The following is a 72,089-nucleotide window of genomic DNA, read 5'->3' as shown; positions in this document are numbered from 1 at the left end:
CTTATAGTAAAGATATGATCTTGGACACTGTGCCCGGTCAGAAACCTTTTTGTGCATCGTCTAGTTGATGTTCCACTTTCTTTCTCAGTCTCATCTCCAGTGTTCATTCATAAATCTTAGCCAGTACACTTAGCATGAAAATACCTCGATAATTTGAACATTACTTTTTTACCTCCCTTCTTTACCAGAAGAGCCATTACTGCTGTTGCCCAATCTTCTGGGATGCGTTTCTGTTTCCAAATTGTTATCAGTAATTTGTGTAAGTAGTGTAATGCAGATTCCCCCATATATTTCAACAATCGTGTTTTGATATTATCTATTCCTGCCACTACCATTTTTCATTTTTGCAATGGCTTCCGTTAATTCTTCCATTGTTATTTCATTACTCAACTCTTTGGAATATTTACTCCATCTATTAACTATATCTTGTGGTTGGGTAAGTGTTTCTCCATTTTATTTTTTTTTATTTGCACGACAGTACTACCTGATTTACCTCTCATTTTTTCAGACCTTAATAGAACAATTTTTGGTTTGTCCTACTACTGTCTTGCTCCATCTTTTCTCCAAATCTCTCCCACTGTTCCAATTTAGCTTTTTTAACTTTTTCTTTCACAAGCTTCCTTGCTTATTAACTGTTATTTTCTAGATAAGCTCTCCATGGTACTTTCTTTTCTTTCACAGCTATTTTTATCTCTTCGCTCCACCAACTAGTCCTTTTTTTTTTGACTACTTTTATTCAATAAAAATATTAAAATACTCTTGTGATAGTGAAGAGACAGTTTATGTTTCCTTTCGATCCAGAGGCGATACACAATCTCCAGACAGTTGTTTCTGCCTTACGGCGTCCCCAGTGGAGCTGCCTGCACACCTCTGAATCAAAACGAAATCAAATTGTCTATTTAAGTGGAATTTCAAAAATAGTTATCTACTACAGTGGAACCCCGATAAGTCGACCCCCGATAACCCGGAACTCCGGCTAACCCGGACCGATTTTTATCAGACAAAGATTTCAACAATAAAAATGTATTGCTGTTACAAAATCTCGTGAACCTAATTCATTCATTTGGTGACGTCAATATACGAACGAAACGATTGATGAATCTGACATTCCTGAAAATATCAGGGTGCAGATGGGACCCTGTCGCGCAATTCGCAGCAAATAAAATAGTCGTATGTTTTTGGCTTCATTTTATTTCGGTTATACATACGCATTTTCAAGGTTCACGAGGTTTTGTACCAACTCTATGTAATATAATATTTGAGAGATAATGGAACCGGATTGAACTACATATAGCATAGTAAAAATGACTCATGGTACACCACATTCATTGTCGAAAACAACAGGAACCTGTGTTATCCTTTATTTTTTTGAAACTGTCTGTGTTAGCATTGTTTAGAAAAGACTATTAAAATTCTTTTTTTAACAATGGTCTTAGTCATCACTGGTATTAAATAACATAACATCAGAGACGGTATTGTGTGTAGTAAAGTCGTATTATTGTTCGCTTCCGTTTTGTAATCGTTCGTAAATTTATTCAGATTTTGTGTTTGCGTGTCTTTTGTCTATAAGGGCAACTAAACGTAAAAATGTTGTAGTGACAATGGAAAAGAAACTAGAAGCATTAAGTAGAATTGATAAAGGTGAATCTTGCAGCATTATATTATGGTGTCGGTACATCTACAGTATCGGATTGGAAGAAAAATAGAACTAAAATCGAAGAATTTTTTTTTCAAAATGATAACAAAAGACAGTTTAATCGGTGCAAAGCAAATAAAGCTAAGAATGAGACTTTTGACGACGCTTTGTATGTGTGGTTTTGTGTGGAATGCGAACGTGGTTTACCAGTGTCTGTGTGACAATTATAACGGAGTTTATCTGTAAGCATATCATGTTTTATTAATTTTTACCATTTTCTCCGGCTAACCCGGATTTTCGATAACCCGGATCGGCCGCGGTCCCAATTAATCCGAGTTAACGGGGTTCCACTGTATTAGGATGCTTCAGCGATATCTCTTAAAGAAAAGAGAAAAGTCCCAGATACAAAATTCACTATTAAAATAGTAAATAATTATTTAAATCTGAAACTTTTCTTTTTGGAACCCCTTTCTGGTACATCCTTAATCTCTTTTTGACTTTTACAATTTCGGACTTTGAATTATCTTTCTGATCTTTTTTCTAGATTAATGAAAGCAGAATGTAACTGTATACTGCAGAGTCCTTTTCCCTTTCTTTATTCATCATCTCTTGTCTTATAAATTGTAAAAGTCAGAGATTAAGGATGTTACCAGAAAGAAGTTCCAATAAGAAAAGTGTCAGATATAAATAATTATTTACTATTTTTATTTTAATAGTGAATTTTATATCTGGGACTTTTCTTTATTCTTGTGATACTTTCCACATTTTTATGATTTTTTTATGGTACACAATGTAGAATTTTTATTTATGTCTTTGTTTTAGGAACAACCACCAGATATTTAAAAGGTATAAAAAGAAGAAACTGCTGGAATTTCAAAACAAATGTGTTTGACTAGTAAAGATTTGGATAAATAACAGGAGTTACTTTGGGCTATAGCTACGTGCAGATTTATTTCCTTGTGGCTTCCTATGTTAATTCTTATTAATTATACACTTAAATATGTTTTTAGTCTCAGGAAGATTTTATATTTGATTATTTTTGAATAAACATTATTATTATTATTACCTTAATTTCCATTAAATAAATTAACTGTAATCAATAAAGTAATCGTTTAATTGTTAATAAATTATCAAGTATGATTCCCAAATATTTTATTTGTTTGACACCTTCTATGGGCTGATTGTGAGATTATAGTTAAGGTACCAAGGGTATTATAAGGATAATAACACTTGAGGTCAATGGTGTATATACCGAGGGCCTTTGGCCTGAGGGATATAAGTTGACTGAAAGCGATATTATCGTTAATACCCGTGGTGCCTTCAACATTTAATGTCCGACTAAATTATTTTTTATAGGCAAAAAATTGAAGGAATTTTGAATTAATTAGTTTTCAAATAAGTACATTTACCAGCAATAGTCGTAACGTAATTGTGGTAACCATAGTTTTACTTGGGTTGTTATTTGTCAACTTGACAGTATTTAACTAGTTATTTAAATTTAATACCCTAGGGCGTAATTTTTCAAAATAATGCCCTAGAGCCTAGGGCATTATATCATACTTAACTGACTTCGAAATCATGTCATTATTTATCAAACTGACTTCAAAATCATGTCATTATTTGTCAAATAATATACGAGTCGGACATTCATATTATTACAGTAGAACCTCGATTATCTGTCAGGGCACTGGACCAAGGGTATGACGGATAATCGAAAAGACGGTTAACAGAACATTAAAAAAAAATAAAAATTCATAGTACAACTCTCAAATTTCATTTGTATGGTTTGTTTGACAATATAAGAGGGATTTGTGTTCATACAATCGAATCAATTTAAAATATTCTGAAATTTGTGTTTGTTTTACTGCTGCTTCATATTTTGCGACGGCTGAATTTCTTAATCGGCATAAGGCATAAGATCATGCAATCTACTTTATTGGCTTCTTCTTGTTGAGAATACCACTCGATGAATTATTGCATATGCGATGCAGCTTCTCTAGATTATTTACGCAAATCTTTGTCAGTTACAATAGGTTCATCAATATAGCTACAGTCAAGCTTCCTTGTGTCCAAGCATCAATATAGCTACTGTGTCAGCTTCCGAATAGGTTTGGTCCGCCTTTGTTGCCATTTCAATGAGTTCTTTATCTGTCAGCAATGGATAGCCGTTTGTGTCCTCATCACAAATCAAATTACCTTTTTTTTTTATTTTTTTGCATTTAAATGATTGCTAATGTATAACTCAATACAACTTCTGTATGTACCCTGACGGTTAACAGAGGTGATGGTTAATGGAGAGACGGATAATCGAGGTTCCACTGTACATGATTTCAAAGTAAGTTATATTATAATGCCCTAGGGCGTTATTTTTCAATATTTATTTTGAAAAATAATGCCCTAGCTAGGGTATTAAATTCAAATAACTAGTTAAATACTGTCGAGTTGACACAATTACGTTACAACTGTTGCTGGTAAATGTACTTATTTAAAAACTAATTAATTCAAAATTCCTTAAATTTTTTTGCCTATAAAGAATAATTTAGTAAGACATTAAATGTTGAAGGCACCACGGGTATTAAAGATAATATCGCTTTCAGTGAATGTTTATCCCTTTAGACCCTTTTAACCCTTAAGATTGCTATCTAAAAAAAATACCAAGAAACTTTACAGAATCAACGATACTGATCTGGCTGTTATTAACACATTCACAGACACACTTTAGATGTAGACACATCTTATGGAGTAAGTGGCTTCATATGCAGTTGTGTCTGTGAATGTGTTAAGAGGTAAAGATTGACGAGCTCCTGTATAGGATAATGCTACTGTTTTATGTTAAAAAAAGGTAAATTAGAATCGGACCAGGTTTTTATCGTGAGTAGATCAGAAGGTATAGTAGCAATATTTGAGTTGCTCCAAGTAATACTGGTATCATCAGCAAAAAGAAAATTTTTTCCATTAATTTTTAAACTAGGGATGTCATTAATAAACGTAAGGAAAAGTAGAGGACCTGATACTGAACCTTGTGGTTTGTAGAGGACCCCACATACAATATTTTGGAGACTAAAGTCTGTATTATTTGCTCTAACCAGTTGTTTCCAACTATCCAAGTAAGATTGAAACCAATTCAAAGAAATTCTTCGAATTCCATATAAATTTAGTTATTTTTATCAAAATTTCATGATTTACACAATCAAAAGCTTTGGCATAGTCACAAAAAACAGTGGCAGTGTGAAGATTATTGCTCAGTGCTTGATAAACCTCATGTAGTACAGAAAACATGGCATCAGCAGTACATTTATTATTTAAAAAGCCGAACTTTTGTAATAAAATGTTGTTTTCAACAAGAAAGGACATAAGTCATGCTTTTATGAGTCTCTCAATAATTTTGGAGTACCGGTAGTAATGCAATAGGTATATACTTGCAGGAATTAGATTTTTCACCACCCTTATGAAGAGGAATAATGATAGCTGTCTTTAGGTACTCTGGAAATTTACCTTTCTCAAAAGAATCATTAATTGGCGAGATGAGGACACAAGGATCTACAGATCGAGCGAGTCTCGTAAATTGCACGGCTTCGAGCCACGCTTCACACAACCATATTTGCGTACTTGTGTTTTGGGTTGTGTGGTCGTGCTCTGGTCGATTGGAGTTATAATTTACCAAATTTAAATATAATCGTTTCTACTGATTCATAATATGTATACTATAATATAATATATTGAAGTTTTTAAATATTGCTAATATTATTAAAGTTTTTAACATTGTATTTTAATATACTTTGTTTTATTAATAATAATATTACCTAAGTATTGCACCTTGTTCAAAAAAAGTTCAAGATAAATACCGCGGTTTTTTCATATGAAAATGCAAAGAAAAAATATACAATTTGCAGAGTATGTAAATGCTTGTTTTTTGATAAAACAATACAAATTGTATGTAGGTAGGTAGAGTAGCAAAGCATTGAGTAGTTATAGCAAAAGTAGCTACGCCATCTGAGACATAATAAGGATGAAATTAGTTTTATATTTTCTTTTCTCATGGAGCATGCATGATGGAGAGTTTTTTAAAATACGTAACAAAGCATGTTGTTTTGTTATCTATGTTGCAAATATGTTGTTTTTTTTTTCAAATTACAAAATATGTTGTTTTCAATACAAGTACCTAATTGTTGTTATTATTTACTGAGCATTTAGAATTTTGACTAACTCTCGATTTCATAATAAAGTTAAAGTGTGTGTTACCTTAAAAAAAGCAATTGTTACAGTTAAAGAAAACTTTAAATTTAAAGTCCACTTTAACTTTATTAATATAAAATCGAGCGTAAGAAATTTTATAAACTTTGGAAAATAGCATTTCAAAAAAAGTACTGTAAGTATGCTGTATTTTTAATTTTTTCTCAAAAAATAAAACAAAACTCATTTTAAAACATATATTAAATTATAAACACAACACTAAATAAATAATTTTTCTCAACGGTTAAAAACCACACTTAAAAGTTTTAGAAATTCACACCCCAGAATCAAGTTACTCAAATTTTCAAACACCTCACCTGACACAATGTCTCAAGTACAATTGCACGAAGCTGTTGATGTTATATTTTTACTCACATTAACAAAGTATTCATTTAGATTTCCAGGGTCTGAAAGGAAAAATGTTTAAGCTGGGTGAATTTTATTTCGAAGATCGTTTATTATGGACTAAGTTTCTTTTGCAACACTTTTAGAGCTTCTCAGACAATTTTGATAGTACCTACGATTTTTTAGCTGATTTTATAAGTTTTAAATAGGTTTTCCTATACTTGCTGATATATTCAGTGACAGAGCCATTGGAAAGTAAATTTCTTGATGTAGAGTAGTGAATGCATATTCATGGCTGATATGCGGATACCGGATACCTTTAGTAGTCCAGGGCCCAGGATTTGCGATGTTTTGGCTTAATTGTAATTAAAGGAAATGCTTTGTTGAACTTAAAAGCATATTAAAGCACAAAAGCATATTAAAAAAATCACTGAAAAGTGATAATTTTAAAATTACAGGAAAGTGCCACTCGGAGGTTAAGCAAAATTAAATTAAAACTTGTAGCTACTTTAGTTTTTTCAATTTATAAATCTAGTTTAAATTAAACTAAAAAGAAATATATCTTTTTTGTAAACAAACACATTTAACGGCTAAACAGCTGGCTCCGGTTGGATGATACTGCGCAGGACGAGTGCAATATCCACCACCGTCTCGGAGGTAGGTGTAGAAAAGTGTTACACTTTTTTTCCTACAGCATTTCAAAGAAACGAGTTGTACGCAATGAACTGTCAATACGGATGGAATGGCACTGTCTCATTCAAATAGTGAAGCGAGATTGCCACCAACATACAAGAAAGAGGTTCTACAGACAGGGTTGCCAACGACCGAACCTCGTTTTCTACTAGATTTATATATAAAATCTACTAAATTCTACTAGATTCAGGATAAAATCTACCAAAAATTCTACTAAATTTTTTGTTCACAAATGACATATAACAGCCAAAAAAGAAGAAAAAAATGACAGATGACTGCCCAAAAAAGAAGAAGAAATGACAGATGACAGTCGAAAAAGAAGAAGGAATGACAGATGACAGCCGAAAAAGAAGAAGAAATGACAGATGACAGGCTATTTTGTTATATACAAAAACCAGTTTTATTTAAAATATAATAATTTTTATAAATATTGACATGAGCAACATAACTGAAACTTCTAAAAAATAATTTCAAAAAATGTTAAATACTTATTCTATACAAAAATATATCCTCTCTAGGAGAAAGTGGTGAAAACAAGAGAAACAAGTTACATTTTAACTAATACCATTGTTTAAGAACTACCCTTTTTTAAACAATGCTAATACATTTTGTACACTTAATTTTTATAAAGTCACTTTCTTGTGCTTAACACAGTTTACTATCCAAAATTTTACTTTAAAATTAAGTTAGTTTAACGTTTTGAATTGTAAACTTATGTTAATGTAAAACTATAGCGTATTCCCAGTAAAAATAGTGCATTAAAGTTAATTTCTAACACTCAATAAACCCCAACTGATAAAATGCTGCCAGCATTGGCAATTTCATCTGATTGCACATATCACAAAAATATCCTCTCTAAAAAGAAATAAGTAGGTAAAAATAAGTTGTATTTAACTGAAAGGAAAGTTCTACATATTAAACATGTAAAAGACAAGTATAAATTCTAGGTAAAAAAATATTAAATAGTATATATGTACAAAGTTCATGTTTAACTTAAAATATTTTCGATTTCCTCAAATTCTAAACCTACAATGGTATGTTTATGTCTTTTGTAATGTCTAAAGGTAGGTATATTGGAATTAAAATAACATTTGTATATATTTTTTTCTCCTTGTGAACTCTTATTTACAATCAATTTCTTAAGCAAGTTTGAATGAAATTTTAAGCAAGGAAGGATGATGATCCAATGATGCTTCGTCTTATAGGTTTATTTCACTGTTGTATTAAATCTTGTAGCCACGTTTGCTTGAATCTTCTGATTATTGGTCCATTGGCAGATATGTTTGATCAGTTCGTTGTCTTGGTTTCTTGTTCGACTTTCATGGTTGGTCGCTGTATTTCATCTATTACGAAGGGAATATTCAGATCAGTGTGAGATTACTGACATACCAAGGTGCACCAGTAATTAATCAAAGGACTTTTGATTGAAATTGTGGTATGGTTGTGATGTGTGTTAATTTAGCACAATCCCAGAGGTGGATACCATACATCCTAATTGATTTCAACATGGCTTTGTATAGTAGGAATTTGTTATTTAATGACAATTTGGATGCCCTACCAAGGAACCAGTACATTTGTCTGAACTTGAGATCCAACTGCCTGCATTTCATTTGGAGGTGTTTGTTCCATGTTATCCTTTGGTTGATATGCAATCTAAGGTATTTAAGATGCAATGTAAATTAATTTGAATGCACAAATATCATGCTTGAGACGAGACATTGTGGAAAAGTTTAGGATTTGTTAAAATTCTGGATTCAAAAATAGGAGTTCAATTCAACAGATATATAACATAAATGGTATTAACAATATAAACAGGTTAATACAATAAAACAAAGGTTTAAGTCTTTATTTTTTAAATTTTAATACTTTATGTATTAGAATCTATTAGAAGTTTTGAACCAAAAGTATTACACTTTTATTTGCATGCTATCAGCATTTGGTTATTTAAATGTGCTATAACAAACCACCATAAACCATAAAGCCAATTCCTTTACTATTATTTTTTTTGTCCTTTAAAACAATTTGTTTATTCATACATTTTTGCTAGTTGTGGAAGTTCTTTTAACGGAATGTGATATAACATACTTTAAATGATACTTAAAATCTTTTCAAATCAAACACCAATATCATGTATGTATTTATAAATTTATTAACAAACTGCAGTCCAAAAAAAAGAATATATTATCAACATTAACCATTTACAGTAAAACCTCCGTTAACCGAAATAATTAGGGGGTGGGGGTGGGTAGTCTGTTTTGGATAAAGAGTTTCAGTTAAAAATGACATTGTTTTTTGTACTATTAATTTATCACATTACATAGTATTGGAGAGATAAAGCTACAAAACATTATCATTGTCAAAGAGAAACACAAAAGAATATATAGATTTCTTTAAAAAAAACACTCAACATGTTCATTTTCCTTAATTTTATTGCTTTTTGTTTAATATACTTTTTATTGACAAAATTATTGAAACTGTCAGCCATTTCGGTTTACCGATGTTTTGGTTAACGGAGGTTTTACTGTATTTGCCTTAAATGGCAACATTTTAAAACAAACAAACACACACTGCCCAAAAAGTTGCACTAGATTTTCTCCTGGTTAAAAATGTATAAAATGTAGGAACTGCCATAGCTTGTTGGATTAAATAACCGCAGGCTCAGTTGCCAGTATTTCAATGTTTTCTCTAAACAACTGCAATATTTGTAAAGCTGATACTATTTTAACAAAAGGTATCTTGCATTGCATCTCATTTCACATATTAATATGAAAAATCTCTTTAAAATACCAAACCTTCTTTCAATAACAATTGAAGCAATAATTTATGATTGATTAAACAGCACTTTAACTGCTGTCTGAAGATTCTGCAATGGTGTCGTTTCACTAGGTAGTTGAGAACTGGAACTGGATATTCCCTAACAATCCATTGTCCATAAATTCTTCATTTTTTATACCCATAATATGCAAAAGTATTTAACAACTAAAATAGAGTATTTCTGAATTAATTAAATTCAACGTTTTACTCTTTTCCATGAACTTATTTTACTTTTTATCTATATTACAGGTAACAAATAGAATTTTAGCACATTTTAGAAGTTATTTTGTACAAATTAACAAAAATAAAAATATGTAATGTCATTTGTCAAAATAAAAGATTCCTTTACTTTTACTGTTTTACTTACAGGAGACGTTAATTTGTCCAATTCGTTCCTTTATTTGCGCATGTGCAGGCAATGTCATATTGAATTTCGTGCCAAAATTTAAATAATGTGCAGTGGACCTATTACGGCTAAAAAAGATTATTCTTTCTTTAACTAGTAGTATATTTTAACATTTATAGATTATTCTTTCTTTAACAAAGTATTCATAATATCTAAATGTGCTTTTAAACAAATGTTAGTGTAGATTTCAATTAAATTATTTATCTATAATTATTTATAACTATTTATATCTTTTAGAGAAAAAGATAAGGCAAGTCTAAACTATAAAAAATAGGTTAGGTTAAATGATATTTTCAAATATATTGGATAAGTAGATACGAATTAAAATGGACCGATGCCAACGGAAAAGACGGTATTATTTTATCAGATTGTACACTTTACTACAAATTTATTTTAGAGTGTAGTGTGCTTAAAGTGTAATGAAAAGAATTAACGGATTCGATGGTTGGAAATTCATGTCTAACAATAAACAAAACTTTTGTTTTCAATCTTTCCACAAGATTTATTTAAAATATTTGTAAGTTGTTAGTTCTGAAAGCTGGCGTTATTCCTTTCTTTTTATGTGTTTGGCTACATATTTGTTGATATCTTACCTGTGATAGAGAAGAAGATAGGTTCTGGGTTTTTCTATGATAATGGGAAGACTAATTTCAAGGCTTTTTTATGCAGTTTTTGATTTTCGATTCTGTTAATTGTTTGTTCCTTGTACCCATTGTTTACTGCTACATATATATTTGTTGCATGATGCGTACAATTCTATAATTATATCTCGAAGTTATTTATGATATGGATATTTCTGTCAGTCTATGTAACATACAGTGGGTGATCAAATTATTAGAGCCACGTAGTAAAATTCAATGTTTTAGAGAAAGGGTATATTATTGAAGTGTATAATATATTAATGCGTTTGTTTCCATTTGACTGTCTTGTTGCACTTAATGAATGCAATAAATAATAGTCCGACAATAGTGGTAATGCGTGACTGAGATGCCTTTGTTTATCAGTGCTGCCCAGCTAGCTTGCAACTCGTGTGCCTCTTATTTTGTATTCTTGGTGTTTACAGTTATAATAAACTCTGAGAGTTTCCATTGCTCTCCAGTGATATTCTGACAGTCTTATACAATTTTTTGGGAATTTAGTAAACATTGCACGTTCATTACACTAGTGGTACATCTCACCAAGGAAAATAGTAGAAATAAAAACTTTATTATTTAACACTAAATTACTCCAACAGAAGCATACCATCCATTTCTAAAGTTTCAAAGGCAACGTGGACCGTATAAAGAAAAAATTTACATACCATTATTAAACAAAAGTAAAATTTTCTGAGGTGGCTCTAATAGCCACCCTAATAGTTAGGATGGGATGATGAATTGTGTCAGTATTTTGTATTAGATAAAAAAAGTAGCAAGTTGCCCAAAGTATTGTTCTCTTCTTTTTGTTCTTTTCTTGATGCCTATTACAACGTTGGATAAATGGATGCCAAAGTCTAATATCTCAAAAGACCTGTTTTTGATTTACAATGATGATTCGGACAACTTGCTATTTTTTTTATCTAATACAAAATACTGACACATTTCATCATCCCATCCTAACACAACATAAATAGGACTTTTCAACGCTTCTCATTTGTTTCGAGCTTTTTGATAGTTCTTATAATCATCCATGTATAATATTAATATACGACATTAGGAACAGAAGTTCTAAACAAATGAGAAGGGCTGAAAAATCCTATTGGCAGTCTACATAATATGTTACATACACTGACAGAAATACCCATGCCATAAATAACTTCAAGATAGAATTGTACATCATTCAACAAATAGCAGTAAACAATGGGTACTAAGGAACAAACACATAATATAAAATCAAAGTTATGACCAACACGGCTTTGTATAGTAGTAATTTGTTATTTAATGACAATTTGGATGTCCTACCAAGGAGCCAGTACATTTGTCTGAACTTGAGATCCAACTGCCTGCATTTCATTTGGAGGTGTTTGTTCCATGTTATCCTTTGGTTGATATGCAATCCAAATGGTATTAACAATATAAAGAGGTTAATACAATAAAACAAAGGTTTAAGTATTTATTTTTTAAATTTTAATCCTTTATGTATTAGAATCTATAAAGTTTTGAACCAAAAGTATTAATTACACTTTCATTTGCATGCCGTCAGCATTTGTTTATTTAAATGTACTATAAAAAACCCACCATACAGCTAATTCCTTTATTATTATTTTTATCCTTTAAAACAATTTGTTTATCATACATTTTTGCTAGTTGTGGAAGTTCTTTTAACGGAATGTGATATAACATACTTTAAATGATACTTAAAATCATTTCAAATCAATAAATCAAACACCAATATCATGTATGTACATATTTATAAATTTATTAACAAACTGCAATCCAAGAAAAATAATATATTATCAACATTAGCCATTTACAGTAAAACCTCCATTAATCGAAATAATTGAGGGGGAGGCTGTTTCGGATAACAAGAATTTCGGTTAAAAATAACATTGTTTTTTGTATTCTCCTTTTATCAAATTACATAGTATTGGAGAGATAGAGCTACAAAACATCGTTGTCGAAGGGAAACACAAAAGAAAATAAAAGATTCCTAAAAAAAAAAACACTCTAAACATGTTCAATTTGCTTAATTTTATTGCTGTTTAATTTACTTTTTATTGACAAAATTATTTAAACTGTCAAGACATTTCGGTTAACGGAATTTTTACTGTATTTGCCTTAAATGGCAAAATTTTAAAACAAACAAACACACACATAAATATTTGCACTAGATTTTCTCCTGGTTAAAAATGTACTGCCACAGCTTGTTCCATTAAATAACCGCAGGCTCAGTTGCCAGTATTTCAATGTTTTCTCTAAACAACTGCAATATTTGTAAAGCTGATATTCTTTGAACAAAAGATTTCTTGCATTGCATCTCATTTCACATATCAATATGAAAAATCTCTTCAAAATACCAAATCTTTCAATAACAAGCAATATTTATAATGGAAGCACTTCAACTGCTGTAGTTGAGAACTGGATAGCAATACATTGTCCATAAATTCCCCATTTTATATACCCATAATATGCACAAGTATTTAACAACTCCTAAAATAGAGTATTTATTTCTAAATGTACTTCTATATTGCAGGATGATTATTATCGGTTATGTTCTATGTTGTTCTGTTCTTTAAATGACAAAATACTAATTAAAGTCAACGTTTTACTCTTTTCCATGATCTTATTTTACTTTTTATCTACATTACAGGTAACAGCAGATTTTATACAGAATTTCAGCACATTTTAAAAGTTATTTTTATAATTTTTTACAAATTTACAAAAATATTTAATGTCAATTGTCAAAATAAAAGATTCCTTTATATGACATTGCTTGCACATGCGCAAATAGAGGAACGAATTGGACAAATTAGAGAGTTATTAGAGAGATATCGAAACCCCATTTAACATCGTCCTTTAATAAAAGATCCTTTATTTTGACATATACGCAAGCGCAGTATCACATCCTTTATTTTTGTCCTGTAATAAAATACAGGCCGCCTGTATTTAAGGAAAAATAAAGGACAAAAATCTTTTAATAAAGGATCCTGTATTTTGACGTAACGTGTCAAAAATGTGACATATTTGTCAAATTATGTGAAGAAACAAGAAAAGAAAGTCGTCTAACTTCACTTCTATTTATGTTTTTATCACATCTGGATATTTTTGATCTAAGTTGAAGTTTTATTTATTAAAAAGAACTCCAACTCCTAAATAAAGGAATAACAGTTTATTCTCAGATATAGATTATTAATGTTTTGACCCAAATCAATATAAAAAAGAATATTTAAGACCATTGAGTTATTAGAAAAAGTTTGTAAACAGGAATTTAAATATAATTTTTGTAAATAATTTTAGTGTTTAATAATTACCTACAATAATCAGACATAGAATTTCTTTACAACTCATTTAAACTCCAGACATTTTTGTATATAAATAAATATTTTTATTACAGATATATAAGATGTACCTACCTAATTTCAATTAATTTGAATGCACAAGTATCATACTTGAGACATTGTGGAAAAGTTTAGGATTTGTTCAAATTCTGCATTCAAAGGTAGAGTTCAATTCAACAGATATATAACATAAATGGTATTAAAATATAAACGGGTTCATACAATAAAACAAAGATTTAAGTGGTTTAAATATTTATTTTTGAAATTTTTTATCCTTGATGTATTAGAATCTATATCGTTTTGAACCAAAAGTATTACACTTTCGTGCCATCAGCTTTTGTTTATTTAAATATACTGTCAAAATAATTCATCCACCATAAAGCTAATTCATCTATTATTTTTGTCCTTTAAAACACAGTTTTGGGCTATGTCGGCTCCATCTTTGTTGCCGAGCCACAAATCTTCGAGGGTACAAGGATAGTTTCTGCATGTAAGAAGATGTTCCATATTCTGTATTTTTCCATAGTCACAGTTCACATCAGCTTGGTCTATTTTCCTCCATTTTATAATGTTTGATTTTACTGGAGCGACCCCTGGTCTTATCCTATTTATAGTTTTCCGTGTTTTAAAGTCTAGGTCTAGAGATTGTCTGGTTCATTGAACCTAGGGAAGAGGAAAATACTCATCCTGCACTGTTCCAAGGAAGCTTTTCCTGGATTTTAGTCGCTTTTGTGGCGTTCAAGCTTTGTATAGGGCATTCCACTCATCCACAATCTGTTTAATTTTCTATATGTGCTCTGCAACGCATCTGTGTATCAACGGTTCTACAAAACCCGTTAAAACAAATTGTTCATACATTTTTGCTAGTTGTGGAAGTCCTTTTAACGGAAAGTGATATAACATATTTTAAAGGATACGTAAAATCAAACATTAATATGTATTTATAAATTTATTAAAAAACTGCTAATAATAAAATACTTAACATCAGACACCAATATTAAACTATATATATACTATACCTATTTATTTATAACTTTACTAGCAAACTGCAGTCCAATAAAAATAAAATTATCAACATTAACCATTTAAACTTGCCTTAAATTGCGAATAATTTTACCACAAACAAACACACACAAAATGTAGTTGCACTAGATTTGCTCCTGTTTGAAAATGTACTGCCACAGCATGTTCGATTTGGCGAATGGATTTAGTGTCGGCAGTCATAAATATAAACCCAAATAAACAACAAAGCTTGTTCGATTAAATCGCACCACCTTCATATTTGTTAGTGCAAATTTCAATGAAACTGTAAAACTAGTAAAACTGAACAAGCTCATATTATTCTTTAAATATAACTTGCATCTTATTTCACATATTAATATTGGAAATCTTCTCTTCAAAATACAAAATGTTCTTTCAATAACAGCTCTTGAAGCAATTTGTGATTAATTACACAGCACTTCAACTGCTCCCTAACAGATACATTGTCCATAAATTCTCCATTTCGTATACCCATAATATGCAAAAGTATTTAACAACTCCTTAACTCCCTTATAACATAGTATTTCTAATTTCACTTTCATGTTGTACTATGGTTTAAGTATTATGGGTTATGTTGTTCTTTAAATGACAAAATAATTAAATTCAACGTTTTACTCTTTTCAATGATCTTATTCTTAATTGTCTTGTTCTTACTCTTATTTTAATTTTTATCTCTATAATAAGGTCTTATTCACTCTTCTATGGTCTTATTTATACGAGATTACGATTACAAATAGAATTTTATTTATAGGTTATAAGGTTATTTTTATATTTACAAAAATATTTAATGTCATTTGTCAAAATAAAAGATCCCTTAAAACTGCTTTTCCATAACTCTCATTACACATGTCCTGTATTTGTCCTTTATTAAAAGATCCTGTAATAAAGGAACTTTTAACTCCGAGTTTCGATATCTCTCTATTGCCACCGGCATATAAAGGATCCTTTATTACAGGATACTTTAATAAAGGACAAATACAGGACGGGTCTAAAAGAGTCGTATTAAAAACGCAGTTAAAGAATCTTTTATTTTGACAAATGACATGAAATATTTTTGTAAATATAAAAATAACCTATAAAATTCCATTTGTCGATATAAATTAAAATAAGATAATTGAAGAGTAAAACGTTAAATTTAATTATTTTGTCATTTAAAGATGTTTAGAGAACAACATAATATATCCCATAATACTCATCGTTCAATAATAGGAAGTGCAATAAATTGGAAATACTATTTTAGGAGTTTTTAAATACTTTTGCATTATGGGTATATGTAATGGGGAATTTCTGGAGAATATATTATTAGGGAATAGTGGATATCCATTCCTCAACTACAACTACCGAATGACACCATTCCAGAATTTTCAGACAGAAGTTGTGTTTTTATAATCCATCACAAATCCCTTCAAGAATTGTTATTGAAAGAACATTTGGTATTGTGAAGAGATTTCCCATTTTACCATATGTAATGAGATGCAAGTTACCTTTTATTCAAAGAATAATATCAGCTTGTTCAGTTTTACATATTGCAGTAGTACATAATAGAGAAAACGTTGAAATACTGGCAAATGAGTGTGCTGTTGATATTGGTATAGAAGCTGTGGCAGTACATTTTCAACCAGGAGCTAATCTAATGCGACTAAATTGTGTGTGTGTTTGTTTAAAATTATTGTTCGACATTTAAAGCTAGCGCTTAAACTAATTTTATTTTTATTGGACTGCAGTTTGTTAATAAATTTATAAATAAATATAAATATTATATTGGTGACTGATTTTAAGTATTTTATGATCATTAGCAGGTTTTAAATAATAAATTTATAAATATATACATACATGCTATTGGCGTTTGATCTTTTATCCATTATGGCCCTCTCTTTCTTTCTTTTCACCTCTGGATAACTAGTTATCAGGAAGTTTATCTGACAGATTAGATACTAATAGATATCTGACAGAGAAAAACTTCCCGTTAACTAGTTATCCGGAGCTGAAAAGACAGATACTAAGGATACTGTTATATAAACTTCCCAATAATTAGTTATCTGAAAATGAAAAGACCTCTAATCTGTCAGATAAACTTCCCGATATACAAAAAGATAATAGAAGAATGCGAATTCTTCGCATTTTTAGCTTTATGCTGGTTTTTATTAATTTTTTTGGCAATGTTTAAATAAACAAATACTGATGGCATGAAATGGATCACGAACAAGGAGGAATGAAGAAGGAATTTAAGCTTTATGCCGGTTTTTATTAATTTTTTTGGCAATGTTTAAATAAACAAATACTGATGGCATGAAATGGATCACGAACAAGGAGGAATGAAGAAGGAATTGGAGATTGTGTTTACCATTAAACGCATAAAACTGCAGTATCTGGGACACATATGATAAATCAGCACCGTTACTCCCTGCTGCAGTACATATTGCAAGGTACAGTCAAAGGTAAGCGAAGACCTGGTAGAGGGAGAATATCAATGGAACTGTTTCGAATCGCAGCTAGCAAGGTTACGATTGCTATATGATTTCCAACATTCGAAACGGATAAGAACCAAAAGAAGAAGATGGCATGAAAATGAAAGTGTATTAATACTTTTGATTAAAAACTTTATAGATTCTAATCTATAAAAGATTAAATTTTCAAAAATAAATACTTGAACCTTTGTTTTATTTTGTTAACCCGATGTTATATATCTGTTGAATAGAACTCTATTTTGAATCTAGAATTTTAACAAATCCTAACTTGCATTAAAATGTATTGATCTTTTATCTTCAATCTCTTATATCTTCAATAAATATTTATTTCTATAGAAAAATGTAAAATATATTGAGTTTAATAAATGAGTTACTGATATTTTAAGTCTTATCATTGTAATTAGTAACAATTTAAAATTATTTACGTAATATTCCTTTTTACAACTTTTGTAATAACTCAAGCTTCAATAAAATGTTCTTTTCTATATTCGTTTGGGTCAAAACATCAATAATCTATATCTCAGAATATTACTTAGAGTTGTTTTTAATAAATAAAACCCAACATACAACTTTAATGATGAAAGTTTAATCAAATATCAATCCCACAATACATAAATTATCAATCCAAAGAAGCGACAAGATAAATTCAAAATACAAGTGAAGTTAGACCTTTCTTCACATTTTTGACACGTTATGTCAAAATAAAGGAACTTTTATTAAAATAAAGGTGTCCTCTAATTTTCCTTAAATACAGGCGGCCTGTATTTTATTAAAAGACAAAAATAAAAGACGCAATACTGCGCATGCTTATATGTCAAAATAAAGGATCTTTTATTACAGGTCGACTTAAAAGACGTTGGCAATAACTCTCTATTGGCCATGAGCCGATGGGTAGAGGGGATTTGACAGCTTTCGCCAGCGCTGTTAGTGGCAGTTTTGTGCATTTATCTGATAAATTTAAATGGCGCGCCATGGGTAGAGGAGAGGGGATTTGACGGTTTTCGCCACAGCTGTTAGTGCAACGTTGCCACATTTAGTAGATTTCTACTTTTTTGGTAGATTTTTGATATTTTTTCAAAAATTCTAGTAGGCAATATTTTTTAGTAGATTTTTGGTATATTTCAACATTTTCTTATGACTAAAATAAAATTTGCTTTTTAATAGTATTTACCCCATTTCTAAATAAATTTTTAGACATTTTGTTACAATTTCCCAATGTCATTACCGAAAATAAGATTCAGGGGTGGGATTCTGTGTACAATCGCTAACACCGCCGACCGCTTTCTATCAATGTCAATATATTTGAATTTTTAGTTTTAATTCAAATATTTTCTTGTTTTACAAGTGTCACTTCAGCATCAACTAGCAAAACTAGAAAATAATTCAATTAAAGCTAAAAATTCAAATATTTTCACGATTGACATCGATAGAAAGCGAAGTGTAGATATCTACAGTGCACGGAATCTAGCCCCAGGACGTAGATGATGAATATTAAACAGAAATGACACTGGATTCTGGTGTAACAAACTTGCAGATTTCAAGTAGCAGTGCAATCAGTACCTATTTCAGGTGTTATTAAAGAGTTCTGGTATTCGGTAGTCGGTGAGCCTGTTAGAAGCTAACGATGGAAAACTAAAATATCTATATAATATATTAACTTTGCAAAACAACAAATGTTGTGTTTACGTGTTTCTAATGTAAAATGCGAAATAATTGTTTGAAGAATGTGATCCAGATATGCAGATGTTAAAATCAGTGGATGACAAAATATTATATACAAATATTAAATATGAAACTGATAAAAATTAATTATAGTTGGTCATTTTGTTCCCCAGTTAAAATATAAAAAAGTTTGGTTTTTGTTTACAAACAGTCATATTAATTTCTAGTTAAACTCCCTCTGTGGCTCAGTGGTAAGAGCGCCTACCTTTGGATCGAAAGGTCCGAATAGTCGTGAGTTTGAATCTCACCAGGGTAGAGAATTTTTCGTTTATTATAAATTAATAAATGAAAATAGTTTCTATCCTTGTGGGATCGGTACCCACCGGAGGGACCGCAGACGTTCGGATACAATTAGCGTCTCTGCAAAGACAATGACATCGACTTTGCAAAGTAACAAGACACTTACTCAACACACACACTACACATAAAGTCGACTTTACACTACATGATTTATCACGTGATTTATCATATGATTTTGCCCATGACGAGCCGCATGACAATGCTTATGATAAAACACAATGCTTATGGCAAAATCATATGACAAATCACACAGTGTAAACATGTAAATTTTACTCCATGACCAAATCATATGACAAATCACATGATAAATCATGTAATGTAAAGTCGACTTAACACTAGTTACCTAATTGGTAAAATCCACTGTACCATCACCATGCCAATGCCCATTAGTTGTCGAGGCATTAGCTAAATAAAAAAATTTCTAGTTAGTCAGCTGTTTTTTTTATTATAAAAAGTCATAAATTATATACAAATATATTAATAAAGTTTTATAGTATATTTTAGTTTTTGATAAGTAGATTTTAGTAAGCTAAACTTTCAGTAGATTTTCTAAATAAAATGTGGCAACGCTGTGTTAGTGGCAGTTGGCAGTTTTGTTTTGTGCATTTGATAAACTTCACAAACTGAAATGGCGGGTAATATGGATTTTTCAAAAAAGAAAACAAGATATTGCAGCTGTTGTATTGATTCATGTAAAAATATTGAATATAACAGTACTGGATGCAGTTATTATATTCGGAAACATTGCGTACATGTCCTGTATCAACTAAATCCTTTCCTTTTTTGGTGTTGCTGATTGAAATTGGATATCATGGGAAATAAGACTGAATCCAGTATAATGTTTAATATCCATTTTGATAGAATTCAAACAAATTACAATTCATACAAATTACAAATTTTAATAAGCAAAGAAGTAAGCACACAAAAATAAACAGAAGTAACCTTTAAAATGTTAAATAATTCATATAAACTTATTCTTTTTCTCAATGGTCTCTTGCGTAAGCAGTCATCCAGTCTCACGAACTTATATATTAAATATTAAAATTATAATGAATAAAATAAAAAAACATAATTAATTTTACTATTAATTCTGTGTATTCGTTTAGTAATTAGGTTACAATAATATTTCAGTTCATAATTTGTGTCTTTCTAGATAAATATCTATTTTTCTCGTTTTGTATATTTCACATACATAAATTTTATCAGAAAAGTATAAGTTTCAAACCGCGAGATAGCGCTACCGTCGAAACTCATAGCCAATTAACGTCTCCTTTTACTTACAACCAAATCCTACTAAAATCTACTAAATTTTCTACCAGATTCTAAAATCTACTAGATTTAAAATTTTCCCACTAAATCACAAGAAATTCTACTAGATCTAGTAGAAAATCTACTAAATTGGCAACCCTGTCTACAGAGAGACAGACAAGGTGCTGGAGAATTTGACAGGCCGTGTAATTTGAGTTGCCTATATAAATGGACCCGATTAAATCAGTATTGACGGTTCGTTGAATGGACCTCATATTTTAACTTTCAGGGCTGATTGACAGTACATATTTCAAAATTTAAATACTTTTTTGTATTTACAGAGTAAATAGAGTACATAGTACTATACTTGGTGTTTAAAACAGTTTAAATACTTTTCAGAATTGTTATTTGTATTTATCAAAACAAATACCTACTTTCCTAAAGCATTTGGGAGTTAAATAATTTTAAAACTATTTAAATACTAAATTAGTGACTGTTTTATATAAAGTGAAGAAGTCCTTGATTATGTTTTTATGTTACTTTTATATTTAGAATTTTACATTTCCCCGATTTAAGTTGATATAGGCAACTCAAATTACACGGCCTGTCAAAGTTTCCAGCACCTTGTCTGTCTCTCTCTAGGACCTCTCTCTTGTATCGTGGCTGCATTTAATTGTCTTCTTGCCTATTCCATCCGTTGACAGTTCATTGGTTGTACGCGTTCTACGACAGAAGTTGAGTGTATCGTGAAAAAAAGTGTAAACACTAGAAAAACAAAGAAACAAGAAAGTGTAACACTTTTACACTTTTCTTACACTTTTCAAGAACTAGTGTTACACTTAAAACAAAGGAACAGACCTATACATTACTACATGGGCGAAGAGTGACTAACCTCGTCCCAACAAAACAAAAGACTCTCGCAGGTACCGAATGAGAGTAGGTATAAGGGAGCAGAAGAAGTGTACCGTACCAAACGGACACAAATACATTACTACATGGGCGAAGAGCATAGAGAAATAACAACAAGGAAGTCAAAAGATAGGCAATAACTGGAACACTCTTTCTGCGCAGGTAAGTAGCACATAGGGGCGCTGCTGTTTCTGAAACTAAAATTTACCCATGGTACAATAAAGTATTTTGATTGTACCGTGCAGAAAATTTACATTTTTGACAATTGACATTGACTTTGTGTTTTTGTTTTTAGGACGCCATTTTGTGCGTTAGAATTTGCAATTTCCCGGCCCGGCATAGATAGATAATTTGGCGGTTTGTACTGAATACTACTAAACATATTTTCTATTTTCATTACTGGATAGTGCTGGAATTGCTGAAATTGAATATCGGTAGGTGAAAATACAATTTTTTATATATATATAATTGCCTTTTTCTCTATCGTAACACATAATATCTTCCTTCAAGCCTCTTTCTCTATATGTGTTTCCAATTTCCCTATGAATTTCTTCTATCCAGCTTTTCTTAGGTAATCTGTCGTCTTCCGTACGTTGTAGTGGCTTAAAACATCTTAGTTGCTTTGTTTTTATATTGTTAATTATTGTATGCTTACATCCATTATCTCCAATATTCTTGTATTTCTGATTTTATGTATTCTTGATATACGAGCAGATCTTCTCCAGAAGTCCATTTCACTTTTCCTGAGCATCTTTTCGGATTTTTCTTTTAGTGATCAAAATTCGCTGCTATATGTTACAATGCTGTGATAGATGTTATGTTTATTTTCTTTGGAGATACTTTTGGTCCCATAGGATTGTGTATAATAATGTCATAGCTTTCCCTCCTTGTGTGCACTTTTCTTGGCTATTCTTGTCTGTTCCATCTTGTGTAATTTTAAGACCCAAGTATTTATATTCCTGACAGTGATTAGTAGTTATTTCATTTTCCAAGGATAGATCCTGCTGTATACCTCCAACACACATATATTCCGTTTTGTTGGTATTCATTTCCAAACCCCAGTGCAGGTACTCTTCTAAGATTTAGTGTGTCATATAATATTCAATATCATAATAAATATTTTTACTTTAATCCACAGAGACATAAGGTAAAAAAAGTACTTTGTTGGTAGGTAAGTATATGACAAATATTTTGTGTTTTATGGACCTCGATAACTAAAATCTCTGTTTCCTGCAGTGGGTTCGGTGGACTTTTTAAATTAATAAATATGTCCAAAAATGTACCCTTTAAATGATGGCCAATAAATTTTAATAATTATTGTAAATAATTAACATATAACCAAATTTTTAAATTACATTCATGTGGTGTCTACACACATCAAAATCAAAATTGCTTTCTTTTATGAGTTAATTTCTCAAAAACTATGATGTGATTAATTACTGCATTCTACTAAAAGTAATGTTAATTCAGTATTTTTCAGTAATTAAATATTATTTTTTTCTTAGTTGCAAAATGCTATTTGTGTATTCTTAGAAATACTTTTATAAATTTAATAAGAAAATCACTTTACATTTTGAGTTAGTTCAACTCCCTAACCTCGATATCCACTCTCTATATGCATTGTATTAAAATTGCCTTCTGTTTTATTTTCAGGAACTTGGAATTACAGAGAAGTGATATAGACTAATCATCATCATCATCATCAGCCCCTCTCGATCCACTGCTGGACATAGGCCTCCCATGTTTGTAGACAAGTAGACTAATAGAATAGAATAACAGGTATAGTGTAGGTTGTCGTGTTCATATTAACAATGATATATCGAACCTATCTCCAAAGTCAACATTGGACCAAGAAACAAATTCGACATAACATCACCAACACCAACACGGCGAGCATGAGACTTTATGTGGGTCCTTATATCCTACTCCTCTGCATTCTCCAGGCATACGGTACACTATCAGTAAAAAGGAATAAATTTCGGTATAAATGCTTTATTTTCTCACTTCTTTTTTTATAATTTAGGATCTACATCATTGTGAAGTTATTATGAAGTTAATTTATATAAAAAAAAACTGTCTCTGCTGACAGGCAAATATAAGATTCTAAAGAAGACTTAACTTGTGGTGTGAAGGCTTCTTCCGGTGCTGTCCTAGGTTATCCACACCTCATGATCTTCTTCGGGAGGCGTCAATTTTGTCGTGTTCATATTAACAATGATATATCGAACCTATCTCCAAAGTCAACATTGGACCAAGAAACAAATTCGACATAACATCACCAACACCAACACGGCGAGCATGAGACTTTATGTGGGTCCTTATATCCTACTCCTCTGCATTCTCCAGGCATACGGTACACTATCAGTAAAAAGGAATAAATTTCGGTATAAATGCTTTATTTTCTCACCTCTTTTTTTATAATTTAGGATCTACATCATTGTGAAGTTATTATGAAGTTAATTTATATAAAAAAACTGTCTCTGCTGACAGGCAAATATAAGATTCTAAAGAAGACTTAACTTGTGGTGTGAAGGCTTCTTCCGGTGCTGTCCTAGGTTATCCACACCTCATGATCTTCTTCGGGAGGCGTCAGGTTTTGATGTACTGGTCTGATGTACTGGTGGATCGGTTGTTGCCTCCGGAGTTGCCTAAATGTTCGTCGAACCCATGGGTCTTGAGGAGCTGCTATTTACCATTTACTTGTACTTTCTGGGGGGGGGGGGCATTATATATCCTCTGGGCCAAAACAGATGGTGTAAAAACTAGGGCCAATATAAAAATCAGCCAGAAAGGCACCAGCATGGTATTTATAAAGGTAAAAGAAATTAATTGAAGGTCAGGATTAGCTGATAACGAAAAAGACATTCTCATTGAAATTGACAAAGTTGAACGTTTTAAAATTACAAAAAATTAATGGCTTGATAAATAATTTTGCTTCGAAATAAAATATTTAGAAAGAACGAAAACTGGAAATAATTAAACTGTTTAAAATGAAAATGGCAATAATATTTTCTCAATAAATATTATTCGAGATGATGGAAATAACTTTTCTAATTTAAATCAGGCATCACTAATTTCATTATTGAATTGAAAATGGATATACAGGGTGCACGAAAAGAATATAAATGGACCGACTAATAAATATTTGCTACAAATGAAAATCAACAGCTACCTGAGAGGACCTCTAAATGCAGAGTGGGTCGTATTAAAATAAATTCTACAAAGTAGCGGGTTTGCACGCTACAAGGTACATGTAAGTAGGTAGGTTAATACCTTGGCTACCGTGTGAGATGCCAGCATTTGACACAAAATATCGACTGTAATATCGTGTGAGACGCTGGCTTCCATTGTTATTAAATGATTTAAAATGCTCTAAAGCGAGAGTTTTTAGTTTCTCATATTGGTTTCAAAATAAGGATAAAATGGTACAAAATTACATCTTATTAGTTTAAGTGATCGCTAACCAAGGTGTTAAACGTTAATAAAGGTATGGTAGTTATATTGTATGTAGGTACAGTTGAGTCCATGGTTCTCATTAATACCTGGAGAGATAAAACACATACTTGTCACTTAGCACCATTGTGTTCCACGCATGACACTAACGACAAACCAGCTACTGCCTGTTATTAAGTAAACACACATGTTATTTTTATGAACATTTTAGACTCAGTACATCGAAAAAATAGAGGTACAAAAAGACGCTTGGGGACGTTTTCAGATTTAAGTACAATTTGCAACATTTCTGGTTTGTTTATTGTTTGTTTTTCACAACTAATTTTATTTTGGCATTAATTTACATACAAAGTTCACCTCATTCACACAGATTGTCATAACCACTTTCTGCCAATGTACTCAACTGTAAAATTAGTTTATCATTTTATAGTGTAAATACAAATAAAAAACTAGTATTGTAACAAAAGTCAGTGTTTTGTAAGTAGGTAGGTTAAAAATATCAATAAAGGTTCTGTTTAGTTACAATTTATAGTGGTTATATTGTATGTAGGTAAGATTATTTTATCATTTTGCAATGTCAAATTCTAAATCCCAACCCGGTAAATATGTTCACGGATGTTTAGCGTCCTATTGTAATAACAAGTATTTTCATCCTGTCACAGACCAAGAGTATACAAATAAAAAGTTTTTTAGATTTCCAGATAAAGATTTAAAAAGACGTCATGACTGGTTTGAAATTATTGGTATTGAATTTACTGAAACTAGGTGTTATTTATGTGAAGATCATTTTGAGGAAACACAATTTACAAGCAGCTTAAAAACAAAACTTTTAAATAATGCAGTGCCCTCCAAAATAATTCACATATCCAATGTTCATGATCAACTTTTGCCTATACCTGCACATTCTTCTGATGAAATCTCTGTTTCAAATGTACACATTTTTAGTAACAAAGAAATAGTTCCTCCAAAATTATCCTCCATTAATAACCCAGTCAATAATAAACGGTCAATTTCCAGTCAGCATGATAATGAGTATAGTATTACACCTAAATGTAAGCGATCCCGTATTTTGAAAGATATTAATGAAACAAGAGTAAGAGATTTGTCTCCTAAAAAGAAAAAGTTATATTTTTTAAATCGTACTCATAGAAATTCTATTTGTAAATTGAAAAACTGTTTAAAAGTAACTAAACAGAAATTAAAATTGGCATATGAGTTTTCTAAAGGTGAAAGGTTTAGGGAATTAGAAGAAAATATGGACCCTACAATTGCCATCATTTTTTAAAAGTTCTTTTTCAAATCTTAAAGTTAAAAGGCCTACTTGGACAACACGTGATAAGGTATATGCTTTGGCTTTGTACAAAAGGGGTCCTAGATGTTACAGATTTTTGAGACGTAGTATACCATTGCCAGCTAAAAGTAACCTTCAGAAACTATTAAAAAACATTCCTTTTCTAGGAATGCGTGATGGAAATAGTCTGCTTATAGATGGAAATAGTTAATCAAATAATACGATGACAAAATAAACGTTTTTATTTTAAGATAAATTCCTGGTTACATTACAAAGTTCTTGTTGACATTGACACTTGTCACTTGTGTCACTCACAGGTGTTGCCAACACATAAAAGTCTACAATAGAGAATTGTAATACCAACACCCTTCTGCAATTCTATATTAATTATACAAAACTTGACAAAACTATTTAAAACTATAACTCAACAACATTTAGAAGTTCCCTAAAATATGTAAATTTAGTCTTTGGCAGTGACTTTGTAAAAATGTCAGCTTGTTGCTGATCAGATGGTACATACTTTAAATTAATTAGTTCATTTTCTAAACAATCTCTAATAAAATGATGTCTAACATCAATATGTTTGGTTCTTTTTGATTCCAATGTAGAAGCCATCTTAATACATGATTGGTTATCTTCATACACATGTATATTATAAATAGTTTTAAAAGTCTCTTCTAACATCTGACTGAAAAACAAACTTTCTGTAACACATGAAGATAATGCCATATACTCGGCTTCTGCACTAGATAGTGACACTACATTTTGCTTTTTAGTTTTCCAACAAATAACATTATTGTTAAGCTTTATAGCATAACCACTAATACTCTTTCTGTCATTCTGATTGTTTGCAAAATCTGCATCAACATAGGATATTATCTCTATTTCTTTATTTCTACTTTTAACAAACTTTAAAACATAATTTTCTGTAGATTTTAAGTACCTCAAAACATTTTTTAAATTTTTCCAATGTTCTTCAGTATAATTATTCTGAAATTGGCTAAAATATGACATACAAAAACTTAAGTCTGGCCTAGAGCCTAACATTACATACATAAGACAACCAATCAATTCCTTATAAGGTAGCTTAAGATTTCCTACCAAATCTTTATCTTTACAGATTGACAGATTAAGTTTAGGTTGCATTGGAATATCTGACATTTTACAATCACTCATATTAAATCTTTGCAAAATTTTCTTAATTAATTCTTTTTGTGAGATACAAATTTCATTTCCAATTTTACTTATATGTAAACCTAAAAATACTAATTTTTCATTATCAAACTCTTTTAATTTAAATTTTTTCTTTAATTCAGATTTTATAAAAATAATATTATCTTCAATTTTTGAAAATATTATCAAATCATCAACATATATAAGTAAAAATGTAAAATCCTTAAAATACAAACAAGGATCCTTCCTAGATCGTTGAAAACCAAGATCAGTTAGACAGTAATGAAAAAGTGTATTCCAACATTTAGGAGCTTCTTTTAAACCATACAATGATTTGCTTAACTTACAAATTAAATTTTTATCATATCCTTCAAGCCCTTCTGGTTGATACATATATACTGGTTCTTTCAACGTTCCATTAAGGAAAGCGGACTTAATATCTAGCTGTTTTACAAAAAGATCATATTCTACATACAATGACAATAATACCCTAATTGTAGCCATTCTTGCTACTGGCGCATACACATTTTCACTAATATTACTCTGTTGGAAGCCTCGAGCTACCAATCTAGCTTTTTTCACTACATTTCCGTTCACTTCTTTTTCACGAAAAACCCACTTTGAATCTATTACACTCACATTTTGTGGTTGTTTCACTAAAGTCCACGTATTGTTTTCTTCCAATGACTGAAGTTCATCGCTGATTGCTTGATTCCATTCCACGTCCTTTACTGCTTCAGAGAAAGTTTCAGGAACATTATCAAGAAATTGTCCTACTGACAAAGCTGCTAGTAGATTCATCTCTGTAGTGTATTCACAATCATAATCTTCAAGATATGTTGGTCTCTTTTTGGTTCGAATTTGAGCAATTTGTTCATTCTCAGTAAATCTAATTTTATCATTTTCAATTGAATTCTCATCAAAAATTACATTCCGTGCATGGATTATTTTTCTTTCTTTTGGATTCCATAGTCTGTAACCGTTATCTGAATAGCCTACCATAACCAGCTTTTCACTACGAGGATCAAACTTAGATTTCCTATTTTCTTTAGGAATTAGATTATAAGCATTACAACCAAATAATTTTATCTTTTCCGTATTTGGCTTTTCGCCATACCAAAATTCAGCAGGTGTTTTGTTATCAGGTAAAGTTCGAGTTTCAGTTCTATTAATTAAGTATGCTGCTACTCTCACAGCTTCACCCCACATGCTTTTATCTAAATTTGAATCAAAAATTAAACATCTTGCTTTTTCCATAATGGTTCTGTTAAAACGTTCAGAAACACCATTTTGTTCTGGATTCCTAGGTACTGTATACTGAATTTTGATTCCATTATTTGAACATAATCTTTTAAAAGCTTTTGAGGAGTATTCACCTCCGTTATCGCATCTTATACGTTCAATTTTTACATTAAATTTAGCAGTAACCATATCAATATATTCTTTAAATTTATCTATTACCTCTGATTTCCTCTCAATCAAATAACATATACAAAAATGTGAATAATGATCTATAAATGTTACAAAATAAGTTTTATTATCATGAGTTATTGGATCTATAGGACCACACAAATCTGTTGATACAACTTCTAAAATTCTTTTTGCTTTTCTTTCAGCATCAATGCTATGAAACGGTAATCGTGATTGTTTGCCTTTTAAACAAATTTCACATATACCAGATACAGGATACTTTGCAGAATGACCCATTTTCCTATGCATTAGCACATTATGTTCAACAGCTGTAATTTGTGCTTCTGGTGAAGGTCTATATCTTAATTTAACAATATATAAGTTATTTCTTAACTCACCTGTTATCACAGCATTATTTCCTTTCATTATGTTGACCTTTTTATCTTTGAATACAATTTGAAGACCTGCTTCTTCCATTTTCTTCACAGACATTAAATTATATGAAAGTTGATTACATACCCATACATTTTTCATCTCAATTTGGTTACCATTTACTGCTTGTAGATTCAAATCACCTTGTTTTGTTGCCTCCAATGATTGACCCTTCTTTGCTACATTTATGTTATACATTACTTCCTGGATATTACCTAAAAACCTTTCAACATCCTTTGTAACTAAATGATTTGTAGCACCACTGTCTATTATGAAACTTATTTCACCAGATTCTGAGTTACTAATTAAGGTGGTTTCATCTGCAGTCAAAAATGTTACCTTCTCATCGGTTTCTGCTGGGAATGCCCTATTTCCATTCTTATTTTTCCAACACTGATAGCGCTTGTGACCAATTTTTCCACACAAGTGACATTTGAATTGAAATTTTTGATTATTTCTTTCATTACCATTACTCGTTCCAGCTTTATTCTTCCATTTATTCCATGGCTGTTTCTTTGCTACAAATGCAACATCAGGATTTGTTTCAGGATCAGTTTTATTGTGCCTTGCCTCTTCCATTAGTAGCTTGTTTTTAACAAAGTTTAATGTAACTTTAGTTTCATCTTGACAAAACATAATATCAATTGCTGTAGTAACTGCTTGATATGATTCAGGCATTGCCGATAGTAACTGTGATACAACTTCACTATCTTGTATTTGACCTCCTGCACTTTTAAGTTCCCACACGGTTTGACTGAATTCTGTTAAAAATATATTTAAAGACCCTGTTGTGTATTTCAATGACCTTAGTTTCTGCTGCAGTTGAACCTGTGTCGAAATCCCCTTCTTTCGGTAAGTATTTTCCAGTGTACCAATAATCTGTTTTGCTGAGGTATTTGACTTGATCATTTCCAGTACATTGTCATGCAAACATTGCACAATTAGATTCCGGGCTTTGACATCGTTTTTCTTGTATAGTTCTCGAGCGGCATCATCTGCTGTGGCTGCGGGTTCATCTTGGGATAGTACAGCTAAGACACCAGCTTGTTCCAATAACAATTTCACTCTAAATAACCAGTTGGAGAAATTATTTCCATCAAAGGGTTGTTGTTTGTTTGGGTTTATATGACTGCGGACACTAAATCCATTCGCCAACATCAAAGGGTTTGATGTTAACAAAATTTGCTTCCGCCATTTTTGTCGTTGACTTCCTTACCACGTTTCGTGAACACTTTTGATTTCTAATTTACCACTATAGCGTCTTAAATTTCCACAAATTCTGTGCCCATAACCTCTAGGAATGCGTGATGGAAATAGTCTGCTTATAGATGGAAATAGTTAATCAAATAATACGATGACAAAATAAACGTTCTTATTTTAAGATAAATTCCTGGTTACATTACAAAGTTCTTGTTGACATTGACACTTGTCACTTGTGTCACTCACAGGTGTTGCCAACACATAAAAGTCTACAATAGAGAATTGTAATACCAACACCTTTTGCAGCTGGAATAGAAATTCAATTATTAAAGAAACTTTGTAAAAGAGTAGAATCCATGGGACCATTGGATAGATATTGTTCCTTAGTTTTTGATGAAATATCATTGTCTCAGAAGTTAAGTTACGATAAATTTAGTGATAAAGTCATTGGTTATGTAGATCTTGGTCCATTGGGTCGTAAAAATGAGTATGCTGATCATGCACTAGTTTTTATGCTCAATGGTCTGCACAAAAGTTGGAAACAACCAATAGCTTTTTTTTTACACAACATTCTGTAAAATCACATGATTTGAAGGTTTTAATTTCACAAGTGATTAGTCAGGTAGAAATAGAAACCGGTTTGAAAATACTGTGTACTGTGTGTGACCAAGGTGCTACAAACCGTGCTGCTATTAACTTACTTTGTAGGGAAAATAACGAACCAGGGCCTCACTTTTTCATCAATAATCATAAGATATTGACAATTTTCGACCCACCACATTTATTAAAGTCAACTCGTAATGCTCTTTTAAAGTACCATATTCAGTTTGATCAGACAAAAATGGCCAAAATTGATCATATAAGACAGTGTTTTAATATAGACAAAAGAAAACGTTTTCAAGCATTAAGACGGATAAGGGAGGTTTATTTACATCTCAAAACTCATAGTCGCTTAAAAATGAAAGTGTGTGTAGCCGCACGGACCCTCAGTCATACAGTTGCTTCCACTTTGGAAGAGATGGTTAGTAATCCAAATAATAATATACCCTCTCAAGCTATCGAAACTGCTGAATTTGTGCATGATGTAGATCAGCTTTTCGATAGCTTTAATGGCAGAACAACAAAGCCTGAATGTGGCAAGCCTTATTATCGTAGGTGTATGTCTAATAGATCTCCTCATGCCGTGCTGTGGAATCGCCTTCTTCCTAAAATTAATAGCTGGATGTTTATTGATGAAAAAGTCAAAAAGAAGGTAATGCCATTTAAGTCAGGGTGGTTAACAACCATTGCAGCCACAAAAGAGTTGTGGAATATTTGTAAAGATTTGGGATTTAAGTTTTTAAGAACCCGTGCTCTAAATCAAGATCCTTTGGAAAACTCATTTGCCTCTATACGCCATCTAGGAGCAGAAAATGTAAATCCAAGTTGCTACCAGTTTATTTCATCATTTAAAACATCTGTTCTTAATAACTGAATTACTCCTTCTTCTAATAAAAATTGTGAAACAGATGATGGCTCTATTCTTGATAATTTGCAAGACTTTTTGGAAAGTTCAATAACCAAAAATGATTTTATTGATTTAGATGTTTTAGATGTGAATGAAATAGAAAATCTAGCTCTACCATTACCTGATACAGATGTTACAGGTCATGAAGGTAACACATTAGCATATGTTGCTGGGTTTATAATAAAAAATCTTAAATCGATTAAAGAATGTGAGGTGTGTGCAGCTAATATCATATCTGACTGTTTGGAACCACACCATACATTTACAATGTTTAAAGAATATAGTGATAATAAATTAAGTTTAAATTATGTTACAAAAAATTTTCTAGTAGATTTAGCCAAAATGTACGATATTGTAATTGCGGTATTAGTCATTAATGGACATATAAACCATTTGGTCAAAAAAATTAAAATTCTGATAAAAAAGTATGTAACTCTGGAGTGGTTTACTTGTAACCAACATTTGGATTATGTGTTTAATTATTGTCTAGATGTGTCTGTATCCTTAATAATTAAGAAATATTATGATGATGTTTATAGAAGTTCTCAAGATTTGCAAAAAAATGATTTACGAAAAAAGAAAATTAATACTAATAAGAAAATTAATAATCCCTCCCTTAGACGGAATCTGAGCTGTAGGGCTAAATCTGATAACAATAATGATCAGTGAAATAGTTAATGGTAAATTTTATTATATTGTATTCACATTTATATAGTGATGAGCAAGCTAATCATCGGCAAAATAATGCAAAAGAGGGAAAACATATTCAGTTTGAGATAAAAAGAAATGAAACTAATGAAGGTGGGAGATGTAGCGATAAACACCTATAAACTTACATTCCATTTATTGTTTTCCACCTTTAGACATATCAGAGGAGCATGTCAACTAAAACTGTCACTGTCATTGTGGCAATTGCCAAACTCGTCTGATACATCTAAAGGTGGGAAACAATAAGTAGAATGTAAATTTATAAGTTTTTATTGCTAAATCTCACACCTCCTAGTTTCATTTCTTTTTATCCCACAACTTGAATGTGTTTTCCATCTTTTGTGCACACTCCAGCACACTCATCACTGTATAACTAACATAGTATAGTAGTCCCCAGTACAAGGACCTAAAATCTCACTGATATAATATATCTATAATACAGGGTGTCCCGAAAAGAATGGTCATAAATTATACCACACATTCTGGGGTCAAAAATAGTTCGATTAAACCTAACTTACCTTAGTACAAATGTGCTCTTAAAAAAAGTTACAGCCCTTTGAAATTACAAAATGAAAATCGATTTTTTCCAATATATCGAAAACTATTAGAGATTTTTTTATTGAAAATGGACATGTATCATTCTTATAGCAGGAATATCTTAAAACAAAATTATAGTAAAATTTGTCCACCCCATTAAAATTTTATGGGGGTTTTTTTTGTTCCCTTAAACCCCCCTAAACTTTTTTGTACGTTCCAATTAATTCATTATTGTTATGCTATTAGTTAAACACAACGTTTCTAAAACTTTTTTGCCTCCCAGTATTTTTTTGATAAGCCAGTTTTTATCGAGATACGGCTTCTTTTTTAATATATTTACATAAAAATTTTATGGGGGTTTTGTTCCTTTAAACCCCCCAAATGTTTGTGTACGTTCCAATTAAACTATTATTGTGGTACCGTTAGTTAAACAAACTGTTTTTAAAACTTTTTTGCCTCTTAGTCCTTTTTTGATAAGTCACCTTTTATCGAGATGTGGCTTCTTTTTCAAAATATACCTAAAAATGTAAATTATAAATAAATTTTCAGATTATTAACAGGTCTCTATAATCGTACTTACCATATACAAAATATGTAGTGGATTCCACAAATATTCAAAATATCTCGATAAACACTGGCTTACCGAAAAATTACTAAGACGCAAAAAAGTTTTAAAAACATTGTGTTTAAGTAATGGTGCCACAATAATAATTAAATTGGAACGTACACAAAAGTTTGGGGAGGTTTAAGGGAACAAAACCCCCATAAAATTTTGAGGGGCTGCACAAATTTCACTTTAATTTTTTTTTAAGATTTTGCTGCCACAAGAATGCCACATGTCTATTTTAAATAAAAAATCTTCAAGAGTTTTCGATATATGAAAAAAAATCGATTCTCATTTTGTAACTTCAAAGGGCTATAACTTTTTTTGTGTGCACTATTGTATTTAGGTTAGTGAGGTTCAATCAACCTATTTTTGGCCCCAAAATCTGTGGTATAATTTATGACCAATCTTTTCGGGACACCCTGTATAGTATATCTATAATATATCACTGATATATTATATTATAATATAAGTTTCAAGCTTTGTATGCATTCCTTGCTACATGTACGACAAACTTTTCCTCTGTGACCATAATTGTATTTAAATAAACCAAACTTGTATTGAGAGACAATAACGTAAAAGTGACATCTTTGAGAACTAAGCGTTCGAAAACATAGCAACTCTGAAAGATTTCACAGAGGAAAAGTTTGTCGGACATGTCGCAAGGAATGCAAACACAAAGTTTAAAACTTATATGTATCACTGAAATTTTAGGTCCTTGTACTGGGGACTATATAGTGTAAAGTTAAACAATTTTTAATGGCAAACATTTTGATTTCTCTTATAAACATTTATTTAAATTGCAGGTTTGTTCGATTTGTTTATCACCTAAAAGTATTTTACTTATTTATTGTAAGTTGATATTTTAAAGGTTTGTATTTTAGCTTTAGTAAAGTTCTCAGTGTATTATATAATATTTTCCTTTAGAGATTTTTAGGCTACTAATCAAATATGTATCTGCATTTTGTAAACTATAAGATAAATAAAGAATAAAGAAGAGCGGGGACATGCATGCATTTTGTGTTGATCTGTGTTTTACATCATTATTTCAAAACAATTTTACTGCATAGATTTCCCTATTTTGTTTTATCAGCACTCCATACATGCATGCGGTAAGTGGGGGGTCCCCGTGAGGATTAATAAAAATAAAATGTATGAAGTTGTTTTGTCAGTGTTTATATATTTTATCCTATTTTTCTAAAAAGTTCTGAGGGAACTACAACAGTTAGTTGATATTTTAAAGGCTTTTATTTTAGCTTTAGTAAAGTTCTGTTTGTATTGTATAATTTTTTTTCTTAAGATTTTTTTAGGCTACTAATAAGGATAAGATAATTAAAGAATAAAGAGCGGGGACATGCATGCATTTTGTGTTGATCTGTGTTTTACATCATTATTTCAAAACAATTTTACTGCATAGATTTTCTTATTTTGTTTTATCAGCACTCCATACATGCATGCGGTAAGTGGGGGGTCCCCGTGAGGATTAATAAAAATAAAATATATGTAGTTTTTTTCCCAGTGTTTATATTATTTTCTATTTTTCTGAAAGTTCTGAAAAAAAATATTTTTCTTTAGATATTTTTAGGCTACTAATCAAACTAGTAATATCTGCATTTTGTAAAATATAAGATGAATAAAGAGGTCGCTGTGAAGATTAATAAAAATAAAATGTGTAGTTTTTTTCCCAGTGTTTATTCCCATGTTTTACGAAGACCTATTTACAAAACCAACATAACTGTATTTTTAATATTTTTTGTGTAAAAATATAATTTCTATGAAAAAATTTTTACACTAAAACATTAAAGAAAACTTAAAAATACAGTTATTTTGTTTTTGTAAATAGATCTTCATAGCTAAGTGAAGTCTAAAATAATTTTAAATATCCCGCCACGCCCGCTTTTAGCCGTGTAGTTCGGTAAGTAGTTCATCGAGTCGCTAGCGTCTAGTGTGACAATCAAATGTATGCAACCAAGCACTCTCCTTGTTGTTATTTCTCTATGGCGAAGAGTGACTAACCTCGTCCCAACAAAACAAAAGACTCCCGCAGGTACCGAATGAGAGTAGGTATAAGGGAGCAGAAGAAGTGTACCGTACCAAACGGACACAATAGGCCAATCAAGTTAGGTTTTTTCTAGACATAACGGAAAAAACGAAGTTTGACAGTTGAAATGTGTAGTATGAGCAGTGTTCTCAGACCTCCTGAAATTTCAGGAGACCTACTGATGGCGACCCTCGCCTACTGATCTACTGATGGCGTCCTTAAACCTCCTGATGAAGTGATGAAATTCTGAAAATCATCTGGTTTTGTTCCAACTCGATACAAAACCGTTCTTGAACGATTACGAGGATGCGCAGTAACGAAAAATGTGTTACTGCGCAGCATTATTCGTCATTGCGCATGCGTGTAACGATTCAAGAACGGTTTTGTATGGAGTTTGAATTTTTCAGAATTTTATCCTATTTTATTTTTTTTATTTTTATGCTTTAGCCGCCATCTAGCGTTGCCACAGCCGTCCCTTACAGATTTTATAAAGTTGCATTTCCCCCAAAAGTCAACAGATGGAACTTAATCAGCTATTTTCTGTGTATTGTACCTATGTATAAGTATAAACGTAAAAAATACCCCCCTCCTTGCTGATTGGAGGCGTCCACCAACTGATTCTACTGATTTTTCGTGGCGACATCTAGTTGCCTATCTATAAACGTAAAGACTGAAACTACAGAATTCTACCAATTTTTGAGGCGAGCGAGTCTCCTGAAATCTCCTGATCGTTCGTGGCGACACCTCCTGATCCTCAAAAAAGTCATCTGGGAACACTGAGTATGAGATATTACAAAAAGACTACCATCTTGGGATTCATCAATTTTTTAGTGGAACATTTTTTAAATAAACAATCAAAACGTCAAACTTAGTTTTTTGCTCATAACTTAAAAACTTGTTTATTTAGAAATTTGACGTCCACAGATAACTTTTTCAGAAAAAAAAGATACGCTAAATGAAAATCGGTTAATAAACAAAAAAGTTATTGCAAAACGGAAGACAAAATCACTGTTTTTGAATATTGTTAATAACAATTTTATTGTTTATTAGAATATGTTTTAATATAACTAAAATTGAGGGCATTATGGTGTTTGAATGGTGTGCAAAAAATGGTCCAGATCTGTTTAATAGTTTTCGCAAAATTGAATTTGTTTATAAATTTTTTTGAAAAACGAGCTAATTTCTGAGGCTGGTCCAGTTAGTGATGTTGAATATAGTTACTTTCGAGTAATCGTTACAAATCGTTACTTTCGTATAAAGTAATCATTTACAGTATTCGTTACTTTGATTACTTTTGTATTTGAGTACCGGTAATCATATCGAAAATCGTATTTCTCGGCAGATAGATATTTTGTATAGGTATTCCGATATAACAAGAAGTAATCATTTACAGTATTCGTTACTTTGATTACTATGATTAGTTTTGTTACTTTTGTATTTGAGTACCAGTAATCATATCTAAAATCGTTTTTCTCAGTAGGTTGGTATTTTGTATAGGTATTCCGATATAACAAGTAATCATTTACAGTATTCGTTACTTTGATTACTATGATTTACTTTTGTTACTTTTGTATTTGAGTGCCCTTAATCAAATCATATCGAGTATCGTATTTCTCAGTAGGTAAGTATTTTGTATAGGTATTCCGTCACACCCTTAAAACGCTTCATACCGATAACGATATTCGATAACACTCGTAAAATACCGGTCCCGTCCGTTACTCGCTGGGATACGATTGGTATTTTTGTATAGAAAGTAATCAAGTGTACTGGTTGTAGATACAATAGTCGTTACTCGCTCTGATACGATTGGTACGAAGTAACGAAGTAATCAGAGTAATCAAAGTAGATACAATAGTCGTTACTCGCTCTAATACGATTGATACGAAGTAACCAGAGTAAGCAAAGTATGTACAATAGTCGTTACACGCTCTGATACGATTGGAACGAAGTAACGAAGTAATCAGAGTAATCAAAGTAATCAAAGAAACGATTTGCCTCGGTGTATAGTAATCGTTACTTTCGGTATTCGTAAGTAACGAGTACTTTGTAACGAATAGTTACTTTTTCAACATCACTAGGTCCAGTTAATATAGCTGAATGTATCTCAATAATCCGGAGCTCATTTCCTTCGTTAAGATGTATACTAACAGCCTATGAAAAAAAAAGTAAAAAAAAATTATATATACGTACACAAAATTATTTGTTAATAAATAGCAGTTTTTAAGCTTATAAACAATTACAATAATTGCGTAGAAATTAGATCAAATTAAATGGCAATAAAAAATACGGAAAGCTGGTTAAAATACACAACTTCTAAAAAAAATTTTGGGTCGTACGACCCTTGGGGTCTGAGATAGCTCCTTTTTTTGAAAAAATCACTGATACGTTAATTAACAACACTAATAGCCAGTTGCACCAACAAATAAACGATTGATTTTTTGATTTGGATTGCCCGTTTATTTCAAAATGCGTTGCACCGACCATTACTCGATTAAAACCAACAGTTTTTGATGTGTCAAAATTAACCATCCGATTTTCTGCGGTTATTTAAAAAATCGACTGTTTTTTACCTGACGTTTGACGTTTATTGTGGTTATGTTGTTAAAGTGTTCTTATTTTATAATTATTAATAAATTATTTATCATAGTATCATCATAGATTATAAATTAAAATTTATAAAAATGGATTTATCATCATCGTCGTCGTCGAGTTCATCTTCTGACGATTTGGAAGATATAATGCATATGCTACCAAATATAAGGTCTGTAAGAGATCGCAATGATTTGTATAACAAGTATAATGAAGATGAATTTAAAGAAAGGTAATGTATACCATTATTTATTTGAATGACTAGAAATGCATTTTAATTATTTTTAGATATCGACTAAGCAAGAAAACAGTGTTGATCCTCTTAGAACGGTTTCATGAACATTTAGGTTATAGGACAGAAAGGAATAATCCGGTGTCTCCATTAACACAAATTTTAATAACCTTACGGTATTATGCAACTGGTTGCTTTCAACAAGTTATTGGTGATCTTGTAGAGATACATAAAAGTACAGTCTGTAGAATTGTGCATCGAGTGGGTCATCATATAGCACTTCTTCGTGAAGAGTATATAACTATGCCAAAAAATCCCAGAGATGTAACTATGGCAAAGCAAGGATTTTATGCAGTGGCAAACTTTCCAGGAGTAATAGGAGCTATAGATTGTACACACATACGAATTAATTCTCCTGGTGGAGAAAACTCGGAACTCTATCGTAACAGAAAGGGGTGGTTCTCCATGAATGTACAAATTGTTTGTGATTCCAAGTTATGTATCATGGACGTAGTTGCTAGATGGCCAGGTAGTGTACATGATAGTACCATATATAACTCAAGTTTATTGAGAGCCCAATTTGAAGCTGGTGAATATCCAAATTGCTATTTACTTGGTGATAGTGGTTACACCTGCACAAATTTTTTATTGACTCCACTTAGTCAAACTAATTCTGAAGCTGAAGAACGCTACCAAAATGCCCACATAAAAACCAGAAATGTTATAGAAAGGTTGAATGGTGTTCTAAAAAGAAGATTTCCAGTTTTAGCTACAGGAATGCAAATCGATCTTAATAATGTAGGCAGAGTCATTGTTGCAACATCTGTTACATAATATTGCTATTGCAGAAGGAGATGAATGGGAGGAAGAAGCTCTTGAAGAAATCATTGAAAATGAAATTCCTGTAGGAGGCAATGCAGAAAATGTTGTTAGAAGACATTTAATCCAACATATTTTTAATTAAAAACAATCTTATTATTTGTTAACAGTGATATTAATAAAAAGTTTGTAAAATAAATTTCTTAAAGAATTATGTGAATTTTATAATGAAAATATGCATGACATTGTGCTTAAACCCCACTAAATAAGAAATAAAATGAGGTATTAAATGGTTAAATTTATTTATTAAACAAAAATAATATAGTTGATTCGCTAATCTGAGACACAACTGTCTACACTACAAACACAATAAAAATGCACTATACAGAAATAAACAAACCAAGACACGTTGAATGTTCGAGGAGCACTCCCAAATCATGATTTGGGAGTGTTCCTTGTGCTTGTTTATTTCTAGTGCACCTTTATTGTGATTGTAGTGTAAACAGTTGTGTCTCAGATTAGCAAATCGACTATAGGAAAAATATAAAATTAAACATCAAATTCTTTTCCAAAACGAAGTCTGTAGTCTTCCAATTTGGTTGCCAGTTCAACTTGTTTAATCTTTTTTTCTAATTTCACTACTTCTAAAGCTTCTTTCTTTATTGCTTCATCTAGCTCAAATAAAGTTTTGTCGTTTTTTAATTTCAGTTCTTTTATTTCTTTTTCAGTTTTATATATATGTCTTCTTTATTTGTCTGTTGCTCCTTTATATAGTCCTCCTTTAGCTTCATTTTATTTTTTTTTGTTGTTGTAAGAGACGAAATGTCTTCATACAGATCACAAAGTTTTCGTTTGCTTGCTAAAATTATAAATTGTATTCTAATTACATATTAATTAAAATTAATTAATTAACAGTAAGTTTCACCAACGACAAATAGTAGTTTATTCTATGAATAAAGTTATTCAACCAATAAACTGACATTGTAACTGTAAGCAACTGTAAATGTTGAAATCGAAGGGAAAAAATCGAGCAAGTAGACCTCTTTAAGTATTTGGGAATAATGTTAAACAACAAAGGTATACAAGAAGATGAAATTGGAAACAGAATAAGTAGATAGGCAAAGCGGTTTCTGGCGCAACCCCTAAATCGCAACCCTTAAATATTAATAAATGCCAAACGGCTTAACGTAGGATGACGTGTGACGTATCGTTGGAAAGGGGATGAAAAAGGGGGTTGAACGCAGTATGTGGCGTGCGCATCAGAATATGCCAAAAGGGCATTACGTCATATCTTCGTTTCTATTGGTCCGATTGTGACGTAAGAGGGCTCGTTGGAACGGGGAGGGGATAACGAATAAGTTGAGACAAAAAACAAAGATGGCGGCAGTGTCAAAAGGGCATTACAGCATATCTTCGTTGCTATTGGTCCGATTTTGACGTATGGGGTGTCAAATGAAAGCGGCGGCGACACAGAAGCCAACTGTCAATTCTTCTTCTGTCAACGTTCAATATTAACTGTCAATTCTTCTTTTCCGTATAGTGCCTAACAGAACGTGACATTTGACGTATGACGTGACAAACGAAATAAATAAGAAGAAGAATTGACAGCATCATGACAAACTAAAAGAAGAGGAAGAATTGACAGCAACATGACAAACTGAAAAGAAGAAGTTGACATGACAAACGAAAAGAAGAAGAATTGACAGCAACATGACAACTAACAGAAGAAGTGACAATGGCTTAACAAAATGAAGAAGAATTGACAAACCGGAAAGAAGAAGAAGAATTGACGGCTGCGGAAAAGAAAAAGAGTTGACATGACAAACGAAAAGAAGAAGAAGAATTGACAGCAACATGACAACTAAAAGAAGAAGTGACAATGTCTTAACAAAATGAAGAAGAATTGACAAACCGGAAAGAAGAAGAATTGACGGCTGCGGAAAAGAAGAAGAAGAAGAAGGTGACGTGACAAACGAAAAGAAGAAGTGACGATGGCTCGACCCAAAGTAGAATTAACAAACCGAAAAGAAGAAGAATTGATAGCAACAAGACAAACGAAAAGAAGAAGAAGAAGTAACAATGGCACAGCACAATGAAGAATTGACAAACCGGAAAACAGAAGAAGAAGTGACACACCGAAAAGAAGAAGAATTGACAGATGGCTTGACACAAAGAAGAAGAAGAAATTAAATACGAGTTTATTATTCATAAAATTCACATCTAATACTAAGTATTAAATAGAATTTCATTAGTCACACAAAACGAATGTGTCAGCGGAAGCAAGGCACATTCCCAATCTCATATTACACCTGTAACATGATATTGCAATAGTAAGAATGTAGGGCAATGACCGCAAAAAAGCAACGATTATATTTTTTGCAACATCGCCAGAAACACCTTGCAAATTTTACACGACTCGTTAAAACGGAAATTAAAACTGCAACTTATATAAATAATATTCACATGTCTAATATTGCATTTTAACCTGATATTGCAAAATAAATAAGAATGTATAATATGGCAATGACCGCAAAAAAAAAAGCATCAATTATATTTTTTAGTATACGATTTCATTATTATGACACAGCACATTCTACCCGACGCGTTAATAACGGAAATCAAAACCGCAAACTCTAGCAATAATATGCACATGCCGTTTCAAAGAATCCTGCAAGTACATACATGTAAATTTTAATGCGTCATCAGATTAACCTACTATATAAATAGAAATCGGGGGATAGCCAGTTCATTGAGTTTCCGACAGGCATAAAGTACACCAATTGTGTCCGAACCACAGTTTCTGAACGTGTCGCTAGTTAGTTCGCAGTGCAGTGATAAATACTGAATCAAGGTAAGCTATCTTTGTTGTTCATATTAAATATTTTTTCTGTATGTATTTGTTGTGTACTTGTGTTTCATGTCTTAAATATTTTTTAAATAAGTTCTTGTGTTAGTATTATGTACTTGTGGTTCTTTTATCTATGTTTAAAATAATTACGTGCAAAAAAAATTCACGTCTACTGTGCTTTAATAATTGTGGACTATTTCTATTACTCTCTCCCCAATTTTCTTTTGCCGGCCTTCTATATACTTGTGTTTCTTTTATCTATGTATTTTTAAAATACTTACGTGCAAAGAATTTCCCTTCTCCTCTTCTTTAATAATTTGTGGATTACTGTTTTCTATTTCTCTGTGTTCCCAATTTTTTGTCGGTCTTCACAATTCACAATTTCTTATTTTTACACGATCACATTATTTTGTTAATGTAAATTATCGATTTTTTGTTTTTAATGTCTCTGTTTTTGTTACGTACTTCTGTGGATTTTGTTTTCTCTAAACTATTATTTATAGGAAAATAGTAAGATTTGTGCACGTTTTCTAGCAATTGTTTCTTATTGTTTTAGATGGATTTAACAAAAATAAATGCCGTTTCTTTGGTTGCAGACCGTAAACCAATAATTAAATTAAACGAACTACCAATAAACGAGCCACAAAAAGTAATAGACGCCAAGCTGGTGAAAAATAAATTTGGCCAAGTAGTTTTGCTGGAACTGGAGGAGAACGTTGTGTTCCTGCCAAATAGAGTCACAAACGTATATACTCCATTCATCTCTGACTTTGCAACTAAGAAGTATTCCATTATATTTCGAGGACTGATCGATACCGGATACCACCGCCCATCAGCAAAATTTGAGATAATAGACAACTAGCTATTAGAATAAAGGAAAAAGGGTAAGTGATCTTGTTCTTTCTTGTATCTTTTGTGTTTGAGTAGCCATGCAACATAAACAAGTGATCAAACAGTCTGATGATTTGCTTCACATTATTAAAACGCTTCGTAAAATAATGTTTGACAAATTCACTGATAGGGACCGTAAAGTGTGGACAAGACGTGTAAATAGTCAAATTTGGAGATGCAATAAAGTTATTAAAAACAATAAGCTACCCATTGGAACAGTTAGAAAATTGCAAACTAACATAGGTCATTTTAAGCATTTTAGACAAATTATTTTAAATTTCAATAATAAACATGTTGGGATGGGGTTTAGTTCAAAATTACGCAATAGAGTTAAATGGGAAAATGTTATGTCGTGTTTTGCCAGTCGAATTAAAACCGGTGTAATAGTAAATTTAACTCATAAGGACATTGGCCAATTTTTAGAGGATGCTTATACTGTTTTTAGCAACAAAATTAAAATTATTTTGAAAACACATAGAATACTTAAAGTCAATACTGCATTTTGCGGGGAGTTCATTAAAAAATCAAGTGATAGTGAAAGTGTAGATTTAAAATATTTTAATACGAAAAATGCTATTATAGATACATCGACCGATTTACATCTTTGGTTTCGTGAAAATGTTAAAGATAAAATTTATACAAAGCTGTCCGAATTTGCAGAAAAAGATTCAGGAGCCGCGCTGTCTAAAGTAATTTCATTAGAGGTTAATATTAATAGAGTGGACATAGGAAACGGTTCGTCCTTCATTGACTTGCCAAAAGAGATTAGTAATAAAAAGGCTTGTATCAATGTTCGTAATTTTGATCAAGCATGCTTTTATTGGTCAATAGTTAGTGCTTTGTATCCTGCTAACAAAGATGCTCAAAGAGTATCCAAATATCCACATTATTCTACTATTTTTCAAACGGACAAATTAGAAAGCCCAATGCCATTAAATCAAATTTCAAAATTCGAAAAACTAAACGCCATATCAGTCAATGTTTTCGTATTAGAATTAAATATAGTTAAGGACAAACAATTTTACGAAGTAGTACCTGCCAGACTGACACCAACAAAGTTGGAAAAGCATGTTAATTTGCTTCTTGTGCAAGATAAATATTTTCCAAAATTAAATGATTACGATGCTCCTCCAGAAGATGACGATCAGACGGAAATACGTTTTCATTATTGTTGGATTAAAGATTTGGGAAAATTAGTACAGTCACAAGTGAATAAGAGCAAAAGTAAAAAATATATTTGCGATCGTTGTTTAAACCACTTTAGCAGTGAAATCAAACTAGCAGAGCATGAAGAAATGTGTTCGGATATGAATAAATGCAAAATGACTGTTCCTAAATATGATCATGTGGGTTTTCGCAATTTTACGTACAAACAAACAACTCCGTTTATAGTTTATGCCGATTTTGAATGCCAATTACATAATTTTACGGATTCCAATGTCAAATTGAGTAAAACAGCAAAATATCAGAAACATGTACCTTTTAGTGCAGGTTATTATTTTAAATGTGCTTACGATGACAGTTTATCTTATTTTAAGAGCTATAGAGGTGAAAATTGCATGGAGTGGTTTGCAAAAGAAATGGCTGAAATTTCCAAATTTGTAAATTCCAAGTTGAAAACAATTATACCTATAGCCGAAAAGACTAATACAAATGGAGCGACTGTTTGTCATATTTGTGAGAAACGCTTTTTGGCTACAGATACAATTGTAGTAGATCACAACCATTTTACCGGAGAGGTACGTGGATTTGCACACCAAGCATGTAATTTGAACTTTAAAAAATTATTTGTTGTTCCCGTGGTTTTTCACAATTTTAGTGGTTACGATTCGCATTTTATGATTATTGATTTATGCAAACATGGGCACTTGAGTCTACTTCCAATTAATAAAGAAAAATATATTTCATTTACATTACACTCTGACGAACATCAAATTAAATTACGATTTATTGATTCACTAAGATTTATGGGAGCTTCACTCGACGAATTAGCATCAATTTTAGACACATCGGAAAAGAAGATTTTAAAACGAGAATTTAGTAATTTAGATGATGATACATTCAATTTGTTAACTTGTAAAGGAGTATTTTGTTACGATTATATCGATAGCGTGGAAAAATTAGATGAAACTTCTTTACCCAACATTAGGCATTTTTATAATAAGCTAAATAATGAATATATTAGTGAAGAGAAGTATGCTCATGCGCAGAATGTTTGGAATAAATTTAATTGTAAAAATTTGGGTGAATACAGCGATTTGTATTTGAAAACAGATATTCTGCTGCTGGCTGATGTGTTTGAGCAGTTTCGACAAAAATGTCGAGACACGTATAAACTAGATCCTGCTTGGTATTATACCATGCCAGGATACACGTGGGATTGTATGCTGAGATACACAAAATGTAAATTAGAATTGCTAAAAGATGTGGATATGATTTTGTTCATGGAAAAAGCCATAAGAGGCGGAATATCTGTTTGCAGCAACAGGTATTCGGAGGCCAACAACAAATACATGTCGACGTATGACCCCACACAACCCTCTAAATACATCATGTATTTAGACGTGAATAATCTGTATGGCTGGGCCATGAGTGAGGCTTTACCAATAGGAGGATTCAAATGGATTGAAGATGGTACCAAATTTGGTGTTGCATCAAAATCCACTAATCTTCCCGAAGGTCATATTGATATTATGTCAATACCAAATGATGCGAAAGAGGGCTATTTTTTCCAAGTTGACTTGGAGTATCCACGCGAATTGCATGATAAACACAAAGATTTTCCATTTGCTGCCGAACACCGCATTCCGCCCGGTTCAAAATTGCCAAAGTTAATACCAACCTTATATCACAAAACAAAATATATTATTCATTATAGAAATCTTAAACAGGCATTAGAGAACGGTTTAATTTTAACAAAGATACACAGAGTGTTGAAATTTAAACAATCTGCGTGGCTGCGACCATATATTGAGTTAAATACCAACTTACGAACAGCAGCCACAAGTAGCTTCGAAAAAAATCTCTTTAAATTAATGAATAATGCTGTGTTCGGTAAGACAATGGAGAACATAAGACGTCATCGTATCGTAAAATTATGTAAAAAATGGCATGGAAGGTACGGAGCTAAAAATTTGATTGCAAGTAGTCGATTTCATAGTCGAACGATCTTTCATGAGAATTTGGTGGCTATCGAACTGAAAAAATCAGAAGTATGCTTTAATAAACCCCTGTATATAGGCGCAGCAATCCTTGATATATCCAAATTATGTATGTACGATTTTCATTATAACTTTATGCTTCCAACGATGGGAGAAGAAAACTGTTCATTGCTGTACATGGACACAGACAGCTTTATTTATGAACTGCAATGTTCAGATGCATATAGAGAGGTTTTAAAAGCATATCCAAGCAAATTCGATACCTCCGACTACGCCGAAAATAACCCATATGACATAGAACGATTAAATAAAAAAATCCCTGGATTAATGAAGGATGAGGCAAATGGGAAAATAATTACACATTTTATTGGGCTAAGATCAAAAATGTACACATTTAAAATGCAAATAACAGACGTGGAGAGGGAAAAAGAAAGACAACGCCTGGAACGAAAACAACTAAACAAAGAGAGAATTGAAAGCGACGTAAGCAATTTGGGAATAACCAAAAAGGCAAAAGGAGTGAAATATAATGTCGTTCGAAATAAAATTACGTACGAAGACTATGAAAAATGTCTTAAAGAATTCAAAATTCAAAACGCAAGCCAAAGATGTATTCGGTCATATCAACATTCAGTATTTAGCATCGAACAATCCAAAACGGCTCTAAGTCCTTATGACGACAAGCGGTACTTAATACCAAAATCATTTAATACGCTTCCGTGGGGGCATTATAATACATAAAACGGCAGTGTCATCACTAAACATTTATTTGTTGTTGTTGTTGCAGAAATACAGCAAAAGAAAAGATGGTAACAACATTACGCACACAATCTATAAAAACTATTTGTGAAAATATCTTGAACATAACTGAATTTGTTGAGATGTCACCACTGCCGTGGAGCCTTACTGTAGAAATTTGTAATAATTATAGTATTTATCGCTTTCGAAAATTATATGAAACTGATTATTTGCATAAAATACAAATATGTGATCAAATAGATTTTGAACAAACAAAACGTGAAAACGAAGCAGAAAGAAATCATCTTTGTGAGTCAAATTATTATAAAGAGAAAGAACTTAATATGTATTGTGTTTGTTTTTCTGCATTTGTAGCAGATGCTATTGCTTTAAACTTTTGTTTTAGCTGTTTCAAACTTTTCCGAAACGTACTTAAATCAAAAAATAAATGTTATGGTTATGAACAGGTTCTTAATTGGAATGAATATCATGAATATGAAATAAAATATTTGTATGATTTAACAGATAATTGGTGTCAAAATTCGTTTGATCACGTCTTGTTTGATACAACTTGGTCCTTTCAATGTAGATGCTCAATGCATAAATAATTTTCTTCTTTTTGCGCAGTATATGGTTACTTAAAAAAAAAAGAAAAGATCACTTATCGCAAAGTTTTTGTAAATTGTATATAAAAAATATTATCCATTGTATAATGTAATTTTTATTAATAAAATTGTTTAATCTTAATTTTTGTTTGTTTTATTTATATTAGGTAAAAATAAAAGACAACATATTTATTAATATTATTTATTCACAACTATCCAAATCATTTACAACTTTATTGCTATAATACCATACATATTCATTCAAAGCTTGACTTAACAAAGTATCTGGAGAAATTTCACAAAACGCAGTTAAAGCGTGAAGTCGACTATATAAACTGTTACTCTTATGACAATTTTGCTGAATAAAGTATACAACATTTCTATAATACGAAAAAAACTGTAAATTGTCCAATAACGACACTCGTTGAGACACTAAATCAATGTTTGCTCTCAGGATCTGGCTTACATCATCTTCACATAAATAATATTCGATTCCGTGTTTCTCGATAGTCAGGAACTTTACATTTTCCATTACCAATTGTCTTAGTTTGCAGAAATCACCACACTCAAATTCGATTGGATCATACTCATCGGCATAGGTCGGCAAAGGTGGTATGAAAAATTCTTCCATAATTTGTATAAACATCTCAATTAGGGTAGTCCACTCGAATGTGTTTAAACTGATTCTTGTAAATTTACCATGTTGGTACAGAATAATGGATGGAGAAAACTGTCGAGCTGGAGATAGGCCAATTTTTATGTGAAAACATCCTATTGGATAGGTAGTTTCCAATAAATAATATGGTTCATCTTTGGCAGCTTCTTCATATTTTTCCAGTACTCGATCTAATTCAGCGTCGTAGATAATTGTCTCTTCACTTTCGTATCCGCTATCTTGAGAAGTCATAGTACTGCTGTTGCAACTGAATACACAAGTCGGTTGGAGAAACTCAAACTGAATGTGACGGATGGTTGCTGAGAGAATTTATACTTTTTCAATCCCCCACTCTTTGCGTGTAATTGTCAGCATTTTCTAAAAAATGTATGTCTACGCGGCGTATCGAAATATAGATCCTTAAACTACATCTGAACTAGTAATCCAGCTGTTGTGTTTGCTATCCAATCCTAACCATTTAACATACATTTTATTGCCTTTTCGTCTAAGTACTTTTTCAACCAAGTAAATGTCGGGATTTTTTGTTTTCTGTAATTCTTCTTCGTAAAACCCGCCGCTAATCGGTGTACCTTGCATGTCTTCGAGCAAATACGTTATAGGATTCGTTATCTTAACTTGTACAATTCTAAATAATTCTGTAGTCCAATTGGGCGTGTAGGCCTTTTCAAAGAAATGTTTTGCCTTTGATATACGTACAATGTCGCCAACTTTAAATCTCCGTGGACCGGCAATCTTTAAATGACTATAATTTTTGTTTAAAATGGCTTTTTCATTGGATTTGTTGACATGAGATGGCTTGTATCCTGTTTTACTGTGCTTTGTATTGTTGTATTCCTCAGTGACTGTAGGTAGTGCATCTAGCCATTTGTATGATCCATGTAAACTAAAATACTTGTACAACTTTGCTTTCAACGTTCTAATAACTCTTTCACAAATGGCAGCCTTCTTAACCGTGTATGTGCTGTAATGATTAATTTCGTGTTTTTTCATTAAATTTTGAAATTTTCTGTTGTAAAATTCGGTTCCCTGATCAGATTGTAGGTTTTTCGGAACTCTTTGAGTACGGGCGAGAATATCCGAAAATGCGCGAGTAATTTCCTCACCTGTTTTGTTCTTTAGAGGACGTGTCCAAACAAATTTTGAAAAACAATCAATTACAACTAGTATTAGTTTGTAATTTTTATTTTGGTGCGCATAAGGACGCATTTCAGCCAAATCCATCTGCCACAAGTCATCGATTCCTTTGATTATTGTTCGTCGACGAGGATAGTTTTTTCGTGATGGTTTATGCAACTCATACACCACCTGTTCCTTTTCTTTAGACATTTTTATAAACGACTTTCAATTGCTGTTAGGCGGGTATCTATATTCATCGAATGAAGGTTGTCTACTACATCCTGTAATGCCGCGTTCATTTCTTTTATCTTCTTTTCCATCTTCATATCGTATATCGCATGATGTGCAATGGTTTCTGCAGCCGATTTTATATTCTTATCCGTATCCTTTTTTAGTGTATTCAAATCATCTTTGAATATTTTTTGCAACTTTTGCTCGAGAAGTGGAACTGTGGTTTTATGAAGCTCTTTTCTTACTTCGTTTAGTTCCATGGTTAAATTCTTTATATCATTAGTTTTTTGCTGCAACAACTTATTTACATTATTCTCCGTGTCCTTTTTTAGTGTATTCAAATCATTTTTCATTATTTTCTGCAACTTCTGCTCGAGAAGTGGAACTGTAGTTTTATGAAGCTCTTCTCTTACTTCATTTAGTCCGATGGCTAAACCTTCTATCTCCCCAGTTTTTTGCTGCAACAACTCACCATGTGTTTGAATTAATGGTGACTGTATGTTACGCAACTCATTTATTTGTGCATCGACGTATTTTTTCGTTGCAGCATCACCATTTTCTGATGGATCCTTGACATTGCAAATTTTCACATTTTCGGCATTAATATTTCCGTCAGAAGTATGTGGAAATGTAACTCGCGTCACCTTTTGAGCGCTACCACCACCACCACGAGAATGATGACCGAATTTGTCGACACTCATAATGGAAATGATATTGTCATTCCCAGTTACTCTATTATATTAGCTTCTTTTAGTTCATTGATGATGGCTACAATTTCGTTGTCGAGAGATGTGTTGCCGGCGTCTTTCGAAGCCACCAAGAGTTGAAGACGATCCACCAATTCATTTGGGTCGTCCCAGTAAATATATTCCCTAGGCAAATCATTGTATGTCAAATGCGTAGGTAATCCAGAACCGACATCTCCTCTACTAGTTTCTGTATGACGACGTTGAGGTATTAATGATGGAAGATTAGGTTTAATAATTTCCTTCCACTTGTAGCCGTGGGTTCCCTTTAGTGTACCATCCCGTCTTTTATGAGCGCCGGTTATATCCAACAATGAAATATAGTCTTTAACGTCTTCTTCTTTAAAATGATCAGGGTCTTTGTAAAATATTAACTCATATAGTCCACGTGTCCCTTTAACATATTTTCCTTTCGTTACAATCCTACCATCCCGAGTGAAATTAATATCAGTGGAACCAAGTGCCCATTTTGCCGTTTTGCTATCATAGGTTGGACCGTATACCTTATCTATTTGATCTGAAGATATCCCGTGATTTATCACGTAAGGTTGAATTAGAGAATGATATTGGTCTAGGTAATCTTGAAATACTTGTTCGGATACTTCATCTTGCGATTGGTTTGTTTCTATGTTATCTTCGTATTCTTCATCTTCTTTATCGTTGTTTTCAAACACATCTCCATCACTTATAAATGATAATGGTGGTGTAGGATTTTCCTCTCTATCTGGCTCTTTTTTTAGTCCTACTTGTTCCTTTTTCACCTCTTCTTCTTCTTTTTTAACTTGTCTAAACTTGTTATCGATAGCATGATGCAACGTTTTTGATGATTGCGCAATATTCTTGAGTGGTTTCGAGATTGGTTTAAAAAGTTTATTTAGTGACTCATCTTGTTCTGTCTTGCCTAATTTCAATGCCAAATATTTTTTGCGAATTGATCTAGCCAATTCGGCAACTTTCTTCTTGCGCATGGCAATGGCGACCGCATCATAAGACATTTTGTTGACAACTAAACAATACATCAACTTACAATTTTATATATTTATCAAATCCTTTGCGGTATCGGCCATTGTTAAGGGGAAAATCTTTCATAATGACCAAAGTACCATAGCGGTCTGTCGTCCAACATTCTGAACACATTTTTTTAAATTCATCAAACGACATGTCTGGCGATACGTGTTCATCAAATATATGCTTCAAATTTATCTCGTCCTGCTTGAATAATACAATCATGTTACAATTGTCTCTTATTAGCTGCTTCGGTATTTTTGAATATGTTTGACATAAATAAGCGGCATCGATATTTTTATGTCTGCACATGGAATAATACTCGCGAATCTTCTGTTGGCCATCACATGCAACATCGTCAAATAAAAAAATTGAGTTTGGTTGTGCTTCATCTGGACTGATAATTTCTTCATTGTCTTTGAATGGAAAGTACCCAACACCTTTGACTTGGGCTATTACATCTTGCAGTAGTTGGTATTTCGGTTGAAAAAGGGATTTCGAATAAACATAGACATTTTTGAATTTGGCGCCATTCGGATTAAATAATAGTGATAGCATGACATTCGTTTTTCCGCACCCACTTGGACCGCAAATAATGGCTCTAAATGAGTTTGGTAGCAATTTACCATGTTTACTGACTGTCACTTTCTGGACAATGTCCAGATTATCAATTGGCAACGTCTGCTCTTGTTGAACGATCTTCATCGTGTGGCAAGTGTAGTACATAAGTACGGCAATATATTATAGATGTCATCACTTGCATGGCATCAGTCCAATGTTGGTCGTCGAAGGAGGAGGTCTCGTGAACTCTTTAATTAATAAACTGCCATTTGAGCTACATATTCCTGGCGGTTATCAGTACTGTGGACGTAAGTAACTTTGCGACAATTTTGTTGTGTTTTATAAGTAAAAAAAAATACGTTCTTTATAGCTGGAACAAAACTACAAAAACGTCTTGCACGTGGAGATCCAGGTATTAATCCATTAGACGCAGCTTGTAAACAACACGATATCGCTTACTCGCAGCATTCATCTCTCGAAGAACGTCACAAGGCCGATAAAGAATTGGAAAATAGAGCCTGGGAGCGATTCAAGTCGAAAGACGCTAGCTTTGGTGAAAAAACTGCTGCCTTACTTGTAACCGGTGGAATGAAGACGAAAAGAAAATTGGGAATGGGATGTCAGCAGTATAAGCATCCTCTAAAAATTGGCCAATGTCCTTATGAGTTAAATTTACTATTACACCGGTTTTAATTCGACTGGCAAAACACGACATAACATTTTCCCATTTAACTCTATTGCGTAATTTTGAACTAAACCCCATCCCAACATGTTTATTATTGAAATTTAAAATAATTTGTCTAAAATGCTTAAAATGACCTATGTTAGTTTGCAATTTTCTAACTGTTCCAATGGGTAGCTTATTGTTTTTAATAACTTTATTGCATCTCCAAATTTGACTATTTACACGTCTTGTCCACACTTTACGGTCCCTATCAGTGAATTTGTCAAACATTATTTTACGAAGCGTTTTAATAATGTGAAGCAAATCATCAGACTGTTTGATCACTTGTTTATGTTGCATGGCTACTCAAACACAAAAGATACAAGAAAGAACAAGATCACTTACCCTTTTTCCTTTATTCTAATAGCTAGTTGTCTATTATCTCAAATTTTGCTGATGGGCGGTGGTATCCGGTATCGATCAGTCCTCGAAATATAATGGAATACTTCTTAGTTGCAAAGTCAGAGATGAATGGAGTATATACGTTTGTGACTCTATTTGGCAGGAACACAACGTTCTCCTCCAGTTCCAGCAAAACTACTTGGTCAAATTTATTTTTCACCAGCTTGGCGTCTATTACTTTTTGTGGCTCGTTTATTGGTAGTTCGTTTAATTTAATTATTGGTTTACGGTCTGCAACCAAAGAAACGGCATTTATTTTTGTTAAATCCATCTAAAACAATAAGAAACAATTGCTAGAAAACGTGCACAAATCTTACTATTTTCCTATAAATAATAGTTTAGAGAAAACAAAATCCACAGAAGTACGTAACAAAAACAGAGACATTAAAAACAAAAAATCGATAATTTACATTAACAAAATAATGTGATCGTGTAAAAATAAGAAATTGTGAATTGTGAAGACCGACAAAAAATTGGGAACACAGAGAAATAGAAAACAGTAATCCACAAATTATTAAAGAAGAGGAGAAGGGAAATTCTTTGCACGTAAGTATTTTAAAAATACATAGATAAAAGAAACACAAGTATATAGAAGGCCGGCAAAAGAAAATTGGGGAGAGAGTAATAGAAATAGTCCACAATTATTAAAGCACAGTAGACGTGAATTTTTTTTTGCACGTAATTATTTTAAACATAGATAAAAGAACCACAAGTACATAATACTAACACAAGAACTTATTTAAAAAATATTTAAGACATGAAACACAAGTACACAACAAATACATACAGAAAAAATATTTAATATGAACAACAAAGATAGCTTACCTTGATTCAGTATTTATCACTGCACTGCGAACTAACTAGCGACACGTTCAGAAACTGTGGTTCGGACACAATTGGTGTACTTTATGCCTGTCGGAAACTCAATGAACTGGCTATCCCCCGATTTCTATTTATATAGTAGGTTAATCTGATGACGCATTAAAATTTACATGTATGTACTTGCAGGATTCTTTGAAACGGCATGTGCATATTATTGCTAGAGTTTGCGGTTTTGATTTCCGTTATTAACGCGTCGGGTAGAATGTGCTGTGTCATAATAATGAAATCGTATACTAAAAAATATAATTGATGCTTTTTTTTTTGCGGTCATTGCCATATTATACATTCTTATTTATTTTGCAATATCAGGTTAAAATGCAATATTAGACATGTGAATATTATTTATATAAGTTGCAGTTTTAATTTCCGTTTTAACGAGTCGTGTAAAATTTGCAAGGTGTTTCTGGCGATGTTGCAAAAAATATAATCGTTGCTTTTTTGCGGTCATTGCCCTACATTCTTACTATTGCAATATCATGTTACAGGTGTAATATGAGATTGGGAATGTGCCTTGCTTCCGCTGACACATTCGTTTTGTGTGACTAATGAAATTCTATTTAATACTTAGTATTAGATGTGAATTTTATGAATAATAAACTCGTATTTAATTTCTTCTTCTTCTTTGTGTCAAGCCATCTGTCAATTCTTCTTCTTTTCGGTGTGTCACTTCTTCTTCTGTTTTCCGGTTTGTCAATTCTTCATTGTGCTGTGCCATTGTTACTTCTTCTTCTTCTTTTCGTTTGTCTTGTTGCTATCAATTCTTCTTCTTTTCGGTTTGTTAATTCTACTTTGGGTCGAGCCATCGTCACTTCTTCTTTTCGTTTGTCACGTCACCTTCTTCTTCTTCTTCTTTTCCGCAGCCGTCAATTCTTCTTCTTTCCGGTTTGTCAATTCTTCTTCATTTTGTTAAGACATTGTCACTTCTTCTTTTAGTTGTCATGTTGCTGTCAATTCTTCTTCTTCTTTTCGTTTGTCATGTCAACTCTTTTTCTTTTCCGCAGCCGTCAATTCTTCTTCTTCTTTCCGGTTTGTCAATTCTTCTTCATTTTGTTAAGCCATTGTCACTTCTTCTGTTAGTTGTCATGTTGCTGTCAATTCTTCTTCTTTTCGTTTGTCATGTCAACTTCTTCTTTTCAGTTTGTCATGTTGCTGTCAATTCTTCCTCTTCTTTTAGTTTGTCATGATGCTGTCAATTCTTCTTCTTATTTATTTCGTTTGTCACGTCATACGTCAAATGTCACGTTCTGTTAGGCACTATACGGAAAAGAAGAAGAATTGACAGTTAATATTGAACGTTGACAGAAGAAGAATTGACAGTTGGCTTCTGTGTCGCCGCCGCTTTCATTTGACACCCCATACGTCAAAATCGGACCAATAGCAACGAAGATATGCTGTAATGCCCTTTTGACACTGCCGCCATCTTTGTTTTTTGTCTCAACTTATTCGTTATCCCCTCCCCGTTCCAACGAGCCCTCTTACGTCACAATCGGACCAATAGAAACGAAGATATGACGTAATGCCCTTTTGGCATATTCTGATGCGCACGCCACATACTGCATTCAACCCCCTTTTTCATCCCCTTTCCAACGATACGTCACACGTCATCCTACGTTAAGCCGTTTGGCATTTACGACCGGGGGTTGCTATTTAAGGGTTGCGATTTAGGGGTTGCGCCAGAAACCGCTTTGCCTATCTACTAGAATAAAATTGGCAATAAATTATATCCTTCAAAAATCAAAGTTGATTGGGATTTCTGTTGTAATCTAATGACCACAATTATGTAAATATAATATTATACTCTACATTTTAAAAAAGTATAAATATTGCATTACAAAATAAGTACTTTTAGTATCATCATCATCAACTGATATTTGTGTTGTAATCTAATAGTCAAAATTATGCTAATATAGGTATCAATGTACTCATTATATACATTTTAAAAAAGTATAAATATTGCATTACAAAATAATGCTAATATAGGTATCAATGTACTCATTATATACATTTTAAAAGAGTATAAATATTGGATTACAAAATAAGTAATTTTAGTTGAAGAATCCCAAATACAGATTCTAGAGTTACAGTATCTGCTATCAAAACATTAAAAAATACATGTCATATGGCCTTGGTAAGACCATAACATTATACTGGTGATAAATATTATTCTAAAATTTTAGTATTGAAATAATAAAATTTTTCATTTTGATGATGTTCAAATGGTTTTTAATCATAGATAACATTGATATTTTCGTGCATTATCATTAACCAACATAGACCATACACCGGCTCACTTATATACAGAAAGGACTCTTCAAATGTTAATAAATGTTTGAATATCACTTACTAGCAAGCAAGAAATACTGGAAAAATAAATTTCCAGTTCTAGGAAACCTGATACACATAATAAACTTCAATCAGTTAAAATAACCAGAACACATTCATGGTCATCTTCATACTGACTGAAATTTATGAAGCAACTCTCTGCATGAGAGTTTAATGAAAGGGTAACAAATCAATTGGATGTTCTGTCTGACAAAATACATGGGACGTTTTCATATTCTGACCTTCCAAATTTTTAAACTGTTCCACAATTAAAACTTCACCTGTCCAGTGTTCCCGTACATCAAAGTTTGTCCTATTAGACACTGTTAAGCTATTAACGAATTTTCAGCTTGCTATTAATCAACTTTTTTTGGTACGTGTGATCCACATCTTTTGACTCTTTCAATAAATTGGTATATTAATCTCGCTGTAAATATCTATGAGAAAGTAAATTGTTCAGTTTAACCGTTGACTGATAAATTTACTGGAAGATACGAAACTAAATGAGCGTTTATGTACGACACCAGTGGTTTTAGAAATAGATGGCGTTAGCAGTTTTCTAGGTGCGAGATTGAATTTACCTGAGACAACGATGAGACGTATTCAGGTAGCTTTGGTTATCGGAATTTGGGGTCGGTCGGGTCGATCGGATTATAATAAAAATTATTTAATTCTTTTGATGCATTTAAATTTGAGTTCTCATTCAACGATAACAATGGCAATCTTTAAAATAATTATTGGAGTGTACCTATGTATTACTTTCTAAACTCGTTTTTAAATTAGCAAGAATAATTTTGTAGTTGTAATTTGTCTTCTAATTTGAATTCTTGAAACAAATCATTAAATATTATAAAGTTTATTTAATAATTTTATATAATATATATAATAATATAATTTATTTAATAAAAAAATTATTTAACGAGAAAAATACTCACTGGGTGATTTTAGATATTGTACATTTCTTATTTGCCTCATAATCTCGATAAAAAATAGGTAGTTATTTTCGTTAATTACAGTCTCTTCTGATAATTGTATATTTTGTTTGGAGATATTGCAAACGTATTTACTTAAATGAAATTGACTTAGTAACCCGCTCGGGCACTTTAAACTCTTCGGGAGAAAAAGGGTAAGGACTCATGAATTGTTGCAATCGCGATTTCCAACAATTTCTTCCAAGTTTTTTCGTGCCGTCAATATTTTCCGAGTTAGGGGAAAAATAGTGACTAAGTATTGAATTATTTATTATTAACTTTACTTCTTAAAGGTGCCGTGTATTTCTGCGTAGGCGTCCACTGTGCATTGTATTGTCAGGTGAGATATTAGATAGTCACGATTACATTATTCTATTACGAGTAATTTCATTAATATCATTTGGCGAATATTACCCAGCCATGACATCTTTTTCTAGACCTCTCTTACCCTCTATATTTCCTTCGAGTTCCAGTTGCCGACAACTATATCGTTCTCCTCGCAATATGTCCCTAAGTATGTCCATGATATTTTAAGCATTCGGTGCAGGCACCTTATTTCAAAGACTTCAAGTTTGTTAGTGGAGCTGGTCTTTATTATCCATGCTTTCATTACATACAAGAGAACAAGCCAAACGTAACACTTTAGCGTATTGTACAGTAGAAAAAATGAAAGAATGAACCCATGAACGAACATATAAAACACGCTGTATTTTCCTGTCACCGTGTCAAAAAATTGGCCAGCACAGGTACATGTAATAATTATTAATACATGTACTTGCGCTGGGCAATTTTCTTTGCGACATGTTGACAGGAAAATACAGCGTGTTTTATATGTTCGTTCATGGGTATTCTTTGATTTTTCCGACTGTATCTCAGGTTGAAACCCAAATTTCAGTGAACAGTCATAAGAGTCTGGACGTCGACATCCCATTGTTTATGAGAGATATTTTTCATTAAGTTAAGCCCGTTTGAGGTGACAGTCGGAGTGAGTGTATATTGTCTTACCAAGATAGACGATTATCCAGTTTTATTCCCAAGAAGTTAATCAATTCTGAATAATTTATTGTAAACTCTTTAGGAACTACTTATTAACTTTTGCTCTCAGAACGAATTTCGAATAAACAATACGTTCTTCAGACACAAAGATCAAGAAAAATATACATTCAAAAATACAAGAGCACACATATCCGATATTGATTATATATGTATATTGACAAACAGAAACATCCATCATTCTCAAGTACTAGACATAAGATGTTTAAGTGCAGCTAATATCGGAAGTGATCACAACCTAGTACTTGGAAAAATCAGAATACATCTACAAAAAACAGGAAAAAAGACCCTATTGAATGTGAGACAAGAATAAAAGTAGAACAGCTACAAGACTTGTCAACACGAGATCTATACCAGACAAGACTGCAAAAAGTACTGAACGAAAACTACATAACACCAGATGAAGACATAGAAGAAAGTTGAAGGAAGATTAGAGATAATATCAAAATGGCAGCAACGGACGCACTTGGAGAACTTAAGATAAGTAAACATATACGAAAGAAAAGGAGAACACCCCATGGATCTGTGAAGAAATAAAAATAAAATGCCAAGAAAAAAAGAAAATCCAGCTAGAATACAAATTCAAAAGAACGAGACAAACATATGTGAAGAATCTAAAAGAGTTCGAAATGAGTTAAACTCAATAGTAAGAAGGAAGAAAACAGAACATTGGTAAGCATTTTCAAAAGAGATGGATCACGACTTATACGGGATGCAAAAGGAAATGTGGAAAATGATAAGAGGTCAAACAGCAGAGATGAAGGAATTGATAGAAGTAAAACATATTGATACAAATACATGGACAACTTAACTAGAAAACCTGTATCAAACAGCTAATCATGAAGAACTGGAAAACCAGGATTAGAATCGGATGAGCAAACAGAAATTAAAGAGGAAGATATAACGAACGCCTTAAAACAGATGAAAAATCGAAAAGCACCAGGGAAAGATGGAATAGCTAATGAACTTTTAAAATACGGAGGAGAGAGACGTCACAAAGAACTGAATATCCTGATAAGTAAAATAATAAATACAGGAAGAATTCCAGAAGAATGGAATACCACTCAGATGATAGCGTTATTAAGAAAAGTGATAGGGCAGACCCCAGTAATTTTAGAGGGATAAATTTACGGAGCACTATACTGAAACTCCCAACAAAAATACTGATGAAGACAATAATGGCGTGCATAAATACATCGGTTGAACAACAAGGATTTAGAAGGGGAAGATCATAACGATGCAGTTTTTGTGATAAGACAAATAGCGGAGAAATCATTAGAGTATAACAAGCGAGGGTTTTTCTGTTTTATATACCTAGAGAAAGCGTTTGATAGAATACAATTAAAAGACGTGATACACCTACTATATGACAAAAATTTACCACTGGATATTATAAAACTGATAGAAAACATTTATGTACGAAATAAAATAGAAATGAAAGTCAATGGAATAATAACAGAACCCATATTATAGAAGCAAACACAGGAATCAAGCAAGGAGATTCACTAATCCCTCTACTTTTTAACATAACGCTGGATGCAATAATAAAACAAGTGAAGAAAAAAAGAGGGTAAAAAATGGGCGATAAAGAGATAACAATACTCTGTTACGCTGATGACACCGTGTTAGTAGCAGAGTGCGAAGACGACCTACAAAGATTATTGCACGAATTCAACATTAACGCAAAAGAAATGAATATGAAAATATCAGCTTAAAAAACAAAAAGCTTAGTAATATCCAAAGAACCAATAAGATGCAAATTGGACTTAGACAATAAAAGTAAATACCTGGGAATTAATCTATCAGCCGACAATAATATCGAAGAAGAGGTTAAAGACTAATAATTAAAGCCAGTAGAACGACCGGATGCCTAAACGACACAATTTGGAAAAACAAATACCTTAGAGTGGAAACAAAGGACCGAATATATAAGTCATTTGACTGAAGTTATTAGACCAGTTATGACTTACACTGCCTAAACAAGATCAGATGCAAGCAAAATACAAAGACGTCTGGATACCAACAAAATGAAGATCTTAAGAAGGATTGCTGGAAAAGGACTACGGGACAGGGTAAAAAGTGAGGAAATCAGATGCATATGTGGGGTAGACAATATAAATACCTGGGTAAAGAATAGAAAAGAAGAGTAGAATCAACACATAAGCAGGATGTCTGAATCAAGGATAGTAAGAATAGCCAAGGACAAGTCACCGTTAGGCCGAAGAAGTATAGGACACCCAAGGAAAAGATGGAATGACAATTTAGGGACAGAATGAAAGGCACCGTTGAAGAAAAACAGGCAGTACTGAAATTCAGTAAAGAAATTCTTTAGGTAGATTTTTGGTAGTATAATGTGCTTCTTTGGAGTTTTACTGAAGATTATGGTTTTCGTTTTAGTGGGAGAAAATTCTAGGCCAGTAGTGTTTGACCAATTCTCTAATTTCTAAATGACTAGTGGGTTAAGTGATTTAGCGATGTCATTGATGGCAATAAGGAAAAGTGCAACGAGTAGACCATTGAGGAATGTCGTTTAATTGGATTTTTGAGTCTAAAAGAACGTTATTTATTCGAATAAGTTTCGTCTATATAGGAAATTATTAATAAATTTTATATTTCCTGGAATTGACCAATTTAATAGAATTTTTATATCTAATCCCCAAATGGCACGCGTTATAAAATATAATAAAAGATAGCCATAAGCCAAACATAATTTATCACATCCAAATGACTCATGAATTATAGATTCAATATCCACTAGGTTGTCTAATGTAGATGTGGACTTTCTAAATCCACTTTGTATGAGGCTAGGTAGCTATAATATCAATAAGTCTAATACTATCTAGTATCTATCAAGTGGATAAACTGATTAATTTTTTTTTTGTGAATTTGATGGCCTTGGCCAAGCCAATTAGCCAGACATTTTGTTATTTTACAAACAAACAAATTTGATTTTTTAATCAGAGGAATTTTTTCTGTACTTACTAACTCTAAATACATAACAAACTAACATTATTATCTACAATAATTATTATCTAAATAATACTCTGTTTTGTTGTTCATTTTTTTTTGTAAATTTTAATTTTTTTTTGTATTTTTTGTTGTATTTTTTTTGTATTGTTAATTTGTTTTTTTATTATTTTTTTTTTATTTTTTTTACTGTTATTTTTTATTAATTGTAGCAAGTTTTGTTCCATTGAGTTTTTTCACTAAGCTAATACTTTTCGAGTTATTTGAGAGTGAATATGTTCGTTTTTTAACAAAAAAAAAACACGTTTTTAGACGGTTTTACGCAAATAACACAATAAACAAGTATTTTATCGAAAAGAGTATTCAATAAAAATATACTTTATAAAAAATTTTAAAAAAAATGTCTGTATAAAGTCTTTATACTCAGTAGAAGCAGAGTTGTAACTAAAAAAGTAAGTTCTTATTCGTCAAATTCCAAATCGAATATTTCAACGTGAAATAACCAAAAAATAAAGCACATTTCTGGGAAAACTCATCGCAACTTTTTTAAAGTGTTTAAAAAAGCTTTGTTTTTGTTTTTAAAAAAGTTTCTAGCATTAAAGTAAGCACGTTACGCTGAAAATAAAGTTGGTCTTTTTTGGTAAAAGATAGTTTTAAAAAAGCGTGAAAATCACCCTCTAAAAAGGAACTTGCATAACATTTTTATTTCGAAAGAGATGCTATAAATTTGCTAACTCATCGCAACTTTTTAAAAGTGTTTAAAAAGCTTTGTTTTTGTTTTTAAAAATGTTTCTAGCATTAAAGTAAGCACGTTACGCTGAAAATAAAGTTGGTCCTTTTTTGTAAAAATAGTTTTAAAAAAGCGTGAAAATCACCCTCTAAAAGGGAACTTGCATAAAATTTTTATTTCGAAAGAGATGCTATAAATTTGCTATAAATCACAACAGAACACGATTTAAAAAGAAAAAAGTAGTTTGTGTTTTTCGTTTGGCCCCTCAAGACGAATAAAATCAAATTATTGTTACCGCTTCACAAGTGACTTTACTTATGTATTGTTTATAATACATATGATCTGTAAGTTTAATCGTAAATTTAGTTTTACAGTATTTTTTTTATTTTGAAAAAAAAATCCTTATTTTTAAATAATTTTTTAATTATCAGTGAGACGAAATATCCCAAAGTGGTTTTGGTTTTCTGAATATTTTGTTTTACTGTAATACAAAAATTGGTTAAGATATGGCTGTTCCGAATTTGCATATACTCGTGTTTAGTGACTCATTGAAGTCCTTTCAACTACAGCCTTTCAAAAATAAGCACTTTGAACCGATGAAACTTACAGATCCTCTATAATAAGCATACATACGTAAAGTAACTTATGAAGCGCTACTGATTAATTTCATTTGAGATGCTAATTAGGAGGTGATTTTTAGATTTTTTTACAAAAAAAGGGATCAACTTTATTTTGTGCCCAACTTGTTTACTTCTGATACTAGAAACTAAAAAAAAATAAAGCTGTTTTTAAACTTTTTAAAAAAGTTATGATGAGTTTTCCCCGAAAAGTTCTTAATTTTTTGGTTATTTCATGTAGAAATATTCAATTTTGAATTTGACAAATAATAAGAACCTACTTTTCATTAGCTACAACTCTGCTTTTACTGGGTCTACGACTTCATAATATGTCATATTTATATAAAACATTTTTTTCACTTTTTGATAAGCTGTATTTTTGCTATGAATGTTTTTTTGGTGAAATACTTCCTTTTTTAGTTATTTGCGAAAATCCGTCTAAAAACGTATTATTTTTTGAGAAATGAATATATTCACTCGCAAATAACTCGAAAAGTATTTACTTGTGAGGTCAAGACTAGTGAAAAAAACTCTATAGTCAATTTATACTTCCAACATTTTCGCAGAAACAAAAATAAAAAAAAATAATACAGATTAATATGATAGTGACTGCTGCGTTAAAATTTTGAATACGGGCCATGCAAAATAACCGCTTGTTCTTGGCTAGTTCCTTGAGTAGGGGTAATTTTACACTTCCCTCTAAGGCTAGTTCCAACAAATTTAAGCTAGGCGCGCCACTATACAGGCAGGTTTTAAAGACAACAAAATAATGCATAGGCTTTCGTATCTTTCCGTATTTATCAATCAACGGTTTAACTTTAAATTATCAAAATTATATTGAAACGAAATAAAAATATAAATGTCTAATAAATTTAATTCGACGAATAACTATTCAATGATTTATTTGTTGTTGGTGAAACCGGATCTAAATTAATTAAAATTGAAATAAAATCTATTATAAATATAAATAATCCTCAGGTCAAATGAAATTACCTAATTTTTTTTCTTTTTGCATTTTTGTTTTATTAGTACTGGGACCTGGGGTATCTAGTACTGGCACTGGAGCAATAATATGTACATCACCAGCAGTTGAAGTTTGTAACTGGCTTGCACCGTGAACCATTTGCGAACAGTTTTGAGATTCTGCTGAGTTACTCATATTTATTTCAGAGTCGTCTAAAATAAATTTGTATTAATTTTTGAATTTTTGCTTCAATCTGAATATGCAGAAATATATTCTCAGATATGGGTCGTTGAACGAATATATGACTCTTAAATTATCTCGACAACGAATATTTTACTGTGCAACATAAGAAGTGTGAAAGTAGATGGCTCTAATAATTGTTCCAATAAACAACAATGTAATTTTCAATTTACTTTCGTTCTTCATATTTTGCACAGTAAAATATTCATTGTCGAGATAGCCCATAAGTCATATATTCGTTGAATGACCCATAGCTACATGTAGTACTTAATTACCTAAATGTTCTACTATTTCTATGTCTTCAATAGAAACTCCAAAAGAATTAATGTTATTTGTAGATCCTAAAAAAAATTATTATGAGTATATTGTAATGTAAACAAAATTTTACCACCTGCCTTCATAAAATGAAGTACTGGAATCATACACATTTTGGCCAGGTTTAAATTGTTCCTTCAGTGCTCCTACTAATCTTTCCTCACCAGGTAATAAAACATTTGTAGTTTCTTCTGGACCACCTCCTGTCTTGTATTTTTCTACCTACACAAATTTTATTGCATTTATTAAAAACTATTTAAAATGATTGTTGTATTGTTACCTTTTCTATTGCTTGTTTCTTTTTAATTTTTCTTTTGATGTTTTCATAAAAGGTCTTAATTTGTTTCGAGGTTCGGTGTGTATTCACGTTCATGGCATTAAATTCTTTGCTAATATTTTCCCATGCAATGGCTTTTTGTTTATTTGTAACTCCATCTGTTTGTTTATTTTCTATTATACATTTATATTTAATAGCTAAATCTAAAATGATATCTTTCTCTAAACTAGAGAAGTGGCTTCCTTTATTTTCCATCGCAAGTATGATACTATTTAAGTATAATACAAACAGAATTGCAAGAAAACAATCTACTTCAAATTCAAATTTCAATTGACATAACCCTACAAAACTTTCTTTGACAATCTTGTTTGACAGACGACACTCGGATTCGAATGAAATAATCGAATGAAGTACGATGTTGCCACTTATATATTGTCGGTTTGTAAACCAACAGTTTTTTTGAATGGTGCAACCCGTTTGAAAAATAACCATTGATCATCGATTTAAATCGTCGAATTGACGGTTAGCAAATCAGTTGATTTACAGTCTGTTGGTGCAACTGGGCATAAGATCTGAAATTAACCAATATTTTATAAGAAAAGTCAAAGTTTTTAACAAAGTTTTTAGCAAGAAAAAATGTTAAAAATTGTTTAAACAGTAGTGTTATAAACAAAAAGTATTTTGCGTTCCGACTAAAGTAAAAAATAGCGGGCGTAGTCGACTGACTGAATAGTGCACGCGGTTGACGACCGGCAGCAACTCCTAAAATTACGTTATACCGACCACAAAAATCAACTTTAAAGTGAATAACAAATTTTCGTCATTACTTATGTTTTCGAGGTCTCCAAATCCGAATATGGAGTTTATTTTTTTCTAGAATTAGTGGAACATGTTCAAAAATCAAATTTTATGCCAAAATGCGATAAATCAATTTTGATGATTTTTCAATTTTAACTCACTGTATTTTTGGTCGCTGTAAATATTTCCTTTTGAAAATTTTACTGTGCTATCTTTGAAGCATTTAGAGATAACAATGAGATTTGTCCAAAATGATTAAACACATTAAAAGAGAAGTTGTTAATTTTTAAACATTTTGTCGTCAGATTTCGTTAGCTTCATGCTTACTTAAAAAAGTTGAGTGACAAACTTTTAAGTTTATAATTTTAACTAACACAGAAATAAAATATAATTCATGAAGAAGTTTTCCAAAAAAATTTAATTTAAAATATGCAATAAGAAAAATGTTATGTGACTTTATAGACGAGCGGCACACTGGCACACCCCAAAAAAAGCTTATTTCTCGAGATACTGATACTAATTTTGGTAATACTTTATATTTTTGATGGTGCTGAAAACGAAAATTAGGGTTGTTTTGAATTTTACGTGGGGGAACATTATCAAAATCGCAAACTTTACCCTAAAAATAAAAATCACGTTTTTTGCGTTTAACTTGTTACAACTCAGTTCCATTGTAATATTTTTCTGAAATTTTTACAGTATATATTTCTCACCATTCTTAAGACAATGGGACCTGCTTCAATATTTCTGTCTTGCTATAAAGAAAGTTATAAATTGTTTGAAGTAAAAGGTGCAGATTCTTGAACTGCAAAGTTTAATCGCAAAAGTTGAGTGACAAAATTTGAAATTTAGCTGTTCAATTAACTTTATGTTAAAATCTAGAGTACAGAGAACAAAATGTTTTATAGAAAAAAGGTGGTGTAACTTTTAATTTTAAGAAAAACGTGATTTCATTTTTTTTATTTTTAGGGTAAAATTTCGATTTTGACAATGTTTCCCCATCTAAAATTCAAAATAAAACTCATTTTCGTTTTCAGCACCATCAAAAACATAAAGTAAGACCAAAATTAGCCATTCACCACGGTGTGGTTGATATCTCGAGAAATGAGCGTTTTTTTTGGGGAGTACCACTCGTCTATAAGGTCGCGTAACTTTTTTTCTGTTGCATATTTTGACTTGACATTTTCCAGAAAACTTCTTCAGGACCTATGTTTTAATGCTGCGTTGATTAAAATTATAAACTAAACAGTTTGTAACCCAACTTTTATAAGTTGACAGAAAACTAATGAAAAAATTGTTTAAACAATTTTCCGGCCGCGGTAGCTCTTGGTACCCTTTGGATTTGTTATAAGGAACTTTTTTTTTGAGTAAGTTTGTGCAAAAAATAAGAATCGGAATAATTTACCTAACGGGGTCGACGATACAGCCTGGACTACACACGGATTCAAAATAGAGAATAAAAAATGGCCTATACCTACCAATCGGGTTCTACTGTACCAAGTTTACTATTTTTTTATCTATGGTACCACATTAAAATAATAATGGTTATCTTATTTTCATTGCAAAATTATCCAAAATAAAGCAGCTAATGGGATGTATAAACCTTTTTTAAGTGGCCTTTTTATTGTCATTTTTTAAATTTATTTATTTAAAATATAATTTTTCCGCAAATCGCCAGGAAATTTTGACATTCCTGTCAAAATTTCTTGAAGAAAAAGTCAGGACTTCCTTACTGTAAGGAAATGTCATTTCCTTACTGTAAGGAAATGATATTTCCGTACAGTTGTTAGTGTTCTACATAAATGATAGAAAACATTGTCAAGTTTGACAATTCAACCTCAATACGTTTCCATAGTAACCCAAGTAATTTTATTAGGAATTTCAAAGCACCATTTATTTGGGAATAAAATTATCGCGTTTTTTTTTAAATCAATCAATATCTGTCGAATTTTAAACGATTTGCGGAAAAATAGTATGTTTACCTCGTAGGAAAAGCCACATTCCTGGACTCTGTGTTGCTAAGTCTCGGCTTGCGCCTCGATTTAGCAATCTTCACAGTCGTCCAGGAATGTTAAGCTTTTCCTACCCGGTAAACAATGTACTATTACTAAATAAATGTGCAAGATAATAATATTCATAAAATGAAAGTTTCTACCAAAATATATAAATATAATATTAAGCTTCAAATCCGGTATACTGTCAATGTTAAAAATGTGCTACGCCCATTATTTTTTTTTACTTTAGTCGCAACGCAAAATACTTTTTGTTTATAACACTAACGTTTTAACAATTTTTAACATTTTTTCTTGCTAAAAACTTTGTTAAAAACTTTGACTTTTCTTATAAAATATTGGTTAATTTCAGATCTTAGTGTTGTTAATTAACGTAACAGTGATTTTTTCAAAAAAGGGGCATTTTTTCAAAACAACCCTAATTTTCGTTTTCAGCACCATCAAAAATATAAAGTATTACCAAAATTAGTATCAGTATCTCGAGAAATAAGCTTTTTTTGGGGTGTGCCAGTGTGCCGCTCGTCTATAAAGTCACATAACATTTTTCTTATTGCATATTTTAAATTAAATTTTTTTGGAAAACTTCTTCATGAATTATATTTTATTTCTGTGTTAGTTAAAATTATAAACTTAAAAGTTTGTCACTCAACTTTTTTAAGTAAGCATGAAGCTAACAAAATCTGACGACAAAATGTTTAAAAATTAACAACTTCTCTTTTAATGTGTTTAATCATTTTGGACAAATCTCATTGTTATCTAAATGCTTCAAAGATAGCACAGTAAAATTTTCAAAAGGAAATATTTACAGCGACCAAAAATACAGTGAGTTAAAATTGAAAAATCATCAAAATTGATTTATCGCATTTTGGCATAAAATTTGATTTTTGAACATGTTCCACTAATTCTAGAAAAAAATAAACTCCATATTCGGATTTGGAGACCTCGAAAACATAAGGAATGACGAATATTTGTTATTCACTTTAAAGTTGATTTTTGTGGTCGGTATAACGTAATTTTAGGAGTTGCTGCCGGTCGTCAACCGCGTGCACTATTCAGTCAGTCGACTACGCCCGCTATTTTTTACTTTAGTCGGAACGCAAAATACTTTTTGTTTATAACACTGCTGTTTAAACAATTTTTAACATTTTTTCTTGCTAAAAACTTTGTTAAAAACTTTGACTTTTCTTATAAAATATTGGTTAATTTCAGATCTTAGTGTTGTTAATTAACGTATCAGTGATTTTTTCAAAAAAAGGGGCTATCTCAGACCCCAAGGGTCGTACGACCTAAAATTTTTTTTTAGAAGTTGTGTATTGTAACCAGCTTTCCGTATTTTTTATTGCCATTTAATTTGATCTAATTTCTACGAAATTATTGTAATTGTTTATAAGCTTAAAAACTGCTATTTATTAACAAATAATTTTTTGTACGTATATGTAATTTTTTTTTACTTTTTTTTTCATAGGCTGTTAGTATACATCTTAACGAAGGAAATGAGCTCCGGATCATTGAGATACATTCAGCTATATTAACTGGACCAGCCTCAGAAATTAGCTCGTTTTTCAAAAAAATTTATAAACAAATTCAATTTTGCGAAAACTATTAAACAGATCTGGACCATTTTTTGCACACCATTCAAACACCATAATGCCCTCAATTTTAGTTATATTAAAACATATTCTAATAAACAATAAAATTGTTATTAACAATATTCAAAAACAGTGATTTTGTTGTCTGTTTTGCAATAACTTTTTTGTTTATTAACCGATTTTCATTTAGCGTATCTCATTCGATGTATCTTTTTATTCTAAAAAAGTTACCTGTGAACGTCAAATCTCTAAATAAACAAGTTTTTCAGTTATGAGCACAAAACTAAGTTTGACGTTTTGATTGTTTATTTAAAAATTGTTCCACTAAAAAATTGATGAATCCCAAGATGGTAGCCCTTTTGTAATATCTCATACTACACATTTCAACTGTCAAACCTCGTCATTTCAATTATGTCGAAAAACGGCTTATTTTTTACTAACTTGATTGGTCTACAAATACATTACTACATGGGCGAAGAGTGACAAAACCTCGTCCCAACAAAACAAAAGAGTCCCGCAGGTACCCAATGACAGTGGGTATAAGGGAGTAGAAGAGAAATATACAGAAACAAAACTGCAACAGTACTAACGCCAAGGAAAACGTGACAAAACCAACGCAAAAGAAAATAGAAGACGTGACACGAGGACGTATCGTGGTCACAGAAATAAGAAACAAAACGAACCACACTGGTCGAAGATGTACCGTGATAAACATTACGGAAAAACAAAAGAAGAAAGACGTCGGGATACAAGGACGTACCTAGGTCAAACTTACATTATAACAAACGAAAACAAGAAGAAAAATTACAAGAATACTAATAAACAGGAAAGAGAAAATTATACGAGGAGGTATCAATATAGAAAGGATACAAATACGAAGAAACATAAAACATATGAAAGGACTTATCATAAAAATAGAAAACAGAGAAACAGAGGAGCACAGCAAGCTCAACAAGGAAGAAAAAACAAAAAATGGACGGTGACTTACAACCACCGTGAGCGAAGCAGAAGAAAGAAACAATGGACTCAGGTGACTTACAACCGCCGTGAGCGAAGCAGAAGAAAGAAACAATGGACTCAGGTGACTTACAACCTCCGTGAGCGAAGCAGAAGAAAGAAACAATGGACTCAGGTGACTTACAACCACCGTGAGCGAAGCAGAAGAAAGAAACAATGGACTCAGGTGACTTACAACCACCGTGAGCGAAGCAGAAGAAAGAAACAATGGACTCAGGTGACTTACAACCGCCGTGAGCGAAGCAGAAGAAAGAAACAATGGACTCAGGTGACTTACGACCACCGTGAGCAACAAAAGAATTCGGTGCCTGATGCAAAATTTTCGGAAATATATGCAAACTAGATAGGGATTGACCTTAAGGGTTAAAAACTAAGTCGTGTCGGATGATGCTAAGAGGTAGGCCTAGGGTGGTAGTTCGAATCCCACTCGGCTAAGAGGACCTGCATATTTAACATGAAAATAGATTGTTTACATGATGGAAATAAGCAAACGGAACTGGGAATGATGGAATTAGGATAATTTTTATTGAAATCAGCTATAACGCTGCAGTTTGAGGAATTTTCCCTCGCCCCAAGGAATCTAATAACTATATTAGATTATTTTACATTTTCTACAACTCCTGTATACAACTACAGGGTTGAAAACTTAATACTTCAATTATGAAAGAAGAATACTCACAAGAAGAATAATACAAAAGGGAGACCAATATAATTAATTCATACACACTTAAACACAATGCTCTAATAATAAAATCATTAAAAACGTATTTCAAAATATTTTATTTCGCGTTATAAAAACACAACATTCATTATTAACCTACATAATATATTTACTTGAGGTAATACAACACGGAGTATGTTACAAAACATAATTATCGAGATTCAGCAAGAACAATAAATCCTAGTTGTTTGGATGACATAAAATACAATTTAATATATTTACGTATCTAATAATTATAGACAGAGAGCTCGTAGTACAATTTGATAATATTATTAATAAAATAACTAATACTACGATTATAATAATATACAATAATAATATTATTCTTAACTAACATATTGAAACATATCCCACTCAATACCTTTATAAACTTTTATTTGAATGTTGATTTAAATTCTGATTCAGATTTAACCTTGATTTATTACCTAAGGTGTTGCAGTTGGAAAAGTATTATTTGTTCAAAGACTAGTGTCTTTATATCACACATTTTATTAACCTATCTTGGTAACCTAATGTATCATGATTATTGTAAACTTTGAACACTGACTACATTCTTTATTACTTATTTCGTCGGGCAGTATTTACTTGGCCGTCCGCAGCATGTCCAATATCAAACATTCATTATTCATATCCGATATTGAACAGTATATTTTTATCACCCCGTATATGACATGAGCCAATTTGTTATGGTATAATACATGTACGGGTTTCTAATTTAGTTCAGGAATTGTAAATTGTAAACAATAATTCGGGCAATTGCATTATTTAATTTGATGATCAAATATATTTCTTTGATCTCAATATTTGTAAACATGCTCAGCGCGTGGCTTGACACCAATACTAAATGCCACCGCTGAGAAAGAATACACATTTAGAACCATTCTCAAGAATCAACTCCTGCAGTCAAGATGTAACTTTAAATTCGGTAGTCATCAGTCCTCAACTAAACGCGTACCAGTCAGTATTCAAAGTTCTCCTGGGGTAAAAATTTATCCTAGTGTCGGTTCCATCAATAAATTACCTTTATCGCTATTTGGTGTTTCCCTTATTTTATACATACTTTTTTTATTATTTCGTCCATGATCAGGTTGAACAACAGAGGACTCAGGGAATCTCCCTGTCTTAT

The 72,089-nt window shown here is 31.7% G+C and overlaps 3 protein-coding genes and 1 long non-coding RNA gene across 4 annotated transcripts in view; 3 read left to right on the top strand and 1 right to left on the bottom strand.

The window, feature by feature from the left end:
- Positions 1 to 2,776, top strand: part of LOC126884356 (uncharacterized) — a 4,592-nt gene extending 1,816 nt beyond the window's left edge. Inside the window, exon 2 of the long non-coding RNA XR_007697980.1 lies at positions 2,459 to 2,776. This is a non-coding gene — a long non-coding RNA (uncharacterized LOC126884356). The remainder of the gene's footprint in view (positions 1 to 2,458) is intronic.
- A 35,766-nt stretch (positions 2,777 to 38,542) lies between these two features.
- On the top strand, positions 38,543 to 39,983 carry LOC126884354 (putative nuclease HARBI1). Its single transcript, XM_050650286.1, has 2 exons — positions 38,543 to 38,965; positions 39,022 to 39,983. Exons 1-2 carry the CDS (start codon positions 38,826 to 38,828, stop codon positions 39,797 to 39,799), a joined length of 918 nt encoding a protein of 305 aa, XP_050506243.1. The 5' UTR covers positions 38,543 to 38,825; the 3' UTR covers positions 39,800 to 39,983.
- Positions 39,984 to 40,069: 86 nt separating this feature from the next.
- Positions 40,070 to 65,381, bottom strand: LOC126884353 (uncharacterized). Its single transcript, XM_050650285.1, has 5 exons — positions 64,830 to 65,381; positions 64,630 to 64,771; positions 64,510 to 64,575; positions 64,024 to 64,206; positions 40,070 to 40,643 (listed from the first exon to the last, which is right to left on the bottom strand). The coding sequence occupies exons 1-5, from the start codon at positions 65,316 to 65,318 to the stop codon at positions 40,498 to 40,500; spliced, it is 1,026 nt and encodes a 341-aa protein (XP_050506242.1). The 5' UTR covers positions 65,319 to 65,381; the 3' UTR covers positions 40,070 to 40,497.
- A 4,348-nt stretch (positions 65,382 to 69,729) lies between these two features.
- Positions 69,730 to 70,734, top strand: LOC126884355 (arginine/serine-rich coiled-coil protein 2-like). The gene is made up of 2 exons (XM_050650287.1): positions 69,730 to 70,357; positions 70,460 to 70,734. Exons 1-2 carry the CDS (start codon positions 69,923 to 69,925, stop codon positions 70,583 to 70,585), a joined length of 561 nt encoding a protein of 186 aa, XP_050506244.1. The 5' UTR covers positions 69,730 to 69,922; the 3' UTR covers positions 70,586 to 70,734.
- Positions 70,735 to 72,089: the final 1,355 nt, after the last annotated feature.

Source organism: Diabrotica virgifera, chromosome 5 (assembly GCF_917563875.1).
Source record: "Diabrotica virgifera virgifera chromosome 5, PGI_DIABVI_V3a".
Taxonomy (NCBI): Eukaryota; Metazoa; Arthropoda; class Insecta; order Coleoptera; family Chrysomelidae; genus Diabrotica; species Diabrotica virgifera.
This window is presented reverse-complemented; position numbering and strand designations above follow the sequence as displayed.

Excerpts from the sequence above, each read along its gene's own strand:
- LOC126884355 (XM_050650287.1), top strand. The coding sequence starts at position 69,923 with ATGTACCGTGATAAACATTACGGAAAAACAAAAGAAGAAAGACGTCGG. Across the intron at positions 70,358-70,459 it reads GAAAGAAACAATGGACTCAG|GTGACTTACAACCGCCGTGA; the intron begins GTGACTTACAAC and ends CAATGGACTCAG.
- LOC126884353 (XM_050650285.1), bottom strand. The coding sequence starts at position 65,318 with ATGGTTATTTTTCAAACGGGTTGCACCATTCAAAAAAACTGTTGGTTT. Across the intron at positions 64,576-64,629 it reads CAGTACTTCATTTTATGAAG|GATCTACAAATAACATTAAT; the intron begins GCAGGTGGTAAA and ends AATTTTTTTTAG. Across the intron at positions 40,644-64,023 it reads GCAAAAAGAAAAAAAATTAG|CAAGCAAACGAAAACTTTGT; the intron begins GTAATTTCATTT and ends TTATAATTTTAG.
- LOC126884354 (XM_050650286.1), top strand. The coding sequence starts at position 38,826 with ATGGATTTATCATCATCGTCGTCGTCGAGTTCATCTTCTGACGATTTG. Across the intron at positions 38,966-39,021 it reads GAAGATGAATTTAAAGAAAG|ATATCGACTAAGCAAGAAAA; the intron begins GTAATGTATACC and ends AATTATTTTTAG.